This window comes from Medicago sativa, chromosome 6 (assembly GCF_051527215.1).
Source record: "Medicago sativa cultivar Bolivia chromosome 6, Bolivia_mono, whole genome shotgun sequence".
In the NCBI taxonomy this organism is placed as follows: Eukaryota; Viridiplantae; Streptophyta; class Magnoliopsida; order Fabales; family Fabaceae; genus Medicago; species Medicago sativa.
Genome location: NC_140754.1, coordinates 52387377 through 52459465, shown reverse-complemented (window position 1 = coordinate 52459465; position 72089 = coordinate 52387377). Strand labels below are relative to the sequence as shown.

Genomic DNA, 72089 nt, shown 5'->3' with positions numbered 1-72089 from the left:
GAAAGCAATGATGAAACAGTACTTGACAGTAATTCTATGATTGAATCCACAAAACCAAGTGACAAAAGTAGATATAGACCTTGCTATGGATGGATTAGTGATGATGACAACGTGGACCTTATATATTTTCCAGTTCCACGATTACCTAGACATATAGAGAAGTTGATTGGAAAGAGTGTAGCTCTCGAAAGACCAAGGCGCAAGAGTAGATGGGACGAAAAACCAGACGATATGTGAATGTTATGCTCCCTCAATCCCAAAATAAGGGAATCATTTGTTCATTTCACATATAATAAGAAAAATGTATAAGTGAAATAGAGAGAAAATTGGTTTTAAGTGTCTTTGTCAAATATTAGTGCATTTATCATGATCGTAAATGCAAAGAGGGAGATATTGAAAAGGGTAATTAATAATGCATTGAAAAGTGAATAAATCAATTATATTGGAAAAATTTCTTTTTACAAATGTGTCATTTGTTATGGGACAAAAGGAATATTTGTTAATGAATGAATATCTTGGGTCTTGTTTGTTTTTGTTCTTGTATGCCAGTTACGGATTATAAGGGAGCAATATTTTGTTCATGATGAATATTGCATTGACTAGTTTTTCTGCTCCTTGGAGTTTCGAAGGAACTCTAAGTTATCATCAGTAAGTAGTAACACGTTATTCAGAGCTATAAGGGAGCAATATTTTGTTCATGATGAATTGTTCATGATGAATATTGAATATTCAGAGTTATAGCTGCTTTATGGTGCAACAATTGTCCTAAACATAATTGTTCCTATAATTGCTGCACTATAAAGCAGCTAAGAGGATCAAGGTTTGCTATTGATAACCATTGTCTTAACAGAACATATAAATACATGAATTATATGTTTAGATTTAAAGCGCAGTGGAATGCAAACGAGAAAGAGAATAAAAGAAAAGTTATGGATAGGAGTTTGTAATTGTAAAATGAGTGTTTTGGGAAGCGACTTAGTAAAAGTCTTTGGTGGAGAAGTTTTCCACCATAAAGAATAGATGTAGCCCGAAGCGAGGACGAAAGGGTGAACTACTATAAAATTTTGGTGTCGTTTCTCTTCGATTTTCTCTTCAATGTTGTTAATCATGTATATGAATGCTTGACAAATTGTTAGAATAGAAATTGAATGTGATTTTGTTTCAACTTATTAAACTTGACTTAATTCATTGAATTAGGTTTTCAATTAATCCATATTGATCACATTTGAGTTCAATCTATTGTCAATTTATCAAACATATATACATTATGTTCATTTGTATAATTGTATAATTGCTTTTAGGTTTGGTTTGGGATTTGCCTTGTTTTGTACTTTGTGTGAGATTTATCAATAATAGATTGTATTAAGATTCGACTTTGAATCTCTCAATTCCTAGCGAATCTTACTATTACTACATAGTTTTATTAATTACTTTTGCCATTGTTGGAACAAAATGTGTTTAACATTACCACCTTAAGTTTTGATGATAACAAAGTATTAAAATGTCAATTGGATATGCTAATAATTGTCCAAGTGTGCAGGACCATAGACAAAACATTATAAGTCTTAAAGTCAAGCATTGGTTTTGAAAGAACAAATGAGAGCAATGAAATTTACAAAAAGAAGCTTATGTTGCAAGATAGAGTCTGAAGACCAACAGAGTCTGAAGACCATCAGAAGCTGACGTCATCAGAGTGTCTGAAGATCATCAGAAGCTGAAGTTCATCAGAGTCTGAAGACTGGAAGCTGAAGTTAGTTAAAAGTTGTTATTCTGAATTCATATCATTGTAGAAGGAATAGAAGCCTGGAGCAACAACTATTTTAGAGGAATTAGAAGGAATTGAATGCTTATCCACTGAAGAGCGTAGGAAAAGGACAATAGTACAATTATACAACCACTACTCCACTATTCCACTCTTCATGTCTGCAATAGTACAAGATAACAGCTACATCTAAGCTGGTTATTCTCTATTCAAGTAATGAATATGAAATTGTTCCCTCATAGGACAATAACCAAATCAAGCAACAGATCATTGATGATTATCAAGCGTCAACAACGACTCTTTTGATGTGTTGAAAAAGAGAATCACAACAATTTTACTAGTGCCAAAACTCATTTGCTATGTTTACTTCCTTGTGTTCAAACTATGAAGGTAACAAGAAAGTCAAATAAGCCAAAGCTACTATGCTTGTCAATCAATATGAGTTGTTCATGATGAAAGATGATGAAATCATTGGCGATATGTACTAAAGGTTTTAGACTCTAGTCTCTGGACTTTAGGTACTAAAGAAAAGTTATGTTGCTTCTGATCATGTGAACAAGATTTTAAGGAGCTTAGCTGCAAGATGGAGACCTAAAATTACTGCTATTGAGGAAGCTAAGGATCTTAACACTCTTAGTGTTGAAGATCTTATAAGCTCTCTCAAATGTCATGAGATTGGTCTCAATGAGCAAGAACCTGCTAGAAAGCCAAAGACTATTGCACTTAAGTCTAAAGGAAAGCATTCACAAGCTCTCAAAGCAAATGAGTCTGAAGAAGATGTTGGGAATTATGATGAAGACCCTGTTGTTGTTGAGAAAATGGCTATGCTCTCCAACAAACTTCAGTATTTGGCTAGGAAGAACAAGAAGTTCTTGAGCAAAAGTAGTGGCTACAAAGGATCAAGAAAAGAAGATCAAAAAGGCTGTTTCAACTGCAAGAAACCTGGACACTTCATTGCTGATTGTCCTAACCTGCAGAAAGAGAAATCTAAAGAAAAATCGACGAAACCAACCTTCAAATCCAACAAGTTCAGAAGACAGATCAATCAGAGTCTGATGGCTAGGGAGATTTGGATAGTGAGTCAGGGTCTGATAAGGATGATGCTAAAGATGAAGCAAATGTGGCTGTGGGGTTAGTGGCAACAATAGCTTCAGAAGCTGAACCTGAAACAGACTCTAAGGATGAAGATGTGGTATATTCTAAAATTCCCAAAAGTGAACTTATTGAGTCTCTTAAAGAGCTTCTCTCACACTTTGAATACATATCCAATGAGTTGAAAGATTTAAAAGAAAAATTTGTTGATTTATTAAAACAACAAGAAAAGACTCTGTTGGATCTGAAAGAGTCTGAAAAAGAACTTGATGGTTATGATTTCATCTTTACTACTAATGCATCTCTTTGCAAAGAATTTTCTAAGTTAATGCATGATAAGTTTGAAATGAGCATGATGGGAGAATTGAAGTTCTTTCTTGGAATTCAAATCAATCAATGCAAAGATGGAGTGTATGTCCATTAATCAAAGTATACCAAGGAGCCTCTGAGACAACACTTGAACTTGTTGTTTTAGAAAACCAACAACAACCTGAAACCCTAAACCAAATGGCCTCTGAAACTTGCACTAAAATGATTATTCATCTAGATTTCAAGCCAGACTCTCCCCTCCAATAAATTCTTGAAACCACCTCAACTGATCAATCATTATTTGATGCTAGTACTTCAATATCAGAAGACCTAACACATGTTGTCCAACCAATCAATTCTGCTCAACCTGAGAACTCATTACAAACTGACATTGATACCTTGTTCAACAAACCTTCATTTCTTGAACTTGGGATTCAATATCAAACCAACTCTTGATATATCCAACATGGATATATCAAACTCTGATGATGAAGATGTAAGAGTCATTTATGCTAACCTTGATACACCCTCAACTTCAACTTCTCGAATTAACCAAGACATACCCTCAACCCTTGCACCTCAAACCATCAATGTCTCACCACCTCCTACCCTGTTACTTGGTTCTATTGTACTGAAAGAGGTTTGTGAGAACATTTTTGAGGATCTGAACAGACTTGTCAAAGCTAGAAATGATGCAGTTCACACTGAGAATTATGAAGACAAATGGATTGCTCTCAGAGAAGTAGTAGACAAAGTCTTCAATGACTTGCAGAGATTTTCTGTTGAAGCTCAAAATCAAGCTTTCAACAATTGGTTCAAAGAAGTCATCAAAAGTAGGGAAGTTATGGAAGTCAGAAGAAACAAATCGTATATCTCATACTTTCCATTCTTCCTGGATCTCTCTTGAATCATCACTTCATCTGTCAAAGAGGAAGCTGGATACTTCTTGGTTGACTCAAGTGAAATTCGAGCCTCAGATACCAATTCTTGAAAAATTGAAGAAACAAGATCCTAAACAGGACAAAAGAGTTGAAAAACTTTTGCAAGAACTGTTTGAGCAGATGTTAACTGAAGCATTGAAGAGACAGATGTCTGAATTGAAAGTAGAATGTAGAGCACATGAAGAAGCCCAAGCTAGAAGATCAAAAGCATTGGAAGAAACTGTGAAGAAACAGTCAGAGGATCTCAGAGCAATGATGACGGATATGATGGCTATGATGAAGAAGCAACAACAACCCTAGATGCACAACATATTATTTTGTTTTGTTGTTTTTGTTTCTTATTGACTTCCTATAATGTTTGTGTTTCAAGTGCTTAATATTTTTTGCTTTGATATTTTTATTATGGTTGTTATACACTACTTTGATATTATCTATTTTCAATTACAACCATGCTCTGATTTGATGCTTAGAAGTAATCCATTTTTTTTACTTCTCTTTTTGATTCTTATTTCATACTTTTTGTTGATGACAAAAGGGGGAGTAGAATAGTACATTTAGGCTCTGAGCCCACTAAATAATTAAAATTAATTTAGGAGAACATGCTTCTCATATCTTAGCCTCTGCTTTCATGTGAGATTATTTCTTAGTGACATTTTTAAGATTAAAATGAATTTAATTAACATGGAAAGAACTCAGGGGAAGCTTACAAACCTCACCTTAAGAACTATCAGACTTAGGGGGAGCTTACAAACCTCAGACCCTAAAGTAAACTTGTTGATTAGATTAACAACAACTGACAGTTAATACTAGTGTTTATCATCAAAAAGGAGGAAATAGTTGGAACAAAATGTATTTAACATTACCACCTTAAGTTTTGATGATAACAAAGTATTAAAATGTCAATTGGATATGTTAATAATTGTCCAAGTGTGCAGGACCACAGACAAAACTTTATAAGTCTTGAAGTTAAGCATTGGTTCTGAAAGAACAAATAAGAGCAATGAAATTTACAAAAGGAAGCTTATGTTGCAAGATAGAGTCTGAAGACCAACAGAGTCTGAAGACCATCAGAAGCTGATGTCATCAGAGAGTCTGAAGATCATCAGAAGCTGAAGTTCATCAGAGTCTGAAGACTGGAAGCTGAAGTTAGTTAAAAGTTGTTATTCTGAATTCATATCATTGTAGAAGGAATAGAATCCTGGAGCAACAACTATTTTAGAGGAATTAGAAGGTATTGAATGCTTATCCACTGAAGAGCGTAGGAAAAGGACAATAGTACAATTATACAACCACTACTCCACTATTCCACTCTTCATGTCTGCAATAGTACAAGATAACAACTACATCTAAGCTGGTTATTCTCTATTCAAGTAATGAATATGAAATTGTTCCCTCATAGGACAATAACCAAATCAAGCAACAAATCATTGATGATTATCAAGCTTCAACAACGACTCTTTTGATGTGTTGAAAAAGAGACTCACAACAATTTTACTAGGCCAAAACTCTTATGAAATTGTTTCCATATCAAAGTTCACTTAAAATTTCTTATCAATTTTCATATCTTAGAAATTCTAGAGTCTTAAGAGTCTGTATCTAATTTGTATTGTGGACAACACTGATTGTATATCTTGTGCGTTTGCTTGAGCATAGGAAACATCTTGCTTTTATGCTTGAGTAGTTTGAAGTCTCTTGCTTTTGTGCTTGAGAAATTGTAATCAGATACGGATTTTAGTGAACTCTCCTTGGAAGTGCAAGGGACACATGGCTATTTCTAGATTGTGGAAGGAACCTGTATAATTGCTTTGTGTCTCTATGTTCTCTCTCTCTCTCTCTCTCTCTCTCTCTCTCTCTCTCTCTCTCTTTACATTATCCGCTGCATAAGACTCTGAACCTTGTTCCAGACTCTGAACACTAGACTTAGTTTTAAAAAGAAGAAAAAGCTAACACAATTCAACCACCCCTTCTTGTGTTTTTTTCACCTTCATTTGGTATCAGAGCTGTGATTCTATCTGTCTTTGCACTTAATAGTGTAATAGACAAAGATCTGAAAAAAAACATGACAACTGTTGAAGGTTCCAATTCTGGTCATAATGTTGTTGCATATGATTATGGAACTTCTGAAGTTAAGTCATCTGGTTCAAACAAACCTCCAATGTTTAATGGAGTCTCTGAGACTTTCTCTTGGTGGAAAACCAAAATGTATAGTCACATTATGGGTTTAGATGAAGAGCTATCGGTTGTTCTTGAAAAATGTGTTGGTGACTTGGTTTTAGATGAAGAAGGAGTTGTTGTTGATAGAAAGAAACAATTTCCTGCTCAGAAAAAGTTGTACAAGAAACATCACAAGATTAGAGGCATTCTTGTTGCTGCTTTGCCTCACAAGGAGTACTTAAAGAAAAGTGATAAATCTACTGCTAAAGCTATGTTTAGTTCCTTGTGTTCAAACTATGAAGGTAACAAGAAAGTCAAATAAGCCAAAGCAACTATGCTTGTCAATCAATATGAGTTGTTCATTATGAAAGATGATGAAATCATTGGCGATATGCACTGAAGGTTTTAGACTCTAGTCTCTGGACTTTAGATACTAAAGAAAAGTTATGTTGCTTTTGATCATGTGAACAAGATTTTAAGGAGCTTACCTGCAAGATGGAGACCTAAAATTACTGCTATTGAGGAAGCTAAGGATCTAAACACTCTTAGTGTTGAAGATCTTATAAGCTCTCTCAAATGTCATGAGATTGGTCTCAATGAGCAAGAGCCTGCTAGAAAGCCAAAGACTATTGCACTTAAGTCTAAAGGAAAGCATTCACAAGCTCTCAAAGCAAATGAGTCTGAAGAAGATGTTGGGAATTCTGATGAAGACCCTGTTGTTGTTGAGAAAATGGCTATGCTCTCCAACAAACTTCAGTATTTGACTAGGAAGAATAAGAAGTTCTTGAGCAAAAGTAGTGGCTACAAAGGATCAAGAAAAGAAGATCAAAAAGGTTGTTTCAATTGCAAGAAACCTGGACACTTCATTGCTGATTGCCCTAACCTGCAGAAAGAGAAATCTAAAGAAAAATGGAAGAAACCAACCTTCAAATCTAACAAGTTCAGAAGACAGATCAAGCAGAGTCTGATGGCTATGGAGATTTGGATAGTGAGTCAGGGTGTGATAAGGATGATGTTAAAAATGAAGCAAATGTGGCTGTGGGGTTAGTGGCAACAATAACTTCAGAAGCTGAACCTGAAACAGACTCTGAGGATGAAGATGTGGTATATTCTAAAATTCCCAAAAGTGAACTTATTGAGTCTCTTAAAGAGCTTCTCTCACACTTTGAATACATATCCAATGAGTTGAAAGATTTAAAAGAAAAAGTTGTTGATTTATTAAAACAACAAGAAAAGACTCTGTTGGATCTGAAAGAGTATGAAAAAGAACTTGATGGTTATGATTTCATCTTTACTACTAATGCATCTCTTTGCAAAGAATTTTCTAAGTTAATGCATGATAAGTTTGAAATGAGCATGATGGGAGAATTGAAGTTCTTTCTTGGAATTCAAATCAATCAATGCAAAGATGGAGTGTATGTCCATTAATCAAAGTATACCAAGGGGCCTCTGAGACAACACTTGAACTTGTTGTTTTAGAAAACCAACAACAACCTGAAACCCTAAACCAAATGGCCTCTGAAACTTGCACTAAAATGATTATTCATCTAGATTTCAAGCCAGACTCTCCCCTCCAATAAATTCTTGAAACCACCTCAACTGATCAATCATTATTTGATGCTAGTACTTCAATATCAGAAGACCTAACACATGTTGTCCAACCAATCAATGCTGCTCAACCTGAGAACTCATTACAAACTGAGATTGATACCTTGTTCAACAAACCTTCAGTTCTTGAACTTGGGATTCAACCTACTATCAAACCAACTCTTGATATATCTAACATGGATATATCAATCTCTGATGATGAAGATGTAAGAGTCATTTATGCTAACCTTGATACACCCTCAACTTCAACTTCTCGAATTAACCAAGACATACCTTCAACCCTTGCACCTCAAACCATTAATGTCTCACCACCTCCTACCCTGTTACTTGGTTCTATTGTACTGAAAGAGGTTTGTGAGAACATTTTTGAGGATCTGAACAGACTTGTCAAAGCTAGAAATGATGCAGTTCACACTGAGAATTATGAAGACAAATGGATTGCTCTCAGAGAAGTAGTAGACAAAGTCTTCAATGACTTGCAGAGATTGTCTGTTGAAGCTCAAAATCAAGCTTTCAACAATTGGTTCAAAGAAGTCATCAAAAGTAGGGAAGTTTTGGAAGTCAGAAGAAATAAATCGTATATCTCATACTTTCCATTCTTCCTAGATCTCTCTTCAATCATCACTTCATCTGTCAAAGAGGAAGCTGGATACTTCTTGGTTGACTCAAGTGAAATTCAAGCCTCAGATACCAATTCTTGAAAAATTGAAGAAACAAGATCCTAAACAGGACAAAAGAGTTGAAAAACTTTTGCAAGAACTGTTTGAACAGATGTTAACTGAAGCATTGAAGAGACAGATGTCTGAATTGAAAAAAGAATGTAGAGCACGTGAAGAAGCCCAAGCTAGAAGATCAGAAGCATTGTAAGAAACTGTGAAGAAACAGTCAGAGGATCTCAAAGCAATGATGATGGATATGATGGCTATGATGAAGAAGCAACAACAACCCTAGATGCACAACATATTATTTTGTTTTGTTGTTTTTGTTTCTTATTGACTGCCTATAATGTTTGTGTTTCCAGTACTTAATATTTTTTGCTTTGATATTTTTATTATGGTTGTTATACACTACTTTGATATTATCTATTTTCAATTACAACCATGCCCTGATTTGATGCTTAGAAGTAATCCATTTTTTTTACTTCTCTTTTTGATTCTTCTTTCATACTTTTTGTTGATGACAAAAGGGGGAGTAGAATAGTACATTTAGGCTCTGAGCCCACTAAATAATTAAAATTAATTTAGGAGAACATGCTTCTCATATCTTAGCCGCTGCTTTCATGTGAGATTATTTCTTCGTGACGTTTTTAAGATTAAAATGAATTTAATTAACATGGAAAGAACTCAGGGGAAGCTTACAAACCTCACCTTAAGAACTATCAGACTTAGGGGGAGCTTACAAACCTCAGACCCTAAAGTAAACTTGTTAATTAGATTAACAACAACTGACAGTTAATACTAATGTTTATCATAAAAAAGGGGTAGATTGTTGGAACAAAATGTATTTAACATTACCACCTTAAGTTTCAATGATAACAAAGTATTAAAATGTCATTTGGATATGCTAATAATTGTCCAAGTGTGCAGGACCATAGACAAAACTTTATAAGTCTTAAAGTCAAGCATTGGTTCTGAAAGAACAAATAAGAGCAATGAAATTTACAAAAAGAAGCTTATGTTGCAAGATAGAGTCTGAAGACCAACAGAGTCAGAAGACCATCGGAAGCTGACGTCATCAGAGAGTCTGAAGATCATCAGAAGCTGAAGTTCATCAGAGTCTGAAGACTGGAAGCTGAAGTTAGTTAAAAGTTGTTATTCTGAATTCATCTCATTGTAGAAGGAATAGAAGCCTGAAGCAACAACTATTTTAGAGGAATTAGAAGGTATTGAATGCTTATCCACTGAAGAGCGTAGGAAAAGGACAATAGTGCAATTATACAACGACTACTCCACTATTCCACTCTTCATGTCTGCAATAGTTCAAGATAACAGCTACATTTAAGCTGGTTATTCTCTATTCAAGTAATGAATATGAAATTGTTCCCTTATAGGACAATAACCAAATCAATCAACAAATCATTGATGATTATCAAGCTTCAACAACGACTCTTTTGTTGTGTTGAAAAAGAGACTCATAACAATTTTACTAGTGCCAAAACTCTTATGAAATTGTTTCCATATCAAAGTTCACTTAAAATTTCTTATCAATTTTCATATCTTAGAAATTCTAGAGTCTTAAGAGTCTGTATCTAATTTGTATTGTGAACAATACTGATTGTATATCTTGTGCGTGTGCTTGAGCATAGGAAACATCTTGCTTTTATGCTTGAGTAGTTTGAAGTCTCTTGCTTTTGTGCTTGAGAAATTGTAATCAGATACTGATTTTAGTGAGCTCTCCTTGGAAGTGCAAGGGAGACATCGCTATTTCTAGATTGTGTAAAGAACCTGTATAATTGCTTTGTGTCTCTATCCTCTCTCTCTCTCTCTCTCTCTCTCTCTCTCTCTTTACATTATCCGCTGCATAAGACTCTGAACCTTGTTCCAGACTCTGAACACTAGACTTAGTTTTAAAAAGAAGAAAAAGCTAACAAAATTCAACCACCCCTTCTTGTGTCTTTCTAACCTTCGGTTGGTATCAGAGCTATGATTCTATCTGTCTTAGCACTTAATAGTGTAATAGAGAAAGATCTGAGAAAAACATGACAATTGTTGAAGGTTCCAATTCTGGTCATAATGTTGTTGCATATGATTACGGAACTTCTGAAGTTAAGTCATATGGTTCAAACAAACCTCCAATGTTTAATGGAGTCCCTGAGACTTTCTCTTGGTGGAAAACCAAAATGTATAGTCACATTATGGGTTTAGATGAAGAGCTATCGGTTGTTCTTGAAGAATGTGTTGGTGACTTGGTTTTAGATGAAGAAGCAGTTGTTGTTGATAGAAAGAAACAATCTCCTGCTCAGAAGAAGTTGTACAAGAAACATCACAAGATTAGAGGCATTCTTGTTGCTGCTTTGTCTCACAAGGAGTACTTAAAGAAAAGTGATAAATCTACAGCTAAAGCTATGTTTACTTCCTTGTGTTCAAACTATGAAGGTAACAAGAAAGTCAAATAAGCCAAAGCTACTATGCTTGTCAATCAATATGAGTTATTCATGATGAAAGATGATGAAATCATTGGCGATATGTATTGAAGGTTTTAGACTCTAGTCTCTGGACTTTAGATACTAAAGAAAAGTTATGTTGCTTCTGATCATGTGAACAAGATTTTAAGGAGCTTACCTGCAAGATGGAGACCTAAAATTACTGCTATTGAGGAAGCTAAGGATCTAAACACTCTTAGTGTGGAAGATCTTATAAGCTCTCTCAAATGTCATGAGATTGGTCTCAATGAGCAAGAGCCTGCTAGAAAGCCAAAGACTATTGCACTTAAGTCTAAAGGAAAGCATTCACAAGCTCTCAAAGCAAATGAGTCTGAAGAAGATGTTGGGAATTCTGATGAAGACCTTGTTGTTGTTGAGAAAATGGCTATGCTCCCCAACAAACTTCAGTATTTGGCTAGGAAGAACAAGAAGTTCTTGAGCAAAAGTAGTGGCTACAAAGGATCAAGAAAAGAAGATCAAAAAGGCTGTTTCAACTGCAAGAAACCTGGACACTTCATCGCTGATTGTCCTAACCTGCAGAAAAAGAAATCTAAAGAAAAATCGAAGAAACCAACCTTCAAATCCAACAAGTTCAGAAGACTGATCAAGCAGAGTCTGATGGCTAGGAAGATGTGGATAGTGAGTCAGGGTCTGATAAGGATGATGCTAAAGATGAAGCAAATGTGGCTGTGGGGTTAGTGGCAACAATAGCTTCAGAAGCTGAACCTGAAACAGACTCTGAGGATGAAGATGTGGTATATTCTAAAATTCCCAAAAGTGAACTTATTGAGTCTCTTAAAGAGCTTCTCTCACACTTTGAATACATATCCAATGAGTTGAAAGATTTAAAAGAAAAATTTGCTGATTTATTAAAACAAGAAGAAAAGACTCTGATGGATCTGAAAGAGTCTGAAAAAGAACTTGATGGTTATGATTTCATCTTTACTACTAATGCATCTCTTTGCAAAGAATTTTCTAAGTTAATGCATGATAAGTTTGAAATGAGCATGATGGGAGAATTGAAGTTCTTTCTTGGAATTCAAATCAATCATTGCAAAGATGGAGTGTATGTCCATTAATCAAAGTATACCAAGGAGCCTCTGAGACAACACTTGAACTTGTTGTTTTAGAAAACCAACAACAACCTGAAACCCTAAACCAAATGGCCTCTGAAATTTGTACTAAAATGATTATTCATCAAGATTTCAAGCCAGACTCTCCCCTCCAATAAATTCTTGAAACCACCTCAACTGATCAATCATTATTTGATGCTAGTACTTCAATATCAGAAGACCTAACACATGTTGTCCAACCAATCAATGCTGCTCAACCTGAGAACTCATTACAAACTGACATTGATACCTTGTTCAACAAACCTTCAGTTCTTGAACTTGGGATTCAACCTACTATCAAACCAACTCATGATATATCTAACATGGATATATCAAACTCTGATGATGAAGATGTAAGAGTCATTTATGCTAACCTTGATACACCCTCAACTTCAACTTCTCGAATTAACCAAGACATACCCTCAACCCTTGCACCTCAAACCATCAATGTCTCACCACCTCCTACCCTGTTACTTGGTTCTATTGTACTGAAAGAGGTTTGTGAGAAAATTTTTGAGGATCTGAACAGACTTGTCAAAGCTAGAAATGATGCAGTTCACACTGAGAATTATGAAGACAAATGGATTGCTCTCAGAGAAGTAGTAGACAAAGTCTTCAATGACTTGCAGAGACTGTCTGTTGAAGCTTAAAATCAAGCTTTCAACAATTGGTTCAAAGAAGTCATCAAAAGTAGGGAAGTTGTGGAAGTCAGAAGAAACAAATCGTATATATCATACTTTCCATTCTTCCTAGATCTCTCTTCAATCGTCACTTCATCTGTCAAAGAGGAAGCTGGATACTTCTTGGTTGACTCAGGTGAAATTCAAGCCTCAGATACCAATTCTTGAAAAATTGAAGAAACAAGATCCTAAACAGGACAAAAGAGTTGAAAAACTTTTGCAAGAACTGTTTGAGCAGATGTTAACTGAAGCATTGAAGAGACAGATGTCTGAATTGAAAGAAGAATGTAGAGCATGTGAAGCCCAAGCTAGAAGATCAGAAGCATAGGTAGAAACTGTGAAGAAACAGTCAGAGGATCTCAAAGCAATGATGATGGATATGATGGCTATGATGAAGAAGAAACAACAACCCTAGATGCACAACATATTATTTTGTTTTGTTGTTTTTGTTTCTTATTGACTGCCTATAATGTTTGTGTTTCCAGTACTTAATATTTTTTGCTTTGATATTTTTATTATGTTTGTTATACACTACTTTGATATTATCTATTTTCAATTAGAACCATGCTCTGATTTGATGCTTAGAAGTAATCCATTTTTTTTACTTGTCTTTTTTATTCTTATTTCATACTTTTTGTTGATGACAAAAGGGGAAGTAGAATAGTACATTTAGGCTCTGAGCCCACTAAATAATTAAAATTAATTTAGGAGAACATGCTTCTCATATCTTAGCCTCTGATTTCAAGTGAGAATATTTCTTAGTGTCGTTTTTAAGATTAAAATGAATTTAATTAACATGGAAAAAACTCAGGGGAAGCTTACAAACCTCACATTAAGAACTATCAGACTTAGGGGGAGCTTACAAACCTCAGACCCTAAAGTAAACTTGTTAATTAGATTAACAACAACTGACAGTTAATACTAGTGTTTATCATCAAAAAGGGGGAGATTGTTGGAACAAAATATATTTAACATTACCACCTTAAGTTTCGATGATAACAAAGTATTAAAATGTCAATTGGATATGCTAATAATTGTCCAAGTGTGCAGGACCATAGACAAAACTTTATAAGTCTTAAAGTCAAGCATTGGTTCTGAAAGAACAAATGAGAGCAATGAAATTTACAAAAAGAAGCTTATGTTGAAAGATAGAGTCTGAAGACCAACAGAGTCAGAAGACCATCGGAAGCTGACGTCATCAGAGAGTCTGAAGATCATCAGAAGCTGAAGTTCATCAGAGTCTGAAGACTGGAAGCTGAAGTTAGTTAAAAGTTGTTATTCTGAATTCATATCATTGAAGAAGGAATAGAAGGCTGGAGCAACAACTATTTTAGAGGAATTAGAAGGTATTGAATGCTTATCCACTGAAGAGCGTAGGAAAAGGACAATAGTACAATTATACAACCACTACTCCACTATTCCACTCTTCATGTCTGCAATAGTACAAGAAAACAGCTACATCTAAGCTGGTTATTCTCTATTCAAGTAATGAATATGAAATTGTTCCCTCATAGGACAATAACCAAATCAAGCAATAGATCATTGATGATTATCAAGCTTCAACAACGACTCTTTTGATGTGTTGAAAAAGAGACTCACAACAATTTTACTAGTTCCAAAACTCTTATGAAATTGTTTCCATATCAAAGTTCACTTAAAATTTCTTATCAACTTTCATATCTTAGAAATTTTAGAGTCTTAAGAGTCTGTATCTAATTTGTATTGTGAACAACACTGATTTTATATCTTGTGCGTGTGCTTGAGCATAGGAAACATCTTGCTTTTATGCTTGAGTAGTTTGAAGTCTCTTGCTTTTGTGCTTGAGAAATTGTAATCAGATACTGATTTTAGTGAACTCTCCTTGGAAGTGCAAGGGAGACATGGCTATTTCTAGATTGTGGAAGGAACCTGTATAATTGCTTTGTGTCTCTATCTTCTCTCTCTCTCTCTCTCTACGTTATCCGCTGCATAAGACTCTGAACCTTGTTCCAGACTCTGAACACTAGACTTAGTTTTAAAAAGAAGAAAAAGCTAACACAATTCAACCACCCCTTCTTGTGTTTTTCTCACCTTCAGTTGATATCAGAGCTATGATTCTATCTGTCTTAGCACTTAATAGTGTAATAGAGAAAGATCTGAGAAAAACATAACAACTGTTGAAGGTTCCAATTCTGGTCATAATGTTGTTGCATATGATTATGGAACTGCTGAAGTTAAGTCATCTGGTTCAAACAAACCTCCAATGTTTAATGGAGTCCCTAAGACTTTCTCTTGGTGGAAAACCAAAATGTATAGTCACATTATGGGTTTAGATGAAGAGCTATGGGTTGTTCTTGAAGAATGTGTTGGTGACTTGGTTTTAGATGAAGAAGGAGTTGTTGTTGATAGAAAGAAACAATCTCCTGGTCAAAAGAAGTTGTACAAGAAACATCACAAGATTAGAGGCATTCTTGTTGCTGCTTTGCCTCACAAGGAGTACTTAAAGAAAAGTGATAAATCTACAACTGAAGCTATGTTTACTTCGTTGTGTTCAAACTATGAAGGTAACAAGAAAGTCAAATAAGCCAAAGCTACTATGCTTGTCAATCAATATGTGTTGTTCATGATGAAAGATGATGAAATCATTGGCGATATGTACTGAAGGTTTTAGACTCTAGTCTCTGGACTTTAGATACTAAAGAAAAGTTATGTTGCTTCTGATCATGTGAACAAGATTTTAAGGAGCTTACCTGCAAGATGGAGACCTAAAATTACTGCTATTGAGGAAGCTAAGGATCTAAACACTCTTAGTGTTGAAGATCTTATGAGCTCTCTCAAATGTCATGAGATTGGTCTCAATGAGCAAGAACCTGCTAGAAAGCCAAAGACTATTGCACTTAAGTCTAAAGGAAAGCATTCACAAGCTCTTAAAGCAAATGAGTCTGAAGAAGATGTTGGGAATTCTGATGAAGACCCTGTTGTTGTTGAGAAAATGGCTATGCTCTCCAACAAACTTCAGTATTTGGATAGGAAGAACAAGAAGTTCTTGAGCAAAAGTAGTGGCTACAAAGGATCAAGAAAAGAAGATCAAAAAGGTTGTTTCAACTGCAAGAAACCTGGACACTTCATTGCTGATTGTCCTAACCTGCAGAAAGAGAAATCTAAAGAAAAATCAAAGAAACCAACCTTCAAATCCAACAGGTTCATAAGACAGATCAAGCAGAGTCTGATGGCTAATGATATTTGGATAGTGAGTCAGGGTCTGATAAGGATGATGCTAAAGATGAAGCAAATGTGGCTTTGGGGTTAGTGGCAACAATAGCTTCGGAAGCTGAACCTGAAACAAACTATGAGGATGAAGGTGTGGTATATTCTAAAATTCCCAAAAGTGAACTTATTGAGTCTCTTAAAGAGCTTCTCTCACACTTTGAATACATATCCAATGAGTTGAAAGATTTAAAAGAAAAATTTGTTGATTTATTAGAACAACAAGAAAAGACTCTGTTGGATCTGAAAGAGTCTTAAAAAGAACTTGATGGTTATGATTTCATCTTTACTACTAATGCATCTCTTTGCAAAGAATTTTCTAAGTTAATGCAAGATAAGTTTGAAATGAGCATGATGGGAGAATTGAAGTTCTTTCTTGGAATTCAAATCAATCAATGCAAAGATGGAGTGTATGTCCATTAATCAAAGTATACCAAGGAGCCTCTGAGACAACACTTGAACTTGTTGTTTTAGAAAACCAACAACAACCTGAAACCCTAAACCAAATGGCCTCTGAAACTTGCACTAAAATGATTATTCATCCAGATTTCAAGCTAGACTCTCCCCTACAATAAATTCTTGAAACCACCTCAACTGATCAATCATTATTTGATGCTAGTACTTCAGTATCAGAAGACCCAACACATGTTATCCAACCAATCAATGCTGCTCAACCTGAGAACTCATTACAAACTGACATTGATACCTTGTTCAATAAACCTTCAGTTCTTGAACTTGGGATTCAACCTGCTATCAAACCAACTCTTGATATATCTAACATGGATATATCAAACTCTAATGATGAAGATGTAAGAGTCATTTATGCTAACCTTGATACACCCTCAACTTCAACTTCTCGAATTAACCAAAACATACCCTCAACCCTTGCACCTCAAACCATCAATGTCTCACCACCTCCTACCCTGTTACTTGGTTCTATTGTACTGAAAGAGGTTTGTGAGAACATTTTTGAGGATCTAAACAGACTTGTCAAAGCTAGAAATGATGCAGTTTAGACTGAGAATTATGAAGACAAATGGAGTGCTCTCAGAGAAGTAGTAGACAAAGTCTTCAATGACTTGCAGAGATTGTCTGTTGAAGCTCAAAATCAAGCTTTCAATAATTGGTTCAAAGAAGTCATCAAAAGTAGGGAAGTTGTGGAAGTTAGAAGAAACAAATCGTATATCTCATACTTTCCATTCTTCCTAGATCTCTCTTCAATCATCACTTCATCTGTCAAAGAGGAAGCTAGATACTTCTTGGTTGACTCAAGTGAAATTCAAGCCTCAGATACCAATTCTTGAAAAATTGAAGAAACAAGATCCTAAACAGGACAAAAGAGTTGAAAAACTTTAGCAAGAACTGTTTGAGCAGATGTTAACTGAAGCATTGAAGAGACAGATGTCTGAATTGAAAGAAGAATGTAGAGCACGTGAAGAAGCCCAAGCTAGAAGATCAGAAGCATTGGAAGAAACTGTGAAAAAACAGTCAGAGGATCTCAAAGCAATGATGATGGATATGATGGCTATGATGAAGAAGCAACAACAACCCTAGATGCACAACATATTATTTTGTTTTGTTGTTTTTGTTTCTTATTGACTGCCTATAATGTTTGTGTTTTCAGTACTTAATATTTTTTGCTTTGATATTTTTATTATGGTTGTTATACACTACTTTGATATTATCTATTTTCAATTACAACCATGCTCTGATTTGAAGCTTAGAAGTAATCCATTTTTTTTACTTCTCTTTTTGATTCTTATTTCATACTTTTTGTTGATGACAAAAGGGGGAGTAGAATAGTACATTTAGGCTCTGAGCCCACTAAATAATTAAAATTAATTTAGGAGAACATGCTTCTCATATCTTAGCCGCTGCTTTCATGTGAGATTATTTCTTAGTGACGTTTTTAAGATTAAAATGAATTTAATTAACATGGAAAGAACTCAGGGGAAGCTTACAAACCTCACCTTAAGAACTATCAGACTTAGGGGGAGCTTACAAATCTCAGACCCTAAAGTAAACTTGTTAATTAGATTAACAACAACTGACAGTTAATACTAGTGTTTATCTTCAAAAAGGGGGAGATTGTTGGAACAAAATGTATTTAACATTACCACCTTAAGTTTCGATGATAACAAAGTATTAAAATGTCAATTGGATATGCTAATATTTGTTCAAGTGTGTAGGACCATAGAAAAATATTTATTAATCTTAAACTCAGTCATTGGTTTTGAAAGAACAAATGAGAGCAATAGAATTTACAAAAGGAAGCTTATGTTGCAAGACAGAGGCTGAAGACCAACAGAGTCTGAAGACCATCAGAAGCTGACGTCATCAGAGAGTCTGAAGATCATCAGAAGCTGAAGTTCATCAGAGTCTGAAGACTGGAAGCTAAAGTTAGTTAGAAGTTGTTATTCTGACTTCATATCATTGCAGAAGGAATAGAAGCCTAGAGCAATGGCTATTTTAGAGGAATTAGAAGGCATTGGATGCATATCCACTGAAGTGCGTAGGAAAAGGACAACAGTACAATTGTACAACGACTACTCCACTAATCCATTCTGTTGGAACAAAATGTGTTTAACATTACCCTTTGAAAGTTTTGATGATAACAAAGTATTAAAAATTGTCAATTGGATATGCTAATATTTGTTCAAGTGTACAGGGCCATAGACAAAAATTTGACATCTTAAATAGGTTCCAGAAGAACAAAAGAGAGCTAAGGAATCAACAAAAAGGAAGCTTGAAGCATCTGAAGAGAAGTGCTCCTGAAGTATTGTGCTCCTGAAGTGGTGACGTCATCAGAAGCAAGTTCATCAGAAGCATCTCATCAGAAGTTGAAGATCACCAGAAGCTGAAGTTCATCAGGAGATGCAAGAGTTAAAGCTTCAAAGGTTGTTCAATGGATTTAATCTCGTCTAAGCATTGCAGAAGACTGGGAGAGTGAAGCAACGACTAATTTGAACGGATTTTAAGGCATTGGATGCTTGTTCTTTAAAGAGCGTTGACAAAGTACAATTGAACGAAGTGTACAACCACTACCTCCACTACTCTATTTGTGTCTCTGCTACAAGACAAGAATAACAGCTCTGCCTGCAATGATGTTTCTTCACAATTGGAATGGATTTGAAATTGATCCTTCGTAGGAAATAACCATATCAGGCAAAAGATCATTGGTAATTGATCAAAGCTTCAAACGACTCTATTTTGATGTGCTGGCAATTCACAACGTCTCTTTCACACGTCTATATAAAGGAGTGAAGACTTGGAGATTGGCAAGGACTCAACAACAATTTACAAGTGCCAAAACTCTGCTGAAATTGTTCTGCATTCAAAAGTTCACTTAGAATTATTAACTTTCATATCTTAGAAATTCTAGAGTCTTAAGAGTCTGTATCTGATTTGTATTTTGTACACCATTGATTGTATATCAAGTGTTCAACCTCAAACATTTTTCTTTGTAATTCTGTTTGAATAAAAGTCTCTTGCAGTTGTGCTTGAGCATTAGAAGTCTCTTGATTGTGTTCAGGAGCATAGGAAGTCTCTTGCAGTTGTGCTTAAGCAGTTTGATGTCTCTTGCTAGTTACAGCAATGAGCATTTGTAATCAGATATTACATTTTAGTGAACTCTCCTTGGAAGTGCAAGGGGGACAAGACTACTTCAGGTTTGTGGAAGGAACCTGTATAATTGCTTTATGTTTATCTTCTTTCTCTCTATGTTTTTATCCGCTGCAAGTTAGTCCTGAACATCACTTCAGAAGTAGAACTCTATCTGTTTCTGATCAGTGTTTTCAGCTTAGGAGTAAACGAGGAAAAAGCTAACACAATTCAACCCCCCTTCTTGTGTTTTTCTCACCTTCAATTGGTATCAGAGCCTTGGTCTGTTGTCTAAACTCTTAACAGTGTAACAAAAAAAGATCTGAGAAAAACATGACTGGTGATACCTCCAGTTCTGGATCTGGGAACAACAATGTTGTTCCATATGATTATGGTGACAAGAAATCTTGTAACGCTCGTTCTAATAATTTAATTATTTTAATGAGTTTTAGATTATATTTATGTGATCTATATAATTTATGTGAGATGTTGTGACTTATTTTATTATTTAATAAAATAAGATTCGAAAATAAAATAAATATTGAGATGTGGGGTTATTTTGTGAAATTAGAAAGTTTAGTGGTAGAAAGAGGAATAAGATAAATTAGATGAGGGAGAAGTTAGGTTTAGAAAGACATTTGTACGTACGATCAATTTTTGGTGAAAAGGGAGAAAAAGTCAAGAGAAGAGGAGAAGACGAGAGGGGCTGCGATTTTATCATTCTAAGGTAAGGGTGAGACTAACATTCAGTATTATTAAGTCTGTAATTTTGATAATTAGATTTAACATGTTGTAGGTTGAGTTTGTGAGAATTTGATAATTAGGGTTCGAAGTCGTTATAGGTTGTTAGTTGAATAAGAGTCTATCAAGTTCATGTCCAGTTGGTGTTCAGTTCATAGAATAATCATAGGTAGAGTTTTTTATCTACTGAGAAGCCCAAAATCGGCCACCGAATTGTCAAAATCGGCCACCAATTTCTGATCTGAATTTCCAGTTCTAGTTCTGCAAAAATCGGCCCCCGATTTGTCAAAATCGACCACCGATTTTCTGTCAGGCCAATCTAGAAAACATTCACATTTTTCACCCTTTTCCGTTTTGAATTTGCCTTCGGTGTAAACATGAAAGTTCTAGATAATTGTGTTAGTAAAACTTAGTAAAAATGATTTTGCCTTCCGTTTTGCCTTTGGCTCAAAAATGATTTTTAGATTTTGAGTTATGACGAAAATACTCCAAGTGGGTCTTAGTAAAACTTTATGAAAATTCAGCATAACTATTTCTAAGTTAAACCAAAACTTATGGATTGTCTCCAAACTTCAAAGCATGTGTACTATGAGTTCAATTAAGGTGTTTAAGAGTATTTAACCTATGCTGTGATGAGTCTAACTAGTGGTAGGGTGCCTTGAATTGTTGCCTTGCGATCCTTTTCGCACGTGTAGTCTTGAGATGACCTTGGGGTAGGAAATGAAAGTTATTAATGATGTTAGAAGTTGTCCAGAAGACTTGAATTAAGATGATTAATATTAATAGTAATGTGATGTTGTTAAATATGCACCTTAAGTATTACTTATGATGATTATGTTGATGCGATTCATTCTTTAATGATTATATGATGTATAAGAGCTGTTATTTGCTGCATATGTTGCTGTTTTGCTGTTGTTGACCATTAATGTCATAAAGTTGTAAATGTCGGTCTAAGTTGTAAAGTTGTAAGATGTCGTCCAAATTATTGGGGTCATATAAGATGTTCATGATGGTCAAGGTGTTTAAGATGTAAGATGTTGAGTACATGCATACTCATTCAAAGTTGAGGGCTTGATGCCCTGGAGCTTTTGCTCAAATATGTTGGGGGCTTGATGCCCTGGAGCCTTTTTACGCTCAAATATGTTGAGGCTTGATGTCCTGATTGGTACCACATGCATTTGCATTATTGAGATGATTTAAGATGATAAGAGTTGATTAAGTTGATGTTGATGAATGATTATGAAGTTGTTTACGATGATGCTATAATGCTACATGATTATTATTATGATATGTTGATGATGTTTATGATGATGCTATGATGTTACATGCTTATTATTGTGATATTTCGATGATGTTTATGTTGTTAAATGTGATTGGTGAATTATATGCTTAATATTGTTGTTTGTGAAATCTCACCCCTTCTGCTTGAAAACGTTGTTCTTCGTATGGGTAACTTGCAGGTAACCAAGATTAGTTGCAGTCGTGAGTGGATTCATCACAAGTGTGTGTCTTAGGTGCTTTGATACGTAACGGGATGGGAATTTTGTCATTGTTTTCCATTCCTTACATTTTACCTTATGAAACTTTTAAGAATTGTTGTTGAACTAAGAAGATATTATGAGATTTTATGTTGAGGCCCTTGTGCAAAAGATTATTTAAGATGTTGAAATAATTCTGCTGCGAAGTTTTAAATATTACGTTGTTGAATTTTGAAGGATTAATATTTATTTATTCGGTTTATGATTTTTAAGAAAAGAATGTGACACTCCGTTTATGATTGGGAAACTCTGATTTATTTTACGAAATTTTTATGCTGGGAAAACGGGGTGTTACAGATCTGATTTTGGAAAAATTCCTAAGTTCAATGGAGATCCTGAAGAATTTTCTTGGTGGAAAAGCAACTTCTACAGCTATGTCATGGGTTTAGATGAAGAACTTTGGGACATACTTGAAGATGGTGCTGGTGACTTGGTCCTTGATGAAGAAGGAGTTGTTGTTGATAGAAAGAAACATACTCCTGCTCAGAAGAAACTTTACAAGAAGCATCATACTATCAGAGGAGCACTTGTCACTGCTATACCTAAAGTAGATTATATGAAGATGAGTGACAAATCCACTACTAAGGCAATGTTTGCTTCTCTTTGTGTAAACTATGAAGGAAGCAAGAAGGTCAGAGAAGCAAAAGCTCTTATGCTTGTTCATCAGTATGAGTTGTTCAAGATGAAGGATGATGAAATTATTGAGGAAATGTACTCAAGGTTTCAAACCCTAGTCTCTGGACTACAAATACTGAAGAAGAGTTATGTTGCTTCTGATCATGTTAGCAAGATACTAAGAAGCTTACCTGCTAGATGGAGACCTAAGGTTACTGCTATTGAGGAAGCTAAAGATTTAAACACTTTAAGTGTTGAACATCTTGTTAGCTCTCTCAAGCTTCATGAGATAAGTCTAAATGAACATGAGCCTGCTAAGAAGAGTAAATCTATTGCTCTACCATCTAAAGGGAAGTCATCAAAAGCTCTTAAAGTTATTAAATCTGAAGAAGAATCACCTGATGGAGACCCTGATGAAGATCCAACTGAGAAGATGGCTATGCTTTCTAACAAGCTTGAGTATCTGGCAAGGAAGAACAGGAAGTTTCTGAGTAAGAGAGGTGGCTTCAAGAGCTCCAAGAAAGAAGATCAGAAGGGATGCTTCAACTGTAAGAAGCCTGGACATTTCATTGCTGATTGCCCTGATCTTCAAAAGGAGAAATCAAAGGATAAGTCAAAGAAATCAAGTTTCAACTCAAGGAAATTCAGAAAGTAGATTAAGAAGAGTTTAATGGCAACCTGGGAAGATTTAGATAGTGAATCTGGGTCTGAAAAGGAATAACTATAGATGAAGCAAATGTAGTTATGGGGTTAGTGGCTACTGTGACTTAAGAAGTAGATCCTGACTCAGACTCTGAAGATGAGAATGAGGTATATTCTAAAATTCCCAGAGAAGAACTTATTGAGTCTCTTAAAAAACTTCTTACACACTTTGAACTGAGAACCAATGAGTTGAAAGATTTAAAAGAAAAATATGTTGAGTTAATGAAACAACAAGAATCAACTCTATTGGATCTGAAAGCTTCTGAAGAAGGACTTAGAGGCTTTGACTTCATTTGTAAAACTTATGAAGAGAAGCTCAAGTTTCTTTGTCAGAAGCCACAAGAAAAGTGCAATGGAAAGTCTTTAAGCAAACATGAAATTGCTCTTGAGGATTTTATTATATCTGGTATTGACAGAAGCAAAGTTGCTTCAATGATTTACAACATTTACAAAAACAATGGTAAAGGGATTGGATTTTCAGGAGGGAAACCTAATGAAATCAGTCTCAAAGCATGTTGTGAATGCATCAAGGAAGGATTGAAAACCTTCTTTGTACCTGAAGGTGCTAAGTTTGAAACTGTAATTCAGTCAGAACCTGAAGCTTCCAGCTCTGAGGCTAAGATTACATCAAAGCCAAAGAACTCTAAGTCAAAGGCAATGATAAACTCTGATTCTAAGACTTCAAAGATCAAGATTTTGAAGAGATCAGAACCTGTTCCTCAGAGTCTGTTGAAACCTGAATCTGAAGTCCTGAAGTCTAAGTTTCAGAAGAACAAAACAATTATTGCTCCTGGGGAATCAAAACCAAAAGGTGTTAAATCTAAGGTAATGATTAATCAGAAGCTACCAAACTTACAGCACAAGGTATAAGAAGTGAAGAGTTAAACTTCTAGTACTAACCTCAAAGAACCCATAAAACAATGGGTACCTAAATCTGAAATTGTCAATGCTACAGATATGTCTAAGATCATGGAAAAACAAAAATCATGGTACCTAGACAGCGGTTGCTCAAGGCATATGACAGGAGAGAAGTCTATGTTCCTCACCCTCACAATGAAAGAAGGAGGAAATGTGAAGTTTGGAGGCAACCAGTCTGGCAAGATCATTGGTACATGAACTATTGGTAACTCTTCTATCTCAATTAATAATGTGTGGTTGGTAGATGGTCTTCAACATAACCTATTGAGTATCAGTCAATTTTGTGATAATGGTTATGATGTGATGTTTGAAAAGACCAACTGCACAGTAATCAACAAAGATAACAAGTCCATAGTATTTAAGGGAAAGAGGATGGAGAATGTCTATAAAATTAAATTCTCTGAACTGGATGACCAGAAGGTCATTTGTCTTATGTTAGTGAATGATAAGAAATGGATGTGGCATAGAAGGTTAGGACATGCTAACTGGAGATTAATCTCTAAGCTTAGTAAGTTACAACTTGTCAAAGGCCTACCAAATATCGACGATCATTCAGATGCACTTTGTGGTGCATGCCAGAGAGGGAAAATTGTGAAATCGTCTTTTAAAACAAAAGACATTGTCTCAACCTCCAGACCCTTAGAACTATTTCATATTGATTTATTTGGACCAGTTAGCACTGCATCCTTATATGGAAATAAATATGGATTAGTTATTATTGATGATTACAGCAGATGGACTTGGGTAAAATTCCTGAAAAGTAAGGATAATGCTTATGATGTATTCAGTAACTTCTGCACTCAAATACAGTCTGAAAAAGAAATGAAGATTTTAAAAGTAAGAAGTGATCATGGTGGAGAGTTTGAAAATGAGCCATTTGAAAATTTTTGTGAAAAACATGGAATTGTCCACGAATTCTCTTCTCCTAGAACTCCATAACAAAATGGGGTTATAGAGAGAAAGAATAGAACTTTACAAGAAATGGCTAGAACCATGATTCATGAAAACAATTTGGCTAAACATTTCTGGGCAGAAGCAGTGAATACAACATGTTATGTCTAAAATAGAATCTATATTAGACCTATCTTGTAGAAGACATCATATGAACTCTTTAAGGGAAGAAGACCCAATATCTCTTACTTTCATCAATTTGGATGTACCTGTTACATTCTAAATAACAAGCTCTACCTAAAGAAATTTGATGCCAAAGCCCAAAGAAGAATCTTTCTAGGTTACTCTGAAAGGTCAAATGCATACAGAGTGTATAATTCAGAAACACTTTCTGTTGAAGAATCAATGCACATTAAATTTGATGACAAAGAGCCTGGAAATAAAACTCCAGAGCAAGATGAAAGTTTTGCAGATATACAGGTTCCTGAAGATACTGCAGAACCTGATCGGATAGCTGAATCTGAAGATAGTCCAGAAGATAAACCAACTTCAGAAGCACAAGATAAAGTTGCTTCTGATGAAGCTCAAGATGGCTCTCAGCAAGCTACTCAATCCAAGAACACATTCAAGTACAAGTGTTCACATCCTGAGGATCAAATCATTGGGAACAAAGAAAGTCCTAGAAGAACAAGATCATATTTCAGACAAGAAAAGTTTATGATAGGACTGTTATCAGTGATTGACCCTGCTACAGTTGATGAAGCACTTTCAAATGATGGATGGATACTACCTATGCAGGAAGAGCTTAATCAGTTTCAAAGAAATGATGTGTGGCATCTGGTACCCAAACCTCAGCAGAAGAACATTATTGGAACAAAATGGGTATTCAGAAATAAGTTGAATGAACAAGGTGAAGTAGTCAGAAACAAAGCAAGACTTGTTGCACAAGGTTACAGTCAACAAGAAGGCATTGATTATACTGAAACATTTGCTCCAATTGCAAGATTGGAAGCAATCAGGTTACTTCTATCCCATGCAGTAAATCATGGCATAATATTATATCAAATGGATGTCAAGAGTGAATTTCTTAATGGAGTCATTGAAGAAGTGTTTGTCAAGAAACCTCCTGGTTTTGACGATCTTAAGCATCCTGACCATGTTTACAAACTTAAGAAATCACTATATGGCTTGAAACAAGCTCACAGAGCTTGGTATGTAAGACTAAGTAATTTCTTGATCAAAAATGATTTTAAAAGAGGCCAGGTTAACACAACACTCTTCAGGAGGACTCTTGAGGAAGACATTCTTGTTGTGCAGATATATGTTGAAGATATAATATTTGGTTCTACTAATGCATCTCTTTGCAAGGAATTTTCTAAGTTAATGCAGGATGAATTTGAAATGAGCATGATGGGAGAGTTGAAGTTCTTCCTTGGAATTCAAACAAAGCAAAGATGGAGTATATGTTTATGAAACAAAGTATACCAAGGAGCTTCTGAAGAAGTTCAAACTGGAAGATTGTAAAGTGATGAACACTCCAATGCATCCAACCTGCACCTTAAGCAAAGAAGATACTGGATCAACAGTAGACCAGAAGCTGTATAGAGGTATGATTGGTTCTTTGTTATACCTCGTCGCATCTAGGCCAGATATTTTATTCAGAGTATGCTTCTGTGCAAGATTCCAATCAGATCCTAGAGAATCTCATTTAACTGCTGTTAAGAGAATCTTCAGGTATTTGAAAGGAACAACTAATCTTGGACTCCTCTATAGGAAATCCCTAGATTATCAGTTGGTTGGATTTTGTGATGCTGACTATGCTGGTGACATGATAGAAAGAAAGTCAACAAGTGGCAAATGCCAATTTCTGGGTGATAATCTGATATCCTGGGCTAGCAAAAGACAAGCAACTATTGCTATGTCTACAACAGAAGTGGAATACATCTTAGCTGCAAGTTGTTGTACATAACTACTTTGGATGAAACATCAGTTGGAAGACTATCAAATTAATGCTAACAGTATTCCCATTTATTGTGATAATACTGTTGCTATTTGTTTGTCAAAGAATCCAATTCTACATTCAAGAGCCAAGCATATTGAAATCAAACACCACTTTATTAGAGACTATGTTCAAAAAGAAATTTTAGATATACAATTTATTGATACTGAACATCAATGTGCTGATATATTTACTAAGCCTTTAACTTTGGAAAGATTTGATTTTATAAAGAAAAATTTGAACATGCACTTTGTGTCTGATTAAATTTGCTTTCTCCTAAATAGGAATTTAGGTTCTGAAGTTGTTCAGAAGCTATGGTCCATCAGAAGCTCTTTGTTGAGGTTCTGAGGAAAATATGCTTCTGAAGATGACATCATCATCTGAACTCCAGAAGCAGGATTTTGTGCTCATAAATAGCAGAGTTAGTGGAAACGTTGGAAGTTACTTTTTAATAACACTTGTCCCACTAACTTGGCAGTTACTCTGAGAAACTCTGACGTGGCTTAAGTGTATTGGTGTACAACGTAAAAGGGAAATGATGATTTTTAGCTTTGAATACACTATCTCACACCCCTTATGTCATTAATGCTGTGTTTGTTTGTTCCCTACTAAATTGCAAACATTTTACTCAAAACACTTAGACAAATCACACATAACTCACTTCACAACCTACACTTTCCTCTTTTCACAATGTTCTCTGCGAAGCAAGTTCGTTTTTATGAATCAAAACCTAGAACCCTAAACCTTCAATCTCAACATTGGCATCCTCAAGTTCTGCTCCAGAAACAAACATGCAAGAAGTAGTTCCAGAATCAACTACTCAAGAGGCTCCTGCGTATGAAATCAGGGGAAGAACTATGTCTTTGGAAGAATGAGAACTTAATGTCCATACTGAGAATCCTGTAGATTTCACTTCCCTGGCGTATCATGGCTGCGACATCAGAAGCTACTATGAAGCTCAAAGTCTGATGGATTATTTCATTATGTTGAATGGTCCAACCTACACAAACCTGGTTAGACATTTCTGGGTAAGAGCTCAAGTATACGATCCCAAGCTGCTCAACCAAAAATGGATGAGAAAGTTCTGATTGATCCCACTCTTGCTGGGAAATCAAGGAAAGAAATGGGCTTGGAACCTTTTACAGTTACAGAAATTAGGTCAAGCATCATGGGTATTCCTGTTTTCATCTCTCAGGAAGTTATAGCTTTTGTTCTCAGAAGACCATCAAGAGGAAGTTTCACAGATGGTATAGACAATAGCAAGAATAGTCCCTGGAATGAAGTTGTGAACAGGTGTATGTTCAACAGAAGCAAGAAAGGGGCTTATTGTGATCTGTCAATGGAGAATAAGCTGCTTCTGAAGATACAGAATGAGAATCTCCTACCAAAAGGTGGTGGTGGAGATCAACCTTCTTTGGAGCACAGAGTCTTCCTTCATTACTTCATCAAGAAGGAGAGTGCTAATGTGCCTAAGTACATCTTCAAGCACATGATCAAAGAGCTCAGGGAAAGTCAAAATAGCAACAGGTGCTGGATTCCTTATGGAAGGTTAATTTCAGAGATTCTTCATTAAGAAGGAATTCTGAAAGTACTTAAGGAGCTCAAAATATTCACTGATGATCAACTTGGTACTGAAACATGCAAAGTGCTCAATGGGCAAACACTCAGGAAGATGAAGCTGATAGGAAAAGGAGCTTTCAAGAAGCTTAGCACAGATCTGAAAGAGTCAGATGTTGTATCTGCTCTAATGAATGGGTTTCCTCCAATTTGCAAGCATGATCCTATTGAAGTTCAGATTGACTACATTATGGATCATTTTCAAGAAACTGGTAAGACAATCAGGCTATGTGACGTTCCTAAAACCATGTATGGTGGTGCCTTGCCAGTGACCAAGAGCAGGAAGACCAAAAGGAAAGCTCTCACTAAGGAAGAGTATCTGGATGATGCTCCTGAAAAGCCAAAGAAGAAGAGAGATAAGAAGGAGAAGTCCTCTGTAAAAGTGAATGAAGTTGGTCCTGAAGTACCAACTATTCAACAAGAAGTTCAGGACCTGGATACTGATATAGTCCTGAACAAGAGAACCAGAAGTGGTAAAGCTGCTGCAACTTCACAATCTGCTCCTGATCAACCTTCTATCCCAAAGAAGAAGAGAAAGACAGCTCTGCGAAAGTTGAAGGAATCAAGTTATGTAGAAGAAGATCAAATTGCAGCTGCTACTGATCTCGTTACAAGAGAAGTGAAGAAGAAGAAAATTAAAGATGCTGCTGCACTTGAGAAGATAAGGGAACTTGCAAAGGGAATTGAAGTCCCCGTATCAAGCATAGCAAAGGAAGATGGTGGTACTTTTGCACAAGTTGTTCAAACAACTAAAGAAGTACAAGAACTGGTGACTTCAGAAGCTGGAAGTTTACTGATGATTTCTGGTGAGAAGGCTGCTGAAGAAGCTCAGGAGGATGAAGCTGCTGGTTCAGGAGCTACTGCTCCATTAGCTGATGAAGGTAATCCTGATTCTCCACACATTGATAATGTTATAGTAGTAGAATCTGATTCAACCCCCATATCCTCTCAATCGACCTCATCTTCTTCAGACATGGATGATGTTCCTTTGAACAAAGTCTATGAAAATCTACATAAAGCTTTATCCCCATCATCATCCACCAAACTCCACAAAAAGCCTACTGAAAACACCCATCATGTACCCATAAATTCAAACATTAATGAAAGAATCATTGGTCTGTCTTAAATGAAAGCAGACTTTTGCAATCGACTACCCCTTAACCATCCTTTAAAACCACCTATGATTGAACCTTTAAGTTTTGTTCCTGTTGATGCGGAGATGATAGATGAACATGTAGGTTCTGAGTCTTCAAACCTTAATGCTGAATCATCATCTCATCCATCTTCAACTACCCAAACCTAAGGAAGATCTGTCCTAGAGAATCTAGGCAGTCACTACTTAGGTGAACTACCAGGTGTTGAGCCCAACTTACAGAGAGCCTTTGAAGTAGCTTCTATGGAAGTTGCTTTAGAAAGCCCCTGTCATCAAGCACCAAACTTACAAATGGCCTTAACAACCTGCCCAAATGTCTCTACCCCTTAACATGTTGTTCCTGAACTTTCTGTTCCTGAACAACTTGTTCCTGAACAAACTGAATCTCTTTCTATTCCTGAAACCGTCAGTGAACATGATTTTATGATCACATCAGAAGCTTCTGATGTTGAGGTTGAGCAATCAAACTCTTCCTCTATTAAAGTTGTAAACTCTGTTCCTGATCAACCCTCAGAGACCTTTGTTCAAACTCCAACCTCCACAAATGACCAACCTTCATCATCCAACTTAGCCATTCAACCTTGTGCTCCTGCCAAAACAAATGTCCCTTTTCCACCCACATTGTTTCTAGATTCTACTATTCTAGCAGATGTGTGTGAGAATATTTTCCAGGAGCTGAATAATATGGTTCAAGCAAGGAATGATTTAATTCATAAGGACAGCTATGAGAAGCTTTGGAAGAGATTGAAAGAGAGAGTAAATTTTGTCTTGACTAAGCTTCAGAGAACTTGTACAGATGCTCAAGACTCTGCTTAACAAAAGCTTCAAGATTCGCTAAAAGGAGTTGATAGCAATCTATAAGAAGTGAAAGTTCTAAGAACTTGGGTGCAAAATCCTTTATGCTTAAGAGAAAAGGAATGCTACTGACTTCATTCCTACTGGTGTGCATCCCAAGAAGTTGGACTTAACTTGGTTGAACAAGGTTAACTTCAAATCATCCTCTACTATCTTGGATTTGATATAAAGAAATGTTGATATGGAAAGAGAAAATAAGAAGCTGAAGAAAGAACTCATGGGACAGAAGCTACTTTTGCTTGAATACAAGTCATCCACTGAAGCTAAGTTGGAAGAAGCAAGAGTGAGAGAAGAAAATTTGATCAAGAGCAATGAAGATTTCAAGAAGGAAATGAAGCAACAGCGAGAAGAGACAAACAAGATGCTGAAACAGATGATGAATTTGTTTAACAAACAAGCCAAACCTTAGTTGCACACATTATCTTTTAGCTTGTTTAGTTTTTCTCTTAAGTTTCTTTGTTTCACATCTTTTGAACTTATTGTGCTTCTGACTTCAATTTTGCATCTGATCTTATTGTGCTTCTGAACAAGTTTTTGCGCTACTGATCAATTATTTTGCTTCTGAACTTAGTTCTTGCATTATTATGTTTATGCTTCTAATTTTTTTTTAATGCTCTGATATATATTTTGTGATTATAGAATTTTTCTCACTGTCTTTTTCTTAACTCTTTCTTTTTGTCTTTAGTTTTTATACTTTTTGTTGATGACAAAAGGGGGAGTAGATGTATAGTATTTATAGGCTCTGAGCCCCATTAATTTAATTTTAATCATGTTAAATTAATAGGACCTTCTTCTTATCTCTTAGTCTATTAATGTGAGATTATTCTGAGTGATATTTCGTTCTTAATGATGAATTTAAGTAACATGGATAGAACTTAGGGGGAGCTTACAAACCTCACCTTAAAATACTATTAGACTTAGGGGGAGCTTAAAAACCTCAAACCCTTATAGTCAACTTGGTAATTAGATTAATAACAATTGTACATTTTAAATACTAATGTTCGTCATCATCAAAAAGGGGGAGATTGTTGGAACAAAATGTGTTTAACATTACCCTTTGAGAGTTTTGATGATAACAAGGTATTAAAAATTGTCAATTGGATATGCTAATATTTGTTCAAGTGTACAGGACCATAGACAAAAATTTGACATCTTAAATAGGTTTTGGAAGAACAAAAGAGAGCTAAGGAATCAACAAAAAGGAAGCTTGAAGCATCTGAAGAGAAGTGCTCCTGAAGTATAGTGCTCCTGAAGTGGTGATGTCATCAGAAGCAAGTTCATCAGAAGAATCTCATCAGAAGCTGAAGATCACCAGAAGCTGAAGTTCATCAAGAGATGCAAGACTTAAAGCTTCAAAGGTTGTTCAATGGATTTAATCTCGTCTAAGCATTGCAGAAGACTGGAAGAGTGAAGCAACGACTAATTTGAAAGGATTTGAAGGCATTAGATGCTTTTTCTTTAAAGATCATTGACAAAGTACAATTGTACGAAGTGTACAAACACTACATCCACTACTATGTTTGTGTCTCTGCTACAAGACAAGAAAAAACAACTCTGCTTGCATCGATGTTCCTTCACAATTGGAATGGATTTGAAATTGATCCTTCATAGGACAATAACCATATCAGGCAAAAGATCTTTGGTGATTTATCAAAGCTTCAAACGACTCTATTTTGATGTGCTAGCAATTCACAACGTCTCTTTCACACCTCTATATAAAGGGATGAAGACTTGGAGATTGGCAAGGACTCAACAATAATTTACAAGTGCCAAAACTCTGCTAAAATTGTTCTGCATTCAAAAGTTCATTTAGAATTTCTTATCAACTTTCATGTCTTAGAAATTCTAGAGTCTTACGAGTCTGTATCTGATTTGTATTGTGAACACCACTGATTGTATATCAAGTGTTCAACCTCAAACATTTTTCTTTGTAATTCTGTTTGAATTGAAGTCTCTTACAGTTGTGCTTGAGCATTAGAAGTATCTTGATTGTGTTCAGGAGCATAGGAAGTCTCTTGTAGTTGTGCTTGAGCAGTTTGAAGTCTCTTGCTAGTTTTAGTAGTGAGAAGTTGTAATCAGATATTACATTTTAGTGAACTCTCATTGGAAGTGCAAGGGGGACAAGACTACTTCCGGTTTGTGGAAGGAACCTGTATAATAGCTTTATGTCTTTCTTCTCTCTCTGTCTATTTTTATCTGCTGCAAGTTAGTCCTAAACATCACTTCAGAAGTAGAACTCTATCTGCTTCTGATCAGTGTTTTCAGCTTAGGAGTAAACGAAGAAAAAGCTAACAAAATTCAACCCCCTTTCTTGTGGTTTTCTCACCTTCACATTCTTCATGTATGCAATAGTATAAGATAACAACTACGTCTACGTTGGTTATTCTTTATTCAAGGAATGAATTTGAAATTGTTTCGTCATATGACAATAACTAAATCATGCAATAGATCATTGGTGATTATCAAGCTTCAACAACGACTATTTTGATGTGCTGACAATCAACAACGTCTCTTTCACACCTCTATATAAAGGAGTGAAGACTTCAAGATTGAAAAAGAGACTCAACACAATTTTACTACTGCCAAAAATCTGCTGAAATTGTTTCCACATCAAAGTTCACTTCGAATTTCTTATCAACTTTCATATCTTAGAAATTCTAGAGTCGTAAGTTTCTGTATCTGATTTGTATTTGGAACACCACTGATTGTATATCAAGTGTTCAAACCTCAAACATTTTTATGTGTAATTATGTTTGATTAGAAGTCTCTTTATTTTGTGCTTGAGCATAAGAAGTCTCATGCGTGTGTGCTTAAACAAAGGAAACCTCTTGCTTCTGTGCTTACATTATCCGCTGCATAAGACTCTAAACCTTGTTCTAGACTCTGAACTCTATCAGACTCTGAACACTGGACTTAGTTTTAAAAAGAAGAAAAAGCTAACACAATTCAACCCCCCTTCTTGTGTTTTTCTCACCTTCAGTCATTGCCATTGAATCTCGCACAAATCCAATTAGTCATTTTTGTTTTCGAAAATCACTATAAGGAGCCTAAGGGGGCTCATAATAGAGCACCATTTTATACGACAAAAACTATGACTATTGGAAAGAATGCATGATCGTTCATATCCAATCGGTCAACATGGATGTGTGGAATGCCATGACAAAAGGGCGGTATCAACCGCATGTTGTTGCTAACAGTGTCGCCCATGACAAACCAAAAGCCGATTGGAGTTACGATGAAAAAACTAAGGTTCAATACGATTTGAAGGCACGAAACATACTCAACTCTTCTCTTGTAGCGAATGAGTATCATTCGTCTCTCATTGTAAAACCGCTAAGGTTATGTGGGACGCGTTGGAAACTCTTCATGAAGGAACCTACGACATCAAGCAATCGAAAATTAATACTCTCATTCAACAATATGAACTCTTTCACATGGACGATGGTGAATCCTTCTCCTCCATGCAAATGAGGTTCACTAATATTTTTAACCAATTGCAAACTTAGGAAATGACATCTGAAACCAAGATTTCACTATGAGCCCAATATTGAACTAGACAAGGATGACACAATCTATGCCTTGTGTTCAATATATACATAAGGGAAAAAGGTTAATTATACACATAATAATTATCACGGAAAAGTTTTGTTAGTTCACATGACATTCTCGTCACTTGGGTAGCAGCGATGTGTTGCTAGATACCGCTCACTGTTTATAATATTAAATATGTGAATTAATATTATTGCCAACGTTTCAAGAATCTATAGGGTCACACACAAAAGACAGATAGACAAGAGAAATAAATAAGTAAGACTTATTTATAAAAGAATAAGTAGGACTTATTAGTAATTAAATAACTAAGTATGACTTATTATTTAATTTAAGAAAATAGAGAAACAAGGTCCACCGTAAGGTACAATATGTTTAAGTGTTTGGCTTGCTGACCACACAAGTGGTTCAGTAAATAGAACCCTTGTGCTAAAACATGTTCAGTTTTGAAGTGATTAACCTAATTCACAAAAGTGGTGAAACCCTATTCGCCGCTCTCTAAACCTTATTCTCTCTGGATCTCCGTTGAAAATGGCTGGCACCGGTCATCAGAGAAGTTCTGTTCATGTGCACTGAGTAGAGACATCGCTATGTTGCTTTTCTCGTGATCATAAACATTTATGCTACAAAGGTTTTACTCTTCAAGAGGTAAACACATGAATCTTAAAATGTTTAAGAATGTGTTTGATTTGTGATTAATGATTTAACTAAGATTCGATTCAATGGGATTTATTCTGCTGAGAGGATTGAAATTTTGAAAAACCCCTCAATAAATCCCTTCACCGCGCACGTAAGGATCACCGTGCGATCAGAAGGTGCAGCTTCACAGCCGACTAGGTTAAAACGTCCCAACAACGTCATCACTGGTATAATCTACTTAAGATAGCTAAACGCGATATGAATGCTATTTATTATCAAAAAATATAAACAGGTGGATTCAAAGAGTCCTAACGGTTGTTTCCTTTTCTGCAACTAAAAACAGGTAACTTGTTTTGTTGCAAACTATAACACCCTACTTCTAATAAGCAGTAAAACACGCGAATATACGAATATATTCTAGAAATAGACTCTACGTCCTCAAACAAACACAAAACATACATGTATAAATAATCCAGTTCATAACATAGCAGCGGAACATATATATATATATATATATATATATATATATATATATATATATATAGATACATACACACACACCAAGTGAATAACATCACCCATCTTCGAATAATAATACATCTCAATGATCTCAGATACAAACAATATATCAACTCCAAACTACATAATCAACAGAATCCAACGTGCAAATACTATCCTATATCAGAGCCCTAATCTAGACACTTGCATATAAAAAGAGGAACTCTGCTCCTCGGTAACATCAAGCATAAAGTCTAAGCATCCTTCACTCCATCTACCCGTCCGTACGGAAAGGTAGGTGGTAAACCACTGAAGGTTAGCATTACATCATCATAATCCATGGTAAAATAAACAAGAACATTGGAAATGAAAGATACATCCAAGAACGATGAATAACAAATCATACATGTACTTACAAGTATTCACAACATTCATATCATTTAAGGTCATTCAATATCATCATTCCAAGTTCATATCAACAAGTGTATCAAGTACGTATCACAATTTCAACCATGTCAATTAACAATTAACAAATTCAATCATCATGCACAACTCAAATGCATTTCAATTCACCAACAATGTATGCAATGACTCTAGACTCATCTAGATGCATGTGGTACCAAATCGCCTCAAGGTCGTCACCTTTGATGCAACAAAAACAGCGTAATCACCTCAATTGGATATAAAATCCGCAACCATCAGTCATGAATGCATGAACATATTACTCGACTATAATGCATATGTACAGGTTCCTGAAGATACTCCAGAACCTGATCGGATAGCTGAATCTGAAGATAGTCCAGAAGATAAACCAACTTCAAAAGCACAAGATAAAGTTGCTTCTGATGAAGCTCAAGATGGCTCTCAGCAAGCTACTCAATCCAAGAACACATTCAAGTACAAGTCTTCACATCCTGAGGATCAAATCATTGGGAACAAAGAAAGTCCTAGAAGAACAAGATCATATATCAGACAAGAAGAGTCTATGATAGGACTGTTATCAGTGATTGACCCTGCTAGAGTTGATGAAGCACTTTCAAATGATGGATGGAAACTAGCTATGCAGGAAGAGCTTAATCATTTTCAAATAAATGATGTGTGGGATCTGGTACCCAAACCTCAGCAGAAGAACATTATTGGAACAAAATGGGTATTCAAAAATAAGTTGAATGAACAAGGTGAAGTACTCAGGAACAAAGCAAGACTTGTTGCACAAGGTTACAGTCAACAAGAAGGCAATGATTATACTGAAACATTTGCTCCAGTTGCAAGATTGGAAGCAATCAGGTTACTTCTATCCTATGCAGTAAATCATGGCATAATATTATATCAAATGGATGTCAAGAGTGAATTTCTTAATGGAGTCATTGAAGAAGAAGTGTTTGTCAAGAAAACTCCTGGTTTTGACGATCTTAAGCATCCTGACCATGTTTACAAACTTAAGAAATCACTATATGGCTTGAAACAAGCTCACAGAGCTTGGTATGTAAGACTAAGTAATTTCTTGATCAAAAATGATTTTAAAAGAGGCCAGGTTAACACAACACTCTTCAGGAGGACTCTTGAGGTAGACATTCTTGTTGTGCAGATATATGTTGATGATATAATATTTGGTTCTACTAATGCATCTCTTTGGAAGGAATTTTCTAAGTTAATGCAGGATGAATTTGAAATGAGCATGATGGGAGAGTTGAAGTTCTTCCTTGGAATTCAAATCAATCAAAGCAAAGATGGAGTATTTGTTTATCAAACAAAGTATACTAAGCAGCTTCTGAAGAAGTTTAAACTGGAAGATTGTAAAGTGATGAACACTCCAATGCATCCAACCTGCACCTTAAACAAAGAAGATACTGGATCAACAGTAGACCAGAAGTTGTATAGAGGTATGATTGGTTCTTTGTTATACCTCACCGCATCTAGGCCAGATATTTTATTTAGTGTATGCTTCTGTGCAAGATTCCAATCAGATCCTAGAGAATCTCATTTAACTGCTGTTAAGAGAATCTTTAGGTATTTGAAAGGAACAACTAATCTTTGACTCCTCTATAGGAAATCCCTAGATTATCAGTTGGTAGGATTTTGTGATGCTGACTATGCTGGTGATATGATAGAAAGAAAGTCAACAAGTGGCAAATGCCAATTTCTGGGTGATAATCTGATATCATGAGCTAGCAAAAGACAAGCAACTATTGCTATGTCTACAACAGAAGCAGAATACATCTTAGCTGCAAATTGTTGTACAGAACTACTTTGGATGAAACATCAGTTGGAAGACTATCAGATTAATGCTAACAGTATTTCCATTTATTGTGATAATACTGATGCTATTTGTTTGTAAAAGAATCCAATTCTACATTCAAGAGCCAAGCATATTGAAATCAAACACCACTTTATTAGAGACTATGTTCAAAAAGAAATTTTAGATATACAATTCATTGATACTGAACATCAATGTGCTGATATATTTACTTAGTCTTTAACTTTGGAAAGATTTGATTTTATAAAGAAAAATTTGAACATGCACTTTGTGTCGGATTAAATTTGCTTGCTCATAAATAGAAATTTAGGTTCTGAAGTTGTTCAGAAGCTATGGTCCATCAGAAGCTCTTTGTTAAGGTTCTGAGGAAAATATGGTTCTGAAGATGACATCAGCATCTGAACTCCAGAAGCAGGATTTTGTGCTCATAAATAGCAGAGTTAGTGGAAACGTTGGAAGTTACTTTTTAGTAACACTTGTCCCACTAACTTGGCAGTTACTCTGAGAATCTCTGACGTGGCTTAAGTGTATTGGTGTATAACGTAAAAGGGAAACGATGATTTTTAGCTTTGAATACACTATCTCGCGCCCCCTTTGTCATTAATGCTGTGTTTGTTTGTCCCCTACTGAATTGGAAACATTTTACTCAAAACACTTAGACAAATCACACACAACTCACTTCACAACCTACACTTTCCTCTTTTCACAATGTTCTCTACGAAGCAAGTTCGTTTTTATGAATCAAAACCTAGAACCCTAAACCTTCAATCTCAACAATGGCATCCTCAAGTTTTGCTCCAAAAACAAACATGCAAGAAGTAGTTCCAGAATCAACTACTCAAGAGGCTCCTGCGTATGAAATCAGGGGAAGAACTATGTCTTTGGAAGAATGGGAACTCAATGTTCAAACTGAGAATCCTGTAGATTTCACTTCCCTGGCGTATCTTGGCTGCGACATCAGAAGCTACTATGAAGCTCAAAGTCTGATGGATTATTTCATTACATTGAATGGTCCAACCTACACAAACCTGGTTAGATATTTCTGGGTAAGAGCTCAAGTATACGATCGCAAAGCTGCTCAACCAGAAATGGATGAGAAAGTTCTGATTGATCCCACTCTTGCTGGGAATCAAGGAAAGAAATGGGCTTGGAACCTTTTACAGTTACAGAAATTAGGTCAAGCATCATGGGTATTCCTGTTTTCATCTCTCAGGAAGTTATAGCTTTTGTTCTCAGAAGACCATAAGGAGGAAGTTTCACATATGGTATAGACACTAGCAAGAATAGTCCATGGAATGAAGTTGTGAACATGTATATGTTCAATAGAAGCAAGAAAGGGGCTTATTGTGATCTGTCAATGGAGAAGAAGCTGCTCCTGAAGATACAGAATGAGAATTTCCTACCAAAAGGTGGTGCTGGAGATCAACCTTCTTTGGAGCACAGAGTCTTCCTTCATTACTTCATCAAGAAGGAGAGTGCTAATATGCCTAAGTACATCTTCAAGCACATGATCAAAGAGCTCAGGGAAAGTCAAAATAGAAACAGGTGCTGGATTCCTTATGGAAGGTTAATTTCAGAGATTCTTCATCAAGAAGGAATTCTGAAAGTACTTAAGGAGCTCAAAATATTCACTGATGATCAACTTGGTACTGAAACATGCAAAGTGATCAATGGGCAAACACTCAGGAAGACGAAGCTGATAGGAAAAGGAGCTTTCAAGAAGCTTAGAATAGATCTGAAAGAGTCAGATGTTGTATCTGCTCTAATGAATGGGTTTCCTCCAATTTGCAAGCATGATCCTATTGAAGTTCAGATTGACTACACATGGACCATTTTCAAGAAACTGGTAAGACAATCAGGCTATGTGATGTTCCTGAAACCATGTATGGTGGTGCCTTGCCAGTGGCCAAGAGCAGGAAGATCAAAAGGAAAGCTCTCACTGATGACATGCTGTCATTACGTAATTTTTAGGACTTATTGTGACATTTTGATAGAGTTCTCATGCAATCTATACTGTTTTGGAGTGCAAAAAGCTGAAATATTGAAGTCTGTTTGAAGCAAATCACGCCACGTCAATTTCAAGCCGTGCTGTGATTTTTGAAGCGAAATTACAACCTCCCTGTTTGAGGGAAATCGCGGCACGCCTATATACATGGCGGGGAGCGATTTTGATGGGTCAGGCCCAAGACTTCTATAAATACTGCACTCAATCTGAAGAACAAGGGTTACGATTTTGGAGAGCAAAGTGCGATTTTGAGACATCAGAGACGGCTAAAAGGGCGATTTCTTCAACCTTTTACCAATTCATGTATGTTTTAATTATTTCATTGATTATGCTATTTGTAAACTCGATTATGAGTAGCTAAATCTCTTAGAGATTAGATCCGAGATGAATCTTTGTAACTCTAATTGACACATGTTGCTGTGAAACTCTATTTGTTTATGAATTCAATTCTAGTTTATTCAATTCAATTGTTATTAATGCTTTTTATATCTTGATCACATATAACTTGATTTTGTGAGAACGAATGACCACTGACCATGACTTTTGACTTAGACCTAATTGAATTGTTCTAATAAACAGGGTTAGTCTAGGAATAGATAATCGTTTGTTAGTGATAATAGGTTAACGTTCGGTAAAACCTTCAAGAATTATTAGACCACCTAAGGAATTAGGGCTGTAGTTTGAGAAGAGGGTCCTAACTCAAGGGATTGATTAGAGCTATTTTGTTAATCATCGTAAATTAGAAGAGGATTCATAACAAATAGGTGCAGTAGACCAATTAGGGGAACTTAGAGGATTCGACGGATCTAATCTCATCTTTCTCATATTTTCTTAATCAAATCTTTATTTTCTGTTACTTTATTTAATTAAAATCAAACCAAATCTACTGCCTAGTGGCAAAACAAAACAAATTTTATACATCCTATTTTTATAACGCAATTGAATTATTGAAGTTAAAAACAGTCCTCGTGGGATCGATATTTTTACTACTTCGATAGTATTTGGTGCACTTGCCAAACGTCTATCAAGTTTTTGGCGCAGTTGCCGGGGACTGTTGATTTATTTCAACAAGGCAATTACGTTATAATCTAGGGTTTTTGCAATTTAATTTTCTGTTTTTAATTTTTTTCATTTTTCTGTTTCAGTATTCATTTGATTACTCTTTATCGTGCAGCGCTACTAAGGTATTTTGCTGTTTATGCGAGGTAAACAGAGCTCTGACGACTTAGAGTACGATCCGGAAATTGAAAGAACTGCTAGAGCAGTTCGGAAAGCTGTCTGGCTGCAAAGGTTATCTCATTTCGTTCCACCGGGTGTTCGAGAACAAGTACCGGAGCCACTCTCAACTGAATCTGAAACGATCTCTTCTCCTAAATCTGCAACTATGGAAGGTGAAGGAGTTGTACCACCGAGACCTAAGCTAGGAGACTATGGGTTAGCAACTCATCGCGATCAACTGACCCACACTTTTCAACCAGCTAACCCCGTTGCTTTTGACATCAAGACAACTGTCCTCAACGGTTTGAGGGACAAGCAATTCGATGGGACTGAAGCTATGAGTCCTCATGAACACTTGAGCCGCTTTGCTGAAACTTGCGAGTTTTGTGTGCAACCAGCCACCGTGACTGAAGCACAAAAGAAACTAAGGCTATTTCCTTTCACCTTGACGGGAAGAGCAAAAGATTGGTTGCTAACAATACCAAATGGGACTGTCCAAACATGGGAAGAGTTAGAGCTGAAGTTCTTGGAGAAATATTTCCCTATGTCTAAATATTGGGAAAAGAAGATGGAGATCTCTAACTTCAAGCAAGGAGAAGGTGAATCATTGTATGATGCTTGGGAGCGATTCAACTTGCTTCTTAAGAGATGTCCTAATCATGAGTTCACCGAGAAACAATACCTCCAAATCTTCACTGAGGGGGTAACACCAAACACTAGGATGTTCTTAGATGCTTCGGCGGGAGGTAATCTCAAGAGCAAAACTGATCATGAAGTCCAAGCTTTAATCGAGAACATGGCTAGAAATGAGTATCGTGCTGAAGCTAAGAGAGAAAGAGGAGTGTTTGGGGTTAGTGAACAAACTGCTATCCTTGCTAACCAAGCAGCTATGAATAAACAGATCGAAGCTCTAACTAAGGAGTTTCAAGGCTTCACTTTGGCTCACAAGCAACAAAAAGTGGCTGCAATCAAGTGTGATCTATGTGGTGAAGAACATCCCAATGGTGAATGTGTACCAGAAGGTTCTAGTGAAGAAGCTAACTACATGGGAGGATATCAAAGGAAAAATCAGTACTACACTCCAGGAATCAACAAGCATCCCAATCTAAGCTACTCGAATAACAACGCTTTGAATTCTCAGATGCTTACTCCTCCTCAACAACAACAAAGAAAGCCATCAGCTCTTGAGGAAACAATGATGAACTTCATGAAGATGACTCAAGGCAACTTTGAAGAGATGAAGAAAAGTCAAGAAGTTGAAAGAAAGAACAATGAAGCTTCTAGGAAGATGCTTGAAACTCAATTGGGGCAATTAGCTAAGCAATTGGCTAAACAAAACAAAGGCGGATTCTCAGGTAACACGAAAGACAACCCTAAGAATGAGTCCTGTAATGCTATTGAATTGAGGAGCAAAAAGGTTTTGACACCTTTAGTTCCAAAAGCTCCAAAGAAGGTTGATGATGTAGTTGAGGTGGAGGAGAATGGTGTAGTTGAAAAAAATGATGAGGGTGTAGTTGAAAAAGAAGATGATCATGGAGTAGTTGAAAACGAAAGGAAGAAAAAAATAGAGGGAGAAAAAAGTGAGAAGTTAATTGATGAAGATTCAATTTTGAGGAAGTCGAAGAGTCAAATCTTGAAAGATGGAGATAAACCACAAGTTGTTCCATCATATGTGAAGCTTCCATACCCTCATCTTTCCAAGAAGAAAGAAAAGGATGAAGGTCAATTCAAGAAGTTCATGCAACTATTCTCACAACTTCAGGTGAATATTCCTTTCGGTGAAGCTCTCGATCAAATGTCGTTGTATGCTAAGTTCATGAAAGACTTGTTAACCAAACGAAGGAAACCTAAGGATGATGAGAACATAGGACTTTCTGAGAATTGTAGTGCTATTCTTCAAAAGAAGCTGCCACCTAAGCTGAAGGATCCTGGTGATTTCACTATCCCTTGTTCAATTGGACCGGTAGACATTGGAAGAGCTTTATGTGACTTGGGAGCAAGTATCAACGTGATGCCTCTTTCAATGATGAAGAAGCTTAAGTATGGGGAACCAAAACCAACAAGAATGACCATTACTTTAGCTGATCGGTCAATCTCTTATCCTTTCGGTGTGCTTGAAGATGTGCTAGTCAAGGTTAATGACTTGGTGTTCCCAGCAGATTTTGTGATCTTAGATATGGCTGAAGATGAAGAAATGCCACTCATTCTTGGAAGACCTTTCCTTGAAACTGGACATGCTTTGATTGATATTGAGAAGGGAGAGATTATGTTGAGGTTCCACAAGGAGCAAGTTGTGTTTAACATATTTGAGGCAATGAAGCACAAAGATGAAAATCCCAAGTGTTACCGGATTGATGTTATTGAAGAAATAGTTGAGGATGATTCTTATGAACCTCAACCAACATAACCTCTTGAACGTATAATCATGAACTCTATAGCAATTTGTGAGGATGATAAAGATCTTGAAGTAAGTGATTGTGTCAAGCAAATTGAAGCAAGCAAGCAAGAGTTGGGACCGGTAAAAATGGAAGAACTAAAGGGTAAGTACTCTATGGAAGCTCCCACTTTGAATGGAGAAGGAGAGAAAAATCCAGAATTAAAAGAACTCCCTTCTCACTTGAAGTATGTTTTTCTCACCAAAGATGCATCTAAACCAGTAATCATCAGCAATACCTTGACACCTTTGGAAGAAAAAAAATTAATGAGGGTGTTAAGAGACAATCAAGGAGCTTTGGGGTGGAACATTTCTGATTTGAAGGGTATTAGTCCACCTTATTGCATGCACAAAATACACATGGAGGCTGAATACAAACCGGTGGTTCAACCTCAAAGGAGACTTAACCCAACAATGAAGGAAGTAGTGAAGAAAGAGGTGCTGAAGTTACTAGATGCAGGTATGATCTACCCTATCTCAGATAGCTCATGGGTAAGTCCAGTTCACGTGGTACCCAAGAAAGGAGGAATGACGGTGGTGGCAAATGAAAAAAATGAATTGATACCCACCCGCACCGTCACTGGTTGGAGAATGTGTATAGACTACCGGAGGTTGAATACCGCAACAAGAAAGGACCACTTTCCATTACCATTCATGGATCAAATGATTGAGAGATTGGCTGGCCAAGCCTTTTATTGCTTCTTGGATGGGTATTCGGGGTATAATCAAATTGCAGTGGCTCCGGAAGATCAAGAAAAGACTGCCTTCACTTGTCCATTTGGAGTGTTTGCTTATCGAAGGATGCCCTTTGGGCTGTGTAATGCGCCGGCGACCTTTCAAAGGTGTATGCTCTCCATCTTCTCTGATATGATAGAGAAGAACATTGAGGTATTTATGGACGACTTTTCTGTTTTTGGTAAGTCCTTTGATCAATGCTTGTTCCATTTAAATGATGTACTTAAAAGATGCACCGAAACTAACCTTGTTTTGAATTGGGAAAAATGTCATTTTATGGTAACTGAAGGTATAGTTTTGGGGCATAAAATAAGTGCTAAAGGCATTGAGGTGGACCAAGCCAAGATAGAGGTTATAGAGAAACTTCCTCCACCCGTTAATGTTAAAGGAGTGAGGAGTTTCTTGGGGCATGCCGATTTCTATCGGCGTTTCATAAAAGACTTTTCAAAAATTTCCAAACCCCTCTGTAACCTCTTGGTCAAAGAAAACGAGTTTAATTTTGATTCTGAATGTCTAAATGCTTTTTCTTTGATTAAAAACAAGTTGGTGACTGCACCAATAATCATTGCACCCGATTGGGATTTACCTTTTGAACTTATGTGTGATGCAAGTGATTATGCTGTTGGTGCAGTCCTAGGCCAACGCAAGAACAAATTTTTCCATGCAATTTACTATGCAAGCAAGGTTTTAAATGTAAATCAAGTTAACTATTCCACCACTGAAAAGGAATTGCTTGCTGTAATCTTTGCGTTGGAAAAATTTCGTTCTTATCTAATAGGCTCCAAAGTCATTGTTTTTACAGATCATGCAGCTCTTGAATATCTCTTAACAAAAAGGGATTCAAAGCCTCGACTGTTGAGGTGGATCCTATTATTTCAAGAATTTGATCTTGAGATTCGTGACAAGAAGGGAGTCGAGAACGTGGTAGCTGACCACCTCTCAAGGCTGGAGAATGATGAGGTGACAAAGAAGGAGAAGGCCATCAAGGCCGAGTTCCCAGATGAACAGCTGTTTGCTGTTGGAGAAAGACCTTGGTTTGCTGACATGGCAAACTTTAAGGCCGGTAACATAGTTCCTGATGATATGACCTATCCTCAGAGGAAAAAGTTCTTCAAAGATGCAAACCACTACTTGTGGGATGACCCTTATCTGTTTAAGGTAGGTATTGACGGTTTGATTAGACGTTGTGTTGCAGGTGAGGAAGCACATAGTATCATGTGGCACTGCCATAGCTCAGCTTATGGAGGCCACCATAGTGGAGAAAGAACAGCTGCAAAAATTTTGCAAAGTGGATTCTGGTGGCCCACCCTTTTCAAAGATTGCCACGACTTTGTCACAAGATGTGACAGATGCCAAAGGACAGGTAACATATCAAAGAGGAATGAAATGCCCCTAAAAGGAATCATTGAAGTTGAACCATTTTACTGTTGGGGTATTGATTTTATGGGACCATTCCCTTCCTCTTACTCTTATCTCCATATTCTAGTCTGTGTTGATTATGTCACAAAGTGGGTTGAAGCGATACCATGTGTTGCTAATGATGCCAAAACGGTTGTCAACTTCCTTCAAAAGAATATTTTCACTAGGTTTGGAACCCTTAGAGTATTGATCAGTGATGGGGGGAAGCATTTTTGCAATAATTTTCTTGAAAATGTGCTCAAAAAGTATAACATTAAGCACAAAGTTGCAACTCCCTATCACCCACAAACTAGTGGTTAAGCAGAGGTTTCAAACCGACAGCTGAAACAGATTCTGGAGAAGACAGTGGCGTCAAATAGAAAAGATTGGTCTAGAAAATTAGATGACGCACTGTGGGCATATAGGACAGCCTTTAAGACCCATCTTGGGTTTTCACCCTATCAGCTAGTCTATGGGAAGGCATGTCATCTTCCAGTCGAGCTAGAACATAAAGCTTATTGGGCCATTAAGGCCTTAAATTTTGATCAAGTAGCCGCTGGTAAGAAAAGAATTTTGAAACTTAATGAACTTGAGGAGATGAGGCTTAGAGCGTATGAAAATGCGCTCATCTATAAAGCCAAGACAAAAAGGTATCATGACAAAAACTTAGTGCCTATGGATATTAACTGTGGACAACTAGTTTTGTTGTATAATTCCAGGTTGAAGCTGTTTCCTGGGAAGCTCAAGTCAAAATGGTCTGGACCATTCTTGGTCAAAAGTGTGTCACCATATGGAGCTGTTGAACTAGTGACACCTGAAGGAGATCGAAGTTTCAAAGTGAATGGGCAAAGAGTTAAACCATACCTAGGTGGCGACCTACCAAAACAAAGGGTGGGACTCATTCTGAAGGACCTCTAAGGATCCTTAGCAGTCAAGCTAGTGACAATAAAGAAGCGCTGAGTGGGAGGCAACTTACTAGATTTACTTTGTTTTCAATTCATTATATTTATTTATTTTCTTTTTATGTCAAAGTCCATTGAACTTATTTCCCTATTGTAATTGCTCTTGCAATTGTTTAATTAATGAATTTGTTTTGTTTCATGTGACCTATTCCAGTTTAGTAACAGTTGTTTGATGAAACGGTATTCCAAAAGTTCTAAAGAAGGGGTGACTTGATTCAAAGGCGAAGTGTACGGCGTTGCTAGGTAGTCACATACTCCCAGAAATCTCAGCCATAAGGTTCATTGCCAAATTTTGTTTTTCAATTTACTTATATTTAGATTAGTTTTCCATGCAACTACATTTCTAGAACTTGCATCGTTTCTCTATTATTGATTGGTCTTTGTTAATTACACACTGAGGCAAAAGTGCTTGGTCCTGTGAGCCTTTTTGAAGCCTACCCTGTTTTTTTTAATTTGTTGAAATTATCCTTTCTTAACCAATTGTGAGCCGGTAGGATTAGAAATTTTTGTTCGGTGACAAACTACATTACAAGCCTAGAGACCTTTAGGACTTGTCCCTTAATGTATTTTCTGAGTTAAGGCATTGTAGAATGTTGCTAAAGATTAAGTTTGGGGTTGCTTTTGGAATTTGCAACCTACTAAGTTTGGGGTGGGGGTACTAGAGAACAAGTGATGAAAAATGAAAAAGAATGAAAAACATACACACAAAAATAGGTGTATCAAAAAAAAAAAAGATGAAAGAAATTGAAAAAGGGGCACACAATGTCATATCCGAGTAACTTCAAACTCGATGTGTCCCAAGCTTTTGATAAAGTTATTAAAAATGTTTTCTAGGTACCTAAGTTTTGTTTCAAATAGGGATTGGGGGATTGAATCTTGTTTTACACTTGTAGGAATGCCTAACTCAAATTTTGTGTAGCCTACTTATCCAAATATATCCCACCTTTCACCTAAGCCCCGTTATAACCCTAAAGACCTCAAAAGTGTGTAATGATATTGACTTTGATTGATGTTTAGAAACTTTTCAAGCGTATGGTAATATGTAGACTTGCATGTCGACTGGTAGAACCCTATTTCAATTTGATGCGAGGAGTTGTGAATTGGTGGATGCGAACAAGTCAAACTAGCTCATCTTTAGCTAGAAGGAGAATGAACTTTTGGGTACTATCGTTTTATCAGGTAACTGTTATTTTACTGTCGTTTGTCACTGTTGCAAGCAAATTCCTTGAGGACAAGGAATGGTTTAAGTTTGGGGTTGTGATGACATGCTGTCATTACGTAATTTTTAGGACTTATTGTGACATTTTGATAGAATTCTCATGCAATCTATACTGTTCTGGAGTGCAAAAAGCTGAAATATTGAAGTCTGTTTGAAGCAAATCGCACCACGCCAATTTCATGCCGTGCTGCGATTTTTGAAGCGAAATTACAACCTCCCTGTTTGAGGGACATTTTTATGGGTCAGGCCCAAGACTTCTATAAATACTGCACTCAATCTGAAGAACAAGGGTTACGATTTTGGAGAGCAAAGTGCAATTTTGAGACATCGGAGACGGCTAGAAGGGCGATTTCTTCAACCTTTTACGAATTCATGTATGTTTTAATCATTTCATTGATTATGCTATTTGTAAACTCGATTATGAGTAGCTAAATCTCTTAGAGATTAGATCCGAGATGAATCTTTGTAACCCTAATTGACACATGTTGCTGTGAAACTCTATTTGTTTATGAATTCAATTATAGTTTATTCAATTCAATTGTTCTTAATGCTTTTTATATCTTGATCACATATAACTTGATTTTGTGAGAACGAATGACCACTGACCATGACTTTCGACTTAGACCTAATTGAATTGTTCTAATAAACAGGGTTAGTCTAGGAATAGATAATCGTTTGTTAGTGATAATAGGTTAACGTTCGGTAAAACCTTCAAGAATTATTAGATCACCTAAGGAATTAGGGGCTGTAGTTTGAGAAGAGGGTCCTAACTCAAGGGATTGATTAGGCCTATTTTGTTAATCATCGTAAATTAGAAGAGGATTCATAACAAATAGGTGCAGTAGACCAATTAGGGGAACTTAGAGGATTCGACGGATCTGATCTCATCTTTCTCATATTTTCTTAATCAAATCTTTATTTTCTGTTACTTGATTTAATTAAAATCAAACCAAATCTACTGCCTAGTGGCAAAACAAAACAAATTTTATACATCCTATTTTTATAACGCAATTGAATTATTGAAGTTAAAAACAGTCCTCGTGGGATCGATATTTTTACTACTTCGATAGTATTTGGTGCACTTGCCAAACGTCTATCACTCACTAAGGAAGAGTATTTGGATGATGCTCCTGAAAAGCCTAAGAAGAAGAGAGCTAAGAAGGAGACGGCCTCTGTAAAAGTGAATGAAGTTGGTCCTGAAGTACCAACTATTCAACAAGAAGTTCAGGACCTGGATACTGATACGGTCTTGAACAAAAGAACCAGAAGTGGTAAAGCTGCTGCAACTTCACAATCTGCTCCTGATCAACCTTCTATGCCAAAGAAGAAGAGAAAGACAGCTTTGCGAAAGTTGAAGGAATCAAGTTACGTAGAAGAAGATCAAATTGCAGGTGCTACTGATCTCGTTACAAGAGAAGTGAAGAAGAAGAAAATTGAAGATGCTGCTGCACTTGAGAAGATAAGGGAACTTGCAAAGGGAATTGAAGTCCCCGTATCAAGCATAACAAAGGAAGATGGTGGTACTTTTGCACAACAAGTTGTTCAACCTACTGAAGAAGTGCAAGAACTGGTGACTTCAGAAGCTGGAAGTTTACTGATGATTTCTGGTGAGAAGGCTGCTGAAGAAGCTCAGGAGGATGAAGCTGCTGGTTCAGGAGCTGCTGCTCCATAAGCTGATGAAGGTAATCCTGATTCTCCACACATTGATAATGTTATAGTAGTAGAATCTGATTCAACCCCCATATCCTCTCAATCGGCCTCATCTTCTTCAGACATGGATGATGTTCCTTTGAACAAAGTCTATGAAAATCTACATAAAGCTTTATCCCCATCATCATCCACCAAACTCCACAAAAAGCCTACTGATAACACCCATCATGTACCCAAAAATTCAAACATTAATGAAAGAATCATTGGTCTGTCTTAAATGAAAGCAGACTTTTGCAATCGACTACCCATTAACCATCCTTTAAAACCACCTATGATTGAACCTTTAAGTTTTGTTCCTGTTGATGCAGAGATGATAGATGAACATGTAGGTTCTGAGTCTTCAAACCTTAATGCTGAATCATCATCTCATCCATCTTCAACTACCCAAACCTAAGGAAGATCTGTCCTAGAGAATCTAGGCAGTCACTACTCAGGTGAACTACCAAGTGTTGAGCCCAACTTACAGAGAGCCTTTGAAGTAGCTTCTATGGAAGTTTCTTTAGAAAGCCCCTGTCATCAAGCACCAAACTTACAAATGGCCTTAACAACCTGCCCAATTGTCTATACCCCTGAACATGTTGTTCCTGAACTTTCTGTTCCTGAACAACTTGTTCATGAACAAACTGAATCTCTTTCTATTCCTGAAACCGTCAGTGAACATGATTTTATGATCACATCAGAAGCTTCTGATGTTGAGGTTGAGCAATCAAACTCTTCCTCTATTGAAGTTGTAAACTCTGTTCCTGATCAACCCTCAGAGACCTTTGTTCAAACTCCAACCTCCACAAATGACCAACCTTCATCATCCAACTTAGCCATTCAACCTTGTGCTCCTGCCAAAACAAATGTCCCTTTTCCACCCACATTGTTTCTAGATTCTACTATTCTAGCAGATGTGTGTGAGAATATTTTCCAGGAGCTGAATAATATGGTTCAAGCAAGGAATGATTTAATTCATAAGGAGAGCTATGAGAAGCTTTGGAAGAGATTGAAAGAGAGAGTAAATTTTGTCTTGACTGAGCTTCAGAGAACTTGTACGGATGCTTAAGACTCTGCTCAACAAAAGCTTCAAGATTCGCTAAAAGGAGTTGATAGCAATCTATAAGAAGTGAAAGTTCTAAGAACTTGGGTGCAAAATCCTTTATGCTTAAGAGAAAGGAATGCTACTGACTTCATTCCTACTGGTGTGCATCCCAAGGAGTTGGACTTAACTTGGTTGATCAAGGTTAACTTCAAATCATCCTCTACTATCTTGGATTTGATATAAAGAAATGTTGATTTGGAAAGAGAAAATAAGAAGCTGAAGAAAGAACTCATGGGACAGAAGCTAGTTTTGCTTGAATACAAGTCATCCACTGAAGCTAAGTTGGAAGAAGCAAGAGTGAAAGAAGAAAATTTGATCAAGAGCAATGAAGATTTCAAGAAGGAAATGAAGCAACAGCAAGAAGAGACAAACAAGATGCTGAAACAGATGATTGATTTGTTTAACAAACAAGCCAAACCTTAGTTGCACACATTATCTTTTAGCTTGTTTAGTTTTTCTCTTAAGTTTCTTTGTTTCATATCTTCTGAACTTATTGTGCTTCTGACTTCAATTTTGCATCTGATCTTATTGTGCTTCTGAACAAGTTTTTGCGCTACTGGTCAATTATTTTGCTTCTGAACTTAGTTCTTGCATTATTATGTTTATGCTTCTAATTTTTTTTTAATGCTCTGATATATATTTTGTGATTATAGAATTTTTCTCACTGTCTTTTTCTCAACTCTTTCTTTTTGTCTTTAGTTTTTATACTTTTTGTTGATGAAAAAAGGGGGAGTAGATGTATAGTATTTATAGGCTCTGAGCCCCATTAATTTAATTTTAATCACGTTAAATTAATAGGACCTTCTTCTTATCTCTTAGTCTATTAATGTGAGATTATTCTGAGTGATATTTCGTTCTTAATGATGAATTTAATTAACATGGATAGAACTTAGGGGGAGCTTACAAACCTCACCTTAAAATACTATTAGACTCAGGGGGAGCTTAAAAACCTCAAACCCTTATAGTCAACTTGGTAATTAGATTAATAACAATTGTACATTTTAAATACTAATGTTTGTCATCATCAAAAAGGGGGAGATTGTTGGAACAAAATGTGTTTAACATTACCCTTTGAGAGTTTTGATGATAACAAGGTATTAAAAATTGTCAATTGGATATGCTAATATTTGTTCAAGTGTACAAGACCATAGACAAAAATTTGACATCTTAAATAGGTTTTGGAAGAACAAAAGAGAGCTAAGGAATCAACAAAAAGGAAGCTTGAAGCATCTGAAGAGAAGTGCTCTTGAAGTATAGTGCTCCTGAAGTGGTGATGTCATCAGAAGCAAGTTCATCAGAAGAATCTCATCAGAAGCTGAAGATCACCAGAAGCTGAAGTTCATCAGGAGATGCAAGACTTAAAGATTCAAAGGTTGTTCAATGGATTTAATCTCGTCTAAGCATTGCAGAAGACTGGAAGAGTGAAGCAACGACTAATTTGAAAGGATTTAAAGGCATTAGATGCTTTTTCTTTAAAGAGCATTGACAAAGTTAAATTGAACGAAGTGTACAAACACTACCTCCACTACTCTGTTTGTGTCTCTGCTACAAGACAAGAAAAACAACTCGGCCTGCATCAATGTTCCTTCACAATTGGAATGGATTTGAAATTGATCCTTCATAGGACAATAACCATATCAGGCAAAAGATCATTGGTGATTGATCAAAGCTTCAAACGACTCTGTTTTGATGTGCTAGCAATTCACAACGTCTCTTTCACACCTCTATATAAAGGAATGAAGACTTGGAGATTGGCAAGGACTCAACAATAATTTACATGTGCCAAAACTCTGCTGAAATTGCTCTGCATCCAAAAGTTCATTTATAATTTCTTATCAACTTTCATATCTTAGAAATTCTAGAGTCTTAAGAGTATGTATCTGATTTGTATTGTGAACACCACTGATTGTATATCAAGTGTTCAACCTCAAACATTTTTCTTTGTAATTCTGTTTGAATAGAAGTCTCTTGCAGTTGTGCTTGAGCATTAGAAGTATCTTGATTGTGTTCAGGAGCATAGGAAGTCTCTTGTAGTTGTGCTTGAGCAGTTTGAAGTCTCTTGCTAGTTTTAGTAGTGAGTAGTTGTAATCAGATATTACATTTTAGTGAACTCTCATTGGAAGTGCAAGGGGGACAGGACTACTTCCGGTTTGTGGAAGGAACCTGTATAATAGCTTTATGTCTTTCTTCTTTCTCTGTCTGTTTTTATCCGCTGTAAGTTAGTCTTGAACATCACTTCAGAAGTAGAACTCTACCTGCTTCTAATCAGTGTTTTCAGCTTAGGAGTAAACGAAGAAAAAGCTAACAAAATTCAACCCCCCCTTCTTGTGTTTTTCTCACCTTCACATTCTTCATGTATGCAATAGTATAAGATAACAACTACGTCTACGTTGGTTATTCTTTATTCAAGGAATGAATTTGAAATTGTTTCGTCATATGAGAATAACTAAATCACGCAATAGATCATTGGTGATTATCAAGCTTCAACAACGACTATTTTGATATGCTGACAATCAACAACGTCTCTTTCACACCTCTATATAAAGGAGTGAAGACTTCAAGATTGAGAAAGAGACTCAACACAATTTTACTACTGCCAAAACTCTGCTGAAATTGTTTCCACATCAAAGTTCACTTCGAATTTCTTATCAACTTTCATATCTAAGAAATAATAGAGTCGTAAGTGTCTGTATCTGATTTGTATTTGGAACACCACTGATTGTATATCAAGTGTTCAAACCTCAAACATTTTTATGTGTAATTCTGTTTGATTAGAAGTCTCTTTATTTTGTGCTTGAGCATAAGAAGTCTCTTGCATGTGTGCTTGAACATAGGAAACCTCTTGCTTCTGTGCTTACACTATCCGCTGCATAAGACTCTAAACCTTGTTCTAGACTCTGAACTCTATCAGACTCTGAACACTGGACTTAGTTTTAAAAAGAAGAAAAAGCTAACACAATTCAACCCCCCTTCTTGTGTTTTTCTCACCTTCAGTCATTGCCATTGAATCTCGCACAAATCCAATTAGTCATTTTTGTTTTCGAAAATCACTATAAGGAGCCTAAGGGGGCTCATAATAGAGCACCATTTTATACAAAAAAAAACTATGACTATTGGAAAGAATGCATGATCGTTCATATCCAATCGGTCAACATGGATGTGTGGAATGCCATGACAAAAGGGCGGTATCAACCGCATGTTGTTGCTAACGGTGTCGCCCATGACAAACCAAAAGCCGATTGGAGTTACGATGAAAAAACTAAGGTTCAATACGATTTGAAGGCACAAAACATACTCAACTCTTCTCTTGTAGTGAATGAGTATCATTCGTCTCTCATTGTAAAACCGCTAAGGCTATGTGGGACGCGTTGGAAACTCTTCATGAAGGAACCTACGACATCAAGGAATCGAAAATTAATACTCTCATTCAACAATATGAACTCTTTCACATGGACGATGGTGAATCCTTCTCCTCCATGCAAATGTGGTTCACTAATATTTTTAACCAATTACAAACTTAGGAAATGACATCTGAAACCAAGATTTCACTAACAAGGTGTTGAGATGTATGACTAGAGATTAGCAACCCAAGGTGACTGCTATTAAGGAATCACAAAATCTTAACAATCTTGGCATTACGACTCTCTTTGTCACACTCAAGGAACACGAGCACGAGATTGTACGATTGAAGTCTAATGAGAAAGATCTCAAAAAGAAGGAAAGAAAGCCTATTGCACTAAATGCTAACTCGTCCATGGATACTTCTTTGGTTCAAGATGAAAGTGCCTCGATAATGATTCCAATAATGAAGAAGAATAGGGCTGTTTGTGAGGCGCTAAAATCTCTACATTAATAGGAATGGTCTAAACTATAATGACAAGAACCTAATTAACTTTAGGAAGCTTTCACTCAAGGGAAAAGAATCGGAAAAGTAGGAGAAATGAGTGATCTAGATGGAATTTGCCCCTCCTACATAACAGGAGAAATTTCTATGAGCCCAATATTGAACTAGACAAGGATGACACAATCTATGCCTTGTGTTCAATATATACATAAGGGAAAAAGGTTAATTATACACATAATAATTATCACGGAAAAGTTTTGTTAGTTCACATGACATTCTCGTCACTTGGGTAGCAGCGATGTGTTGCTAGATACCGCTCACTGTTTATAAAATTAAATATGTGATTTAATATTATTGCCAACGTTTCAAGAATCTATAGGGTCACACACAAAAGACAGATAGATAAGAGAAATAAATAAGTAAGACTTATTTATAAAAGAATAAGTAGGACTTATTAGTAATTAAATAACTAAGTATGACTTATTATTTAATTTAAGAAAATAGAGAAACAAGGTCCACCGTAAGGTACGATATGTTTAAGTGTTTGGCTTGCTGACTACACAAGTGGTTCAGTAAATAGAACCCTTATGCTAAAACATGTTCAGTTTTGAAGTGATTAACCTAATTCACAAAAGTGGTGAACCCCTATTTGCCGCTCTCTAAACCTTATTCTCTCTGGATCTCCGTTGAAAATGGCTAGCACAGGTCATCAGAGAAGTTCTGTTCATGTGCACTGAGTAGAGACATCGCTATGTTGCTTTTCTCGTGATCATAAACATTTATGCTACAAAGGTTTTGCTCTTCAAGAGGTAAACACATGAATCATAAAATATTTAAGAATGTGTTTGATTTGTGATTAATGATTTAATTAAGATTCGATCCAATGGGATTTATTCTGCTGAGAGGAATGAAATTTTGAAAAACCCCTCAATAAATCCCTTCACCCCGCACGTAAGGATCACCGTGCGATCAGAAGGTGCAGCTTGACAGCCGACTAGGTTAGAACGTCCCAACAACCTCATCACTGGTATAATCTACTTAAGATAGCTAAACGCGATATGAATGTTGTTTATTATCAAAAAAATATAAACAGGTGGATTCAAAGAGTCCTAACGGTTGTTACCTTTTCTGCAACCAAAAACAGGTAACTTGTTTTGTTGCAAACTGTAACACCCTACTTCTAATAAGCAGTAAAACGCGCGAATATGCGAATATATTCTAGAAATAGATGCTATGTCCTCAAGCAAACACAGACATACATGTATAAATAATCCATATATATATACACCAAGTGAATAACATCACCCATCTTCGAATAATAATACATCTCAATGATCTCAGATACAAACAATATCTCAACTCCAAACTACATAATCAACAGAATCCAACGTGCAAATTCTATCCTAGATCAGAGCCCTAATCTAGACACTTGCATATAAAAAGAGGAACTCCGCTCCTCGGTAACATCAAGCATAAAGTCTAAGCATCCTTCACTCCATCTACCCGTCCGTACGGAAAGGTAGGTGGTAAACCACTGAGGGTTAGCATTACATCATCATAATCCATGGTAAAATAAACAAGAACATTGGAAATGAAAGATACATCCAAGAACGATGAATAACAAATCATACATGTACTCACAAGTATTCACAACATTCATATCATTTAAGGTCATTCAATATCATCATTCCAAGTTCATATCAACAAGTGTATCAAGCACGTATCACAATTTCAACCATGTCAATTAACAATTAACAAATTCAATCATCATGGACAACTCAAATGCATTTCAATTCACCAACAATGTATGCAATGACTCTAGACTCATCTAGATGCATGTGGTACCAAATCGCCTCAAGGTCGTCACCTTTGATGCAAAAAAAACAGCGTAATCACCTTAATTGGATATAAAATCCGTAACCATCAGTCATGAATGCATGAACATATTACTCGACTACAATGCATATGTACGGGTTCCTGAAGATACTCCAGAACCTGATCGGATAGCTGAATCTGAAGATAGTCCAGAAGATAAACCAACTTCAGAAGCACAAGATAAAGTTGCTTCTGATGAAGCTCAAGATGGCTCTCAGCAAGCTACTTAATCCAAGAACACATTCAAGTACAAGTCTTCACATCCTGAGGATCAAATCATTGGGAACAAAGAAAGTCCTAGAAGAACAAGATCATATATCAGACAAGAAGAGTCTATGATAGGACTGTTATCAGTGATTGACCCTGCTACAGTTGATGAAGCACTTTCAAATGATGGGTGGATACTAGCTATGCAGGAAGAGCTTAATCAGTTTCAAATAAATGATGTGTGGGATCTGGTACCCAAACCTCAGCAGAAGAACATTATTGGAACAAAATGGGTATTCAGAAATAAGTTGAATGAACAAGGTGAAGTAGTCAGAAACAAAGCAAGACTTGTTGCACAAGGTTACAGTCAACAAGAAGGCATTGATTATACTGAAACATTTGCTCCAGTTGCAAGATTGGAAGCAATCAGGTTACTTCTATCCTATGCAGTAAATCATGGCATAATATTATATCAAATGGATGTTAAGAGTGAATTTCTTAATGGAGTCATTGAAGAAGAAGTGTTTGTCAAGAAACCTCCTGGTTTTGACGATCTTAAGCATCCTGACCATGTTTACAAACTTAAGAAATCACTATATGGCTTGAAACAAGCTCACAGAGCTTGGTATGTAAGACTAAGTAATTTCTTGATCAAAAATGATTTTAAAAGAGGCCAGGTTAACACAACACTCTTCAGGAGGACTCTTGAGGAAGACATTCTTGTTGTGCAGATATATGTTGATGATATAATATTTGGTTCTACTAATGCATCTCTTTGCTAGGAATTTTCTAAGTTAATGCAGGATGAATTTGAAATGAGCATGATGGGAGAGTTGAAGTTCTTCCTTGGAATTCAAATCAATCAAAGCAAAGATGGAGTATATGTTTATCAAACAAAGTATACTAAGGAGCTTCTGAAGAAGTTTAAACTGGAAGATTGTAAAGTGATGAACACTCCAATGCATCCAACCTGCACCTTAAGCAAAGAAGATACTGGATCAACAGTAGACCAGAAGCTGTATAGAGGTATGATTGGTTCTTTGTTATACCTCACCGTATCTAGGCCAGATATTTTATTCAGTGTATGCTTCTTCGCAAGATTCCAATCAGATCCTAGAGAATCTCATTTAACTACTGTTAAGAGAATCTTTAGGTATTTGAAAGGAACAACTAATCTTGGACTACTCTATAGGAAATCCCTAGATTATCAGTTGGTTGGATTTTGTGATGCTGACTATGCTGGTGACATGATAGAAAGAAAGTCAACAAGTGGCAAATGCCAATTTCTGGGTGATAATCTGATATCCTGGGCTAGCAAAAGACAAGCAACTATTCCTATGTCTACAACAGAAGCAGAATACATCTTAGCTGCAAGTTGTTGTACACAACTACTTTGGATGAAACATCAGTTGGAAGACTATCAGATTAATGCTAACAGTATTCCCATTTATTGTGATAATATTGATGCTATTTATTTGTCAAAGAATCCAATTCTACATTCAAGAGCCAAGCATATTGAAATCAAACACCACTTTATTAGAGACTATGTTCAAAAAGAAATTTTAGATATACAATTCATTGATATTGAACATCAATGTGCTGATATATTTACTAAGCCTTTAACTTTGGAAAGATTTGATTTTATAAAGAAAAATTTGAACATGCACTTTGTGTCTGATTAAATTTGCTTGCTCCTAAATAGGAATTTAGATTCTGAAGTTGTTCAGAAGCTATGGTCCATCAGAAGCTCTTTGTTGAGGTTCTGAGGAAAATATGGTTCTGAAGATGACATCAGCATCTGAACTCCAGAAGCAGGATTTTGTGCTCATAAATAGCAGAGTCAGTGGAAACGTTGGAAGTTACTTTTTAGTAACACTTGTCCCACTAACTTGGCAGTTACTCTGAGAAACTCTGACGTGGCTTAAGTGTATTGGTGTATAACGTAAAAGGGAAATGATGATTTTTAGCTTTGAATACACTATCTCGCGCCCTCTATGTCATTAATGCTGTGTTTGTTTGTCCCCTACTGAATTGCAAACATTTTACTCAAAACACTTAGAAAAATCACACACAACTCACTTCACAACCTACACTTTCCTCTTTTCACAATGTTCTCTACGAAGCAAGTTCGTTTTTATGAATCAAAACCTAGAACCCTAAACCTTCAATCTCAACAATGGCATCCTCAAGTTCTGCTCCAAAAACAAACATGCAAGAAGTAGTTCCAGAATCAACTACTCAAGAGGCTTCTGCGTATGAAATCAGGGGAAAAACTATGTCTTTGGAAGAATGGGAACTCAATGTTCAGACTGAGAATCCTTTAGATTTCACTTCCCTGGCGTATCATGGCTGCGACATGAGAAGCTACTATGAAGCTCAAAGTCTGATGGATTATTTCATTATGTTGAATGGTCCAACCTACACAAACCTGGTTAGACATTTCTGGGTAAGAGCTCAAGTATACGATCGCAAAGCTGCTAACCAGAAATGGATGAGAAAGTTCTGATTGATCCTGTAACACCCTATTTCTATTAAGTGGTAAAACGTGCGAATACATCAGAAATATTCTAGAAATAGATGCTACGTCTCCGAATAAACCACAATTCATACATGCATAAAGATTATGTTACACCACATAGCAGCGGAACAGCATATAATTCATAAACAATCTCTGGATCTCCAAACTAAATACAAATGTATCATCCAAATCTCAAATAACAGAATATCTCAACAACTCCGAAATACAAAGTCAAATAAACAACATGCAAAGACTATCCTAGATCAGAGCCCTAATCTAGACACTTGCATGAAAAAGAGGAACTCCACTCCTCGGCATCATCAAGCAACAACTAAACTACACCTGCACGCCGTCTACCCATCCATACAGAGAGGTAGGCGGTCCACCACAAACAACTGAGGGTTAGCGTTACATCATCATAATCCATAAAAGATTTAAACAAGATCATTGGAAATGAAAGATATATTCAAGAATACAGAATAACAAATCATACATGTATTCACAAGTATTCATGATTCTCATACCATTCAAAACCATTCCATATCATTATTCCAAGTTCATATCAACAAGTGTATCATACACATATCACATATACATAACCCTCCCACCTAGAACACTAGCATCACATGATCATTATTATTAAAATAACCAACATCAATTGATTCACCAAGTGTATAAGCACAAACAATTAAGACATGCAATTAGAGCATAATACAATTAGTCACAACCATCCACAAAATTCACCAATGTACATATACACCAATCCACATAATCACAACATTCACCAAATTTCACCAATACACAAATTCACCAAGTCATATATTCAATTATGACACAACTCATCAATTATTCAAATGCATGCAATGTTCTAGACTCTTCTCTAGATGCATGTGGTACCAAATCACCTCAAGGTCGTCACCTTCGATGCAACAAAAACATCGTACTCACCTCAATTGGATATAAAATCCGCCACCATCAGTCTTGGATATAAAATCCACCACCATCAGTCATGAATGCATGAACATATGACTCAACTACAAATGCATATGTTCACACAAACAATAATCACCTCACCATCACCAATACTTGTATATATGCAATCATCAACAATTTACCACCAATTTAACATATATACAATCACCAAAAACATCAAAAATCATACAACATGAAGTTGTCACATAATTGCACCACCAACAATCAACATTTAACATGTTTAACAAACAACATAACATAAACATGTTCATCACCATTCAATTAGTATATATGCATCGACAACAATTCACCACCACTTGACATTTATACAATCACCAACAACATCCACAATTCAATCAACATATAATTGTCACATATATACATCATCAATCATCTCCACATAAATCGACATATAGTTGCCACATTTCCATATAATTCTTTACAATCCAAATAAAGGAACAAATACAACATATGATCACAAACATCATATTCATCACTCAATAACCATTCATACACCATTTCATAGTCATATTAATCTATTCATAAAGGGTTCAAAAGCAATTGACTCTCAAAAATCATTTTATACCAAGTTCGTCTCCAAAAAACACAACGTTGAAAATAATTGAGCACCTAAGCCAAAACCAAGTAAACGAGCTCAATTGCCTATGCCATGTATCCTCACAGGTCACACATATGTGCAGTAGAGGTTACATAAGCATTTCATCGGCCAAATACGATGAATTCATAAAAATCACAAAGTTCGTCTCACCGAAACACTTTTCAAGAAATTTTCCATTTTCTAAGCAAAACAAGTTAAATCCCTCACCTCATAGTTTAAATACTACTAAACACCTTAATTGAACTCATAAAACATAAGTTTGAAGTTTGGAAACAATCCAAAGGGTTTGGGTAGATTTAGAAATAGTTATGCGGATTTTTCGTAAAATTTTCTCTAAGACCTCCTCGGAGTATTTGCCTCATAACTCAAAAACCAAGAATCATTTTCAAGTAAAACCAAAGCCATTGGAAAGCTAACAAAATTATCTACAACTTTCATGTTTACACCGAAAGCCAATTCAAAACAGAAACGAAGGAAAAAGACGCAAGAACGCGAAACAGGGGATGCTGCCACTGTGCAGCTCGCCGTGGCGAGTAAATCTACTCGCGAGGCGAGTAAGCTCACCGGAAGCACCTCCTGCTCGCCTCCAACTCGCCTCCCACTCGCTGTGGCGAGTTGGGACAGTCCTGTTACGAGAAAAACTCACTTTTTCACCCCAAAACCCCAATTTTGACTTCCCAAAGCTCAAATTTGATCCCAAAGTTTGTTTAAACATTTCTAAACATGAAAAGACACTCAAAATCATGTAAAACTTGCATCAAAACATCCTTAAAACAAAAATCATCATTTGACCAATTTTTCATCAAACTTCAAAAACAACACAAGTTCATATCAAACTCCACAATTATGATTACCCAAGGTTTTAATCATCAACAACAACATCTATCAACAACAACATCAGCTAAACATCATGAATTCACCAACAATTCATCACAACAACATCTCATATCACCATTTTTGGACAAAAATGCAAGGTATACATAACCACCACTTAAGCATGTAATTTCATCACTAACAACTCAATTAACATTTAAATTACATACTCAAACATTGCATCAAAACATGTACACGAATTTACAACCAATTAGGCTCAATTCAACAATTTCACAAAATGGGTAAAATAAAAAAAATGTTAATTATGGTTGAAATCTAACCCTCTTACCTCTAAGACCAAGATCCTCTAACCCAAGCTTCAATTTAGCTCCTAGATGATGAATCCCTCTTTGCCTTCTAACCCTTGTTGTTGTTGTTGCCTCTAGTCTCTATCTCTATCTCTTTCTCAAATGAAATGAAATGAATAATGTTTGTAAAACCTATTTTTACCAACAACTAGAGTTTATATATATGCTCTACTCAATTGGGCTTATCTCTCAAACCTTAATGGGCCTAACCCATTTCTATTCTAACACCCAAAATGTCACTACTCACTTAATGGTAAATTATAACACTAACAGTCACTTAATGGTAATTAAAATAATTACTACCCCCTCTCTAGTTACTTGGTAAAATAATACTCTTACTAAGCACTAAAAAAAAAATAATAACTTTCTGCAAAATTACAAAATTGCCACTGCCCTCAAATGACCAAAACGCCCCTAAGTCCAAAATGACTAAAATACCCTTCTACACCGAATTCTACAATTCCCAACCAAAAATACACACAGTAGCAAATAATCACATAAGAGCACATATAACACACATAAATAAATAATAAAATAAAACTAGCGAAAATTGGGCTGTTACAGATCCCACTCTTGCTGGGAAATCAAGGAAAGAAATGGGCTTGGAACCTTTTACAGTTACAGAAATTAGGTCAAGCATCATGGGTATTCCTGTTTTCATCTCTTAGGAAGTTATAGCTTTTGTTCTCAGAAGACCATCAGGAGGAAGTTTCACAGATGGTATAGACAATAGCAAGAATAGTCCCTGGAATGAAGTTGTGAACAGGTATATGTTCAACAGAAGCAAGAAAGGGGCTTATTGTGATCTGTCAATGGAGAAGAAGCTGCTCCTGAAGATACAGAATGAGAATCTCCTACCAAAAGGTGGTGGTGGAGATCAACCTTCTTTGGAGCACAGAGTCTTCCTTCATTACTTCATCAAGAAGGAGAGTGCTAATGTACCTAAGTACATCTTCAAGCACATGATCAAAGAGCTCAGGGAAAGTCAAAATAGCAACAGGTGTTGGATTCCTTATGGAAGGTTAATTTCAGAGATTCTTCATCAAGAAGGAATTCTGAAAGTACTTAAGGAGCTTAAAATATTCACTGATGATCAACTTGGTACTGAAACATGCAAAGTGATCAATGGGCAAACACTCAGGAAGATGAAGCTGATAGGAAAAGGAGCTTTCAAGAAGCTTAGCACAGATCTGAAAGAGTCAGATGTTGTATCTGCTCTAATGAATGGGTTTCCTCCAATTTGCAAGCATGATCCTATTGAAGTTCAGATTGACTACATCATGGATCATTTTCAAGAAACTGGTAAGACAATCAGGCTATGTGATGTTCCTGAAACCATGTATGGTGGTGCCTTGCCAGTGGCCAAGAGCAGGAAGACCAAAAGGAAAGCTCTCACTAAGGAAGAGTATCTGGATGATGCTCCTGAAAATCCTAAGAAGAAGAGAGCTAAGAAGGAGAAGGCCTCTGTAAAAGTGAATGAAGTTGGTCCTGACGTACCAACTATTCAACAAGAAGTTCAGGACCTGGATACTGATACAGTCCTGAACAAGAGAACCAGAAGTGGTAAAGCTGCTGCAACTTCACAATCTGCTCCTGATCAACCTTCTATCCCAAAGAAGAAGAGAAAGACAGCTCTGCGAAAGTTAAAAGAATCAAGTTACGTAGAAGAAGATCAAATTGCAGCTGCTACTGATCTCGTTACAAGAGAAGTGAAAAAGAAGAAAATTGAAGATGCTGCTACACTTGAGAAGATAAGGGAACTTGCAAAGGGAATTGAAGTCCCCGTATCAAGCATAGCAAAGGAAGATGGTGGTACTTTTGCACAACAAGTTGTTCAACCTACTGAAGAAGTGCAAGAACTGGTGACTTCAGAAGCTGGAAGTTTACCGATGATTTCTGGTGAGAAGGCTGCTGAAGAAGCTCAGGAGGATGAAGCTGCTGGTTCAGGAGCTGCTGCTCCATAAGCTGATGAAGGTAATCCTGATTCTCCACACATTGATAATGTTATAGTAGTAGAATCTGATTCAACCCCCATATCCTCTCAATCGACCTCATCTTCTTCAGACATGGATGATGTTCCTTTGAACAAAGTCTATGAAAATCTACATAAAGCTTTATCCCCATCATCATCCACCAAACTCCACAAAAAGCCTACTGATAACACCCATCATGTACCCAGAAATTCAAACATTAATGAAAGAATCATTGGTCTGTCTTAAATGAAAGCAGACTTTTGCAATCGACTACCCCCTAACCATCCTTTAAAACCACATATGATTGAACCTTTAAGTTTTGTTCCTGTTGATGCAGAGATGATAGATGAACATGTAGGTTCTAGGTCTTCAAACCTTAATGCTGAATCATCATCTCATCCATCTTCAACCACCCAAACCTAAGGAAGATCTGTCCTAGAGAATCTAGGCAGTCACTACTCAGGTGAACTACCAGGTGTTGAGCCCAACTTACAGAGAGCCTTTGAAGTAGCTTCTATGGAAGTTGCTTTAGAAAGCCCCTGTCATCAAGCACCAAACTTAAAAATGGCCTTAACAACCTGCCCAAATGTCTCTACCTTTGAACATGTTGTTCCTGAACTTTCTGTTCCTGAACAACTTATTCCTGAACAAACTGAATCTCTTTCTATTCCTGAAACCGTCAGTGAACATGATTTTATGATCACATCAGAAGCTTCTGATGTTGAGGTTGAGCAATCAAACTCTTCCTCTATTGAAGTTGTAAACTTTGTTCCTGATCAACCCTCAGAGACCTTTGTTCAAACTCCAACCTCCACAAATGACCAACCTTCATCATCCAACTTAGCCATTCAACCTTGTGCTCCTGCCAAAACAAATGTCCCTTTTCCACCCACATTGTTTCTAGATTCTACTATTCTAGTAGATGTGTGTGAGAATATTTTCCACGAGCTGAATAATATGGTTCAAGCAAGGAATGACTTAATTCATAAGGATAGCTATGAGAAGCTTTGGAAGAGATTGAAAGAGAGAGTAAATTTTGTCTTGACTGAGCTTCAGAGAACTTGTACGGATGCTCAAGACTCTGCTCAACAAAAGCTTCAAGATTTGCTAAAAGGAGTTGATAGCAATCTATAAGAAGTGAAAGTTCTAAGAACTTGGGTGCAAAATCCTTTATGCTTAAGAGAAAGGAATGCTACTGACTTCATTCCTACTGGTGTGTATCCCAAGGAGTTGGACTTAACTTGGTTGAACATGGTTAACTTCAAATCATCCTCTACTATCTTGGATTTGATATAAAGAAATGTTGATTTGGAAAGATAAAATAAGAAGCTGAAGAAAGAACTCATGGGACAGAAGCTACTTTTGCTTGAATACAAATCATCCACTAAATCTAAGTTGAAAGTTCTAAGAACTTGGGTGCAAAATCCTTTATGCTTAAGAGAAAGGAATGCTACTGACTTCATTCCTACTGGTGTGTATCCCAAGGAGTTGGACTTAACTTGGTTGAACATGGTTAACTTCAAATCATCCTCTACTATCTTGGATTTGATATAAAGAAATGTTGATTTGGAAAGATAAAATAAGAAGCTGAAGAAAGAACTCATGGGACAGAAGCTACTTTTGCTTGAATACAAATCATCCACTAAATCTAAGTTGGAAGAAGCAAGAGTGAGAGAAGAAAATTTGATCAAGAGCAATGAAGATTTCAAGAAGGAAATGAAGCAACAGCAAGAAGAGACAAACAAGATGATGAAACAGATGATGGATTTGTTTAACAAACAAGCCAAACCTTAGTTGCACACATTATCTTTTAGCTTGTTTAGTTTTTCTCTTAAGTTTCTTTGTTTCACATCTTCTGAACTTATTGTGCTTCTGACTTCAATTTTGCATCTGATCTTATTGTGCTTCTGAACAAGTTTTTGCGCTACTGATCAATTATTTTGCTTCTGAACTTAGTTCTTGCATTATTATGTTTATGCTTCTAATTTTTTTTTAATGCTCTGATATATATTTTGTGATTATAGATTTTTTCTCACTGTCTTTTTCTTAACTCTTTCTTTTTGTCTTTAGTTTTTATACTTTTTGTTGATGACAAAAGGGGGAGTAGATGTATAGTATTTATAGGCTCTGAGCCCCACTAATTTAATTTTAATCACTGTAAATTAATAGGACCTTCTTCTTATCTCTTAGTCTATTAATGTGAGACTATTCTGAGTGATATTTCGTTCTTAGTGATGAATTTAATTAACATGGATAGAACTAAGGGGGAGCTTACAAACCTCACCTTAAAATACTATTAGACTCAGGGGGAGCTTAAAAACCTCAAACCGTTATAGTCAACTTGGTAATTAGATTAATAACAATTGTACATTTTAATTACTAATGTTTGTCATCATCAAAAAGGGGGAGATTGTTGGAACAAAATGTGTTTAACATTACCCTTTGAGAGTTTTGATGATAACAAGGTATTAAAAATTGTCAATTGGATATGCTAATATTTGTTCAAGTGTACAGGACCATAGACAAAAATTTGACATCTTAAATAGGTTTTGGAAGAACAAAAGAGAGCTAAGGAATCAACAAAAAGGAAGCTTGAAGCATCTGCAGAGAAGTGCTCTTGAAGAATAGTGCTCCTGAAGTGGTGATGTCATCAGAAGCAAGTTCATCAGAAGAATCTCATCAGAAGCTGAAGATCACCAGAAGCTGAAGTTCATCAAGAGATGCAAGACTTAAAGCTTCAAAGGTTGTTCAATGGATTTAATCTCGTCTAAGCATTGCAGAAGATTGGAAGAGTGAAGCAACGACTAATTTGAAAGGATTTGAAGGCATTAGATGCTTTTTCTTTAAAGAGCGTTGACAAAGTACAATTGTACGAAGTGTACAAACACTACCTCCACTACTCTGTTTGTGTCTCTGCTACAAGACAAGAAAAACAACTCTGCCTGCATCGATGTTCCTTCACAATTGGAATGGATTTGAAATTGATCCTTCATAGGACAATAACGATATCAGGAAAAAGATCATTGGTGATTGATCAAAGCTTCAAACGACTCTATTTTGATGTGCTAGCAATTCACAACGTCTCTTTCACACCTCTATATAAAGGAATGAAGACTTGGAGATTGGCAAGGACTCAACAATAATTTACAAGTGCCAAAACTCTGGTGAAATTGTTCTGCATTCAAAAGTTCACTTAGAATTTCTTATCAACTTTCATATCTTAGAAATTCTAGAGTCTTAAGAGTCTGTATCTGATTTGTATTGTGAACACCACTGAATCTATATCAAGTGTTCAACCTCAAACATTTTTCTTTGTAATTCTGTTTGAATAGAAGTCTCTTGCAGTTGTGCTTGAGCATTAGAAGTATCTTGATTGTGTTCAAGAGCATAGGAAGTCTCTTGTAGTTGTGCTTGAGCAGTTTGAAGTCTCTTGCTAGTTTTAGTAGTGAGAAGTTGTAATCAGATATTACATTTTAGTGAACTCTCATTGGAAGTGCAAGGGGGACAGGACTACTTCCGGTTTGTGGAAGGAACCTGTATAATAGCTTTATGTCTTTCTTCTTTCTCTGTCTGTTTTTATCCGCTGCAAGTTAGTCCTGAACATCACTTCAGAAGTAGAACTCTATCTGCTTCTGATCAATGTTTTCAGCTTAGGAGTAAACGAAGAAAAAGCTAACAAAATTCAACCCCCCCTTCTTGTGTTTTTCTCACCTTCACATTCTTCATGTATGCAATAGTATAAGATAACAACTACGTCTAAGTTGGTTATTCTTTATTCAAGGAATGAATTTGAAATTGTTTAGTCATATGAGAATAATTAAATCACGCAATAGATCATTGGTGATTATCAAGCTTCAACAACGACTATTTCGATGTGCTGACAATCAACAACGTCTCTTTCACACCTCTATATAAAGGAGTGAAGACTTCAAGATTGAAAAAGAGACTCAACACAATTTTACTACTACCAAAACTCTGCTGAAATTGTTTCCACATCAAAGTTCAATTCGAATTTCTTATCAACTTTCATATCTTAGAAATTCTAGAGTCGTAAGTGTCTGTATCTGATTTGTATTTGGAACACCACTGATTGTATATCAAGTGTTCGAACCTCAAACATTTTTATGTGTAATTCTGTTTGATTAGAAGTCTCTTTATTTTGTGCTTGAGCATAAGAAGTCTCTTGCGTGTGTGCTTGAACATAGGAAACCTCTTGCTTCTGTGCTTACATTATCCGCTGCATAAGACTCTAAACCTTGTTATAGACTCTGAACTCTATCAGACTCTGAACACTGGACTTAGTTTTAAAAAGAAGAAAAAGCTAACACAATTCAACCCCCCTTCTTGTGTTTTTCTCACCTTCAGTCATTGCCATTGAATCTCGCACAAATCCAATTAGTCATTTTTGTTTTCGAAAATCACTATAAGGAGCCTAAGGGGGCTCACAATAGAACACCATTTTATACGACAAAAACTATGACTATTGGAAAGAATGCATGATCGTTCATATCCAATCGGTCAACATGGATGTGTGGAATGCCATGACAAAAGGGCGGTATCAACCGCATGTTGTTGCTAACGGTGTCGCCCATGACAAACCAAAAGCCGATCGGAGTTACGATGAAAAAACTAAGGTTCAATACGATTTGAAGGCACGAAACATACACAACTCTTCTCTTGTAGTGAATGAGTATCATTCGTCTCTCATTGTAAAACCGCTAAGGCTATGTGGGACGAGTTGGAAACTCTTCATGAAGGAACCTACGACATCAAGCAATCGAAAATTAATACTCTCATTCAACAATATGAACTCTTTCACATGGACGATGGTGAATCCTTCTCCTCCATGCAAATGAGGTTCACTAATATTTTTAACCAATTGCAAACTTAGGAAATGACATCTGAAACCAAGATTTCACTAACAAGGTGTTGAGATGTATGACTAGAGACTAGCAACCCAAGGTGACGGCTATTAAGGAATCACAAAATCTTAACAATCTTGGCATTACGACTCTCTTTGGCACACTCAAGGAACACGAGCACGAGATTGTACGATTGAAGTCTAATGAGAAAGATCCCAAAAAGAAGGAAAGAAAGCCTATTGCACTAAATGCTAACTCGTCCATGGATACTTCTTTGGTTCAAGATGAAAGTGCCTCGATGATGATTCCATTAATGAAGAAGAAATAGGGCTGTTTGTGAGGCGCTAATATCTCTACATTAATAGGAATAGTCTAAACTATAATGACAAGAACCTAATTAACTTTAGGAAGGTTTCACTCAAGGGAAAAGAATCGGAAAAGCAGGAGAAATGAGTGATCTAGATGGAATTTGCCCCTCCTACATAACAGGAGAAATGTCTATGAGCCCAATATTGAACTAGACAAGGATGACACAATCTATGCCTTGTGTTCAATATATACATAAGGGAAAAAGGTTAATTATACACATAATAATTATCACGGAAAAGTTTTGTTAGTTCACATGACATTATCGTCACTTGGGTAGCAGCGATGAGTTGCTAGATACCGCTCACTGTTTATAATATTAAATATAAAAGAATAAGTAGGACTTATTAGTAATTAAATAACTAAGTATGACTTATTATTTAATTTAAGAAAATAGAGAAACAAGGTCCACCGTAAGGTACGATATGTTTAAGTGTTTGGCTTGCTGACCACACAAGTGGTTCAGTAAATAGAACCCTTGTGCTAAAACATGTTCAGTTTTGAAGTGATTAACCTAATTCACAAAAGTGGTGAAACCCTATTCGCCGCTCTCTAAACCTTATTCTCTCTGGATCTCCGTTGAAAATGGCTAGCACCGGTCATCAGAGAAGTTTTGTTCATGTGCACTGAGTAGAGACATCGCTATGTTGCTTTTCTCGTGATCATAAACATTTATGCTACAAAGGTTTTGTTCTTCAAGAGGTAAACACATGAATTGAAATTTTAAAAAACCCCTCAGTAAATCCCTTCACCCCGCACGTAAGGATCACCGTGCGATCAGAAGGTGCAGCTTGACAGCCGACTAGGTTAGAACGTCCCAACAACCTCATCACTGGTATAATCTACTTAAGATAGCTAAACGCGATATGAATGCTATTTATTATCAAACAATATAAACAATCGGATTCAAAGAGTCCTAACGGTTGTTTCCTTTTCTGTAACCAAAAACAGGTAACTTATTTTGTTGCAAACTGTAACACCCTATTTATAATAAGCAGTAAAACGCGCGAATATACGAATATATTCTAGAAATAGATGCTACGTCCTCAAACAAACACAGAACATACATGTATAAATAATCCAGTTCATAACATAGCAGTGGAACATATATATATATATATATATATATATATACCAAGTGAATAACATCACCCATCTTCGAATAATAATACATCTCAATGATCTTAGATACAAACAATATCTCAACTCCAAACTACATAATCAACAGAATCCAACATGCAAATTCTATCCTAGATCAGAGCCCTAATCTAGACACTTGCATATAAAAAGAGGAACTCCGCTCCTCGGCAACATCAAGCATAAAGTCTAAGCATCCTTCACTCCATCTACCCGTCCGTACGGAAAGGTAGGTGGTAAACCACTGAGGGTTAGCATTACATCATCATAATCCATGGTAAAATAAACAAGAACATTGGAAATGAAAGATACATCCAAGAACGATGAATAACAAATCATACATGTACTCACAAGTATTCACAACATTCATATCATTTAAGGACATTCAATATCATCATTCCAAGTTCATATCAACAATTGTATTAAACACGTATCACAATTTCAACCATGTCAATTAACAATTAACAAATTCAATCATCATGCACAACTTAAATGCATTTCAATTCACCAACAATGTATGCAATGGCTCTAGACTAATCTAGATGCATGTGGTACCAAATCGCCTCAAGGTCGTCACCTTTGATGCAACAAAAACAGTGTAATCACCTCAATTTGATATAAAATCCGCAACCATCAGTCATGAATGCATGAACATATTACTCGACTACAATGCATATGTTCACACAAACAAATCACCTCAACGTCACCAATACTTGTATATATGCAATCAACAACAATTCACCACCACTTAACATATATACAATCACCAACAACATCCATAATTCAAGAAACATATAGTTGTCACATATATACACCACCAATCATCTTCACATAAGGTATAACAACTATCCATAAAGGATTCATAGGCAATTGGTTCTCAAAATTCATTTTCAATCAAGTTCGTCTCTCAAAATCACAACATTAGAAATAATTAAGCATTTAAGCCAAAACCAAGTAAACAAGTTCCAATGCCTCAACTAAGTATACCTCAAGGCCACATGTGGGTGCAGTAGAGGATACCTTGGCGTTTCATCGGCCAAATACGACGAATTCATGAAAATCACAAAGTTCGTCTCTCTTTATCATTTTGCAAAACCAAAACATTTTTCAAAGGGAAGATCAAATTTGATTAAACAAGACATAAGTTAAATACTCATAAAACACCTCAATTTAACCTCTAATAATTAAGTTTTGAAGTTTAGAAACCAACCATAGGTTTTGGACTAACTTGGAATAAGTTATACAAAGTTTTCTTAAAATATCCTCAAAACCATAGGTTTTGGACTAACTTTGAACAAGAGCTTCTGAACAGACTTGCTTCTGAACGAGCTTGCTTCAGTTCAGAAATTAAACTTTCGGGTTCAACCCATTTCCACCCAAAAATCCCGATTTTGATTACCCCAAGTCCCAAAACGTGTTCCAGAAAGTGTTTATGGGTCAAAGTAGCTGCAATACAGTTAAACAAACATGATTCAAGCATTAGAAACAACAAAATGACATATTTCATCACAATCACATATTTTTCTCAAAACACCAACACAACCACAAATCTCCTCACAAATCCATAAACAACGGTTCCAGTTACACCAATTCAGTTCCAACAGTTCAACAATCATCAACAACAACTAATGAACACAAATTCATGCACAATTCAACACCACAACTTCATTTCTCATCAAATTTGCTCATGAACACCAAGTACCCACAATTATGCATTTCAACATGTTAATTCACATACTAACATACAATTATCATATAAATCATGTTCTCAAACATAACAACAACAATCATGCACGAATTTACAACAATTAGATTCAATTCATCAATTTCACAAAATGGGTAAAGAGGAAAATTATGAAATTATGAGTGAAGTCTAACCCTCTTACCTCTAACACCAAGAATCTCTAACCTAAGCTTCAATTTAGCTCCTAGATGATGAATTCCTCTTTTAGCTCTAGCCTCCAACCCCCCTTTCTCTTGTTCTTCTCTTCAAACCATTTCCTTCTCTCTATCAATATCTCTTCTCAATTGCAAATGTTGGTGAAAAAAAAAACCTATCTCTCTACTAACAAGAGTTTATATAGGTTCACCTATTTGGGCTTAACTCACAACACCTTAATGGGCCTAACCCATTTCTATTCTAACCCAAATG

The 72089-nt window shown here is 36.2% G+C and overlaps 1 protein-coding gene and 3 pseudogenes across 1 annotated transcript in view; all 4 read left to right on the top strand.

Moving 5' to 3' along the window:
- LOC146915581 (uncharacterized) overlaps positions 1 to 533 on the top strand; it is a 2184-nt gene extending 1651 nt beyond the window's left edge. Inside the window, exon 4 of the mRNA XM_085721384.1 lies at positions 1 to 533. This exon is cut by the window's left edge and continues 51 nt beyond it. Within this exon, the coding sequence (XP_085577510.1) occupies positions 1 to 237 (237 nt within the window). The 3' untranslated portion in view covers positions 238 to 533.
- A 17973-nt stretch (positions 534 to 18506) lies between these two features.
- LOC146915580 (uncharacterized) lies at positions 18507 to 26934 on the top strand (annotated as a pseudogene).
- Positions 26935 to 38394: 11460 nt separating this feature from the next.
- Positions 38395 to 39589, top strand: LOC146915579 (uncharacterized; annotated as a pseudogene).
- Positions 39590 to 58485: 18896 nt separating this feature from the next.
- Positions 58486 to 63563, top strand: LOC146915578 (uncharacterized; annotated as a pseudogene).
- Positions 63564 to 72089: the final 8526 nt, after the last annotated feature.